The sequence below is a fragment of the Dromiciops gliroides genome, chromosome 1 (assembly GCF_019393635.1).
Source record: "Dromiciops gliroides isolate mDroGli1 chromosome 1, mDroGli1.pri, whole genome shotgun sequence".
Lineage (NCBI taxonomy): Eukaryota > Metazoa > Chordata > Mammalia > Microbiotheria > Microbiotheriidae > Dromiciops > Dromiciops gliroides.
Genome location: NC_057861.1, coordinates 516355292 through 516427380, shown reverse-complemented (window position 1 = coordinate 516427380; position 72089 = coordinate 516355292). Strand labels below are relative to the sequence as shown.

Sequence of the window (72089 nt, the reverse complement as noted above, 5' to 3'; positions counted from 1 at the left end):
TTTGCTAGTGAATTCTATCAAACATTTAAAGATCAATGAATTCCAATATTAAATAAAATATTTGGAATGATAGGCAAAGAAGGTATCCCACCAAACTCCTTTTATGAAACAAATATGATACTGATATCTAAACAGGAAGGGTAAAAACAGAGAAAGAAAATTATAGACCAATTTCATTAATGAATATGAATGTAAAAATCATAAATAAAATATTGGCTAAAAGACTACAACAATATATTACAAAGATTATACATTCTGACCAAGTGAGATTTTTTTTACCAGGAATGCAGGAATGGTTTAATATAGGGAAATATTAATATAATTCATTACATCAATGATATCATATCAGTAATTAGTTTTTTAAATTAATGATTATAACAATAGATGCAAAAAAGCTTTTGATAAAGTACAACACTCATTTCTATTAAAAAACACTTCAAAGTATTGGTATAAATGGATTTTTCTTTAAACTGATAAAAGCATTTATCTAAAACCACTAGCTAGCATAATTTGTAATGGGGATAAGCAATAAGCCTTCCCAATAAGATCAGGTGTGAAAAAAGGATGCCCATTTTCAATATTATTCAACATTATTTGGTAAATCCTAGCAATAGCAATAAAAGAAAAGGAAAAAAAAGGAATCATATTAGGGAATGAAGTAATAAAACTATCCCTTTGTATATATGATATGATAATATACTTTGAAAATCCCCAACTCAACTAAAAAGTTAGTTGAAACAATTAATAATTTTAACAGTAGCAGGATATAAAGTGCATCTATATAAATCATCAGCATTCCTATATGTCACCAACAAAACTCTGAAAGAAGAGATAGTAAGATATACCTCATTTAAAATTATTATAGAAAGTATAAAATATCTGGGGGTAAAACTGCCAAAACAACCCAATTGACTATATAAACAAAATATTAAAACATTTTATACAAATAAAATCAGGTGCAGCTAGATGGTGTAGTGGTTAAAGCACTGGCCCTGGATTCAGGAGTATCTGAGTTCAAATCCAGCCTCAGACACTTGACACTTACTAGCTGTGTGATCCTGGGCAAGTCACTTAACCCCCATTGCCCCACCAAAAAAGCCAAAACAAACCAAAAAAACCCAAATAAAATCAGATTGAAATAAATGGAAAAATATTAATTAATATTAATTAATGGAGAAATATTCAACACCATCTCAATTAAATTACCAAAATTTATTTTATTGCATTAGAAAAAATGATAAAGTTTATTTGAAAGAACAAAAAGTCAAGGATGTCAAAGAAACTAATAAAGAATGTAAAGGAAGGAGGGTTAGCAGTACCAGATCTTAAACTATATTATAAGGTAGTAATTATCAAAAGTATGTGGTACTGGCTAAGAAACAGAAAGGTAGATCAATGGAACAGATTAGACATACAATTTGCAGCAGCAAATAAACACAATAACCTTGCATTGGACAATTGCAAAGAGAAGATTTTGGGATAAAAATTAGTTATTTTCTAAAAATTATCAGGAAAACTGGAGAGCAGTCTGGCAGAAATTGGGTATAGAACAATATCTTGAACCATTTAGCAAGATAAGGTCAAAATGGATACAAGGCCTATATATAAAGAAAGATATTACAAGAATATTAGAAAACTATGGAACATATTATATATCATACTTATTTACAGGTGAACAATTTCATAAATAAATAAGAGAGAGAGGGCAAAGTTAGGTGCAAAATGGATAATTTTTAATTACATTAAATTAAAGAGTTTTGTACAAATGAAACAAATGTATCCAAGATCAGAAGGAAAACAGAAAATTGGGGAGAAATTTTATAGAAAATTTATCAGATAAAGGTCTCATATCTAAAAATATAGAGAGAATTTTGTCAAATTTCTAAGAATGAGTCATTCCCCAATTGATAAACTGTCAAAGGATATTGGCAGTTTTCCAATGAAGAAATAAAAATAGTTTATAGTCATATTAAAAATGTTCCAAATCATTATTGATGCAAATTAAAACAATCTTGAGCTATAATTCTGCACCTACCAGATTGGCTAAAATGATTGAAGGGTAAAGTGACAAATGTTGAAGGGAATGTGAAAAATTGAGACACTAAATCAATGTTGTTGATCCAAGCATTTTGGAGAGCAATCTGGAATTATGGCCAAAGAGTTATTAAACTGTGTATACTCTTTGACTCAGCAATACCACTACTAGTACTATTTCCAAAGATGATTAGGGAAAAATGAAAAGAACATATATGTTTATAGCAGTTCTCTTTGTGGTGACAAAGAACTGGAAATTATAGGGATGCCCCCAAATTGGGAAATTAGTGAATAAGTTGTGGTATATGATTGTGATGGAATAGTACCATGTTATAAGAAATCTTGAGCTAAGCTGATTTTAGGGAAAAAATAGAAAGAATTGCATAAAACAAGAGTGAAATAAGCAGAACCAAGAGAACATTGTATAAAGAAACAGCAATATTGTTTTAAGAACAACTTGAAGTGAGTCATTTTTACTATGATAAACACGCAAATTAACTACATCCAGAGAAAGAATGGATAAATAAAAGTATGTATAGAATACCTTTATACACACACACACATATATATATTTGAATGGAATAATTGTAGCCATCTTTAAGGTTGGGGGGAAGAAAAAAAACCACATTTACATAACAACTTTATTATATATTTAAAATGAATAGCAAGTTGTACATAATATGTTTTCAATTTCATATTCAATCTTTTAAAAAAAATTATACTGTTATGGAAATGCTTACTTTTTCCCAGAGATGAAAAATAAGACATTTTTAAAGTAACTTTTTTCACTGTAGGATATTTAAAAAAATTTTTTGTGGTTCAATGAGGGTTAAGTGACTTGCCCAGGGTCACACTGCTAGTAAGTGTCAAGTGTCTGAGACTGGAAATTGCTGAGTATATTATTTTTATTACATATGTGTATATATATATAATATATATATACACATATGTATATATACACACATATATAGCTCCTGATTCATGCAACAAATCCTATGAAATGATTGAATTATTTTAATTAGATCAATTCAAATTTACAACTATGTATAAATGTGGTCTGGTCCTTGATTACAAACCAATGGAAATATGCATTGAAAAATTTAAAATAAGTTTTATCTCTTTATTAACTTAATACGGCATCAAAGGATAAGAAAAATGTATTTCAGACTTATTTGTTACAAAGTAATAGTTATAGAAAAATTTGAAAATAAAGATCTCAGGGAATAAGAAAAAGGTGAAATGACAGCACAGTAGGAAGTCACTGACGCTAGAGAGATATTAAGAGTGGAAGGCTAAATCATAAACCATGCAAAGTGTTAAGATAGAGTGAGATGTTCAGTCTTTTTGCTGATTCAGCCTTTCTAGAAAATTGGTAGGAGCTTTGAAAAAGTAGAAAGCATTGTAAGATTCAAGTCACTTGAAAGACCCAAAGTAAGAATAATTTATTCTTGGTGTTATTTATTTTTGTTCCTTTCTCAGTGTTGACTTTTTTGTATTTTAAGCATTGTATTTCCTTCAGTATTATTATTGTAACTCCCAGGAAATTACATTTTTTTTCACAGTAGCAACAAGAGAATGAAGGTTGCTCATGGACTGATATAATATCCAAGAAGGCTTTTGGAAGTTTTGAAACAATGTTGAGCACATACCAACTCAGCAGTTCTCACTGAGAGCAGCAGGAGTTTATGATTCTGTCGTGCAGTATGTTCTGATGTCTGTTTAACTTGGATCTTTGCCCAATGAGCTTTATTTCCTGTACTTCAGAAAGGGAATGAATTCTAATGTGTCTCCATGAACATTCTCTCTCCTTGAACATGACTCCTTGGTGCTCCTATATCTAGGAGTTATTCAAATAAAACTAAGTTCAAACTAAAATGTGTAATTTTTTTGTTGTGGAGGCAATCTCTCTGCACATGCTACTTATGAAAATTAAGAATCAAAACTAAAACCACTTAGCCTGTTTTCAGGAGCACCTTTTAATTTTAGTTTCAATTGGCTTAACAAGGAAGACATCTGGCTTATCAAAAAGAAGAGTGTGATGTCAATTCAGTTCAATTCAATAAGTATTTATTGAGTGCCTACTGAATTCTTGTTAGCATAGGGTGGGTAAGCAGCTTTTGTGTGTAGCTTGATAAAAGAAGGATCAAAGGATGATAGTGAAGTCCTAATTGAGATTAGATAATGTGAAGTTATCATGGACCCAGTTGGAGTTGTATAACTTTCTCCAGCTGCATTAATAAAACTCAGAAGCAAAAGGGGTAGGAGCAAATAAAACAGATGATGAAGGATGAGTAAGAATGAAAGTTTGGCAGAATGTAAGCAGCAGGGGGCAGCTAGGTTGTGCAGTGGATAAAGCACCAGCCCTGGATTAAGGAGGACCTGAGTTCAAATCCTGCCTCAGACACTTGGCACTTACTAGCTGTGTGACCTTGGGCAAGTCACTTAACCCTCATTGCCCCACAAAAACAAAATAAGACAAAAACCCCCACAAATAAATAGATTGCATTTTTAAAAAAAAGAATGTAAGCAGCAGGACAGGGGTATAAGCAGGTCAAGGGTGGCAGATAATGTATGATTGCCTTGGTTAATTTTATGGTTATAAGACTCCATCAGGAGTTATGTGAAGCCTGAACAGGAGTAGAAGGAATGGAGGTAATGAAAGTCAATGTTGGGATAAGGAATGTGTTTAGAAAGGGTGAAGCATTTAATTAGTCAGTAAGCAAACCACGTAACAGGCATTATGATAAGCACTGGAACTATAAGAAAAGGAAAATATAGTCCCAATTCTCAAGGAGCTCACAGTCTAATGGAGAAAATATGCAAACAACTATGTACAAACAAAATATATACAACATAAACTGGAAATAATAAAGGGAAGGCATTGGAATTTAGGAAGATCAGAAAAGGTTTCTCTTAGAAGGTGAGAAATTAGCTGAAACTTGAAGGAAGCCAAGTAAGCCAGGAAGCAGAGGTAGGGAGGTTAAGGATTCCTGGCATGGGAGAGAACCAGTAAAAATGCATGAAGTGGGGCAGCTAGGTGGCACAGTGGATAGAGCACCAGCCCTGGAGTCAGGAGGACCTGAGTTCAAATCCAACCTTAGATACTTAACACTTACTAGCTGTGTGACCCTGGGCAAGTCACTTAACCCCAATTGCCTCACCAAAAAAAAATGCATGAAGTGGCAAGATGGAGTGTCTTGTTCAAGGAACAACAAGGAGGTCAATGACACTGGATCACAGAATAAGTGGGTAGACAGATATCAGTTGGAAGAAGCCTGGAAAGTTGGGAAGGGACAGGTTATGAAAGATGTTGAATATTAAACAGAGGATTTTATATTTGATTCTGGAAGTGATAGGAAGCCACTGGACTTTATTGAATAGGGGGTAGTTTGACATTGTCAGATGAATGCTTTTGGAAGATCAAGTTCATGAATGAGTGGAAGATGGCCTAGAGCAGGGAGAAACTTGAGACAGGAGACCAAACAGCAGGATATTTCAATAATCCGGTTGATAATAGTCTAAACGAAGGTGGTGGCAGTGTCAGAGGAGAGAAGAGGTCATACGTGAGAAAAGGTATAAAGGTAAAAATCAATTGGCCTTAGCAATTGATTGAATATGAGGGATAAGAGAAAGTGAAGCATTGCTCATTATACCTACATTGTGAACATGAATAACAGGGAAGATGGTGGTACTCATGAGAGTAATATGGAAGCAGGAAGAAGGGAGGGTTTCAGGGGAAAGATAATGAGTTCAATTTTGGACATGTTGAGTTCAAGATGTCTATAGGACATACAGATCAAGATGTGCAAAAGTCAGGTGAAGATGAGAGTCTAAAGGTCAGCAGAGTTTAGACCTAGAAAAGAAGATTTGAGCAGTAGACAATGGCAACTGATGAAATATCCAAGTATAATATTGTAGAGAGAGAAAAGAACCCAAGACACAACTCTATGAGACACCCATGACTAACAGCCATGACCTAGATGAAGATCCAGCAAAAGAGAATATGAGGGAATAGGTAAGGACATAGGAAGAGAACTAAGAAAGAGTATTCTCTTGGGGCAGCTAAGTGGCGCAGTGGATAGAGCACTGGCTCTGGAGTCAGGAGTATTTGAGTTTGAATCTGACCTCAGACACTTGACACTTACTTGCTGTGTGACCCTGGGCAAGTCACTTAACCCCAATTGCCTCACTTTAAAAAAAGTATTCTCGGATAAAGCACCGGCCCTGGATTCAGGAGTACCTGAGTTCAAATCCGGCCTCAGACACTTAACACTTACTAGCTGTGTGACCCTGGGCAAGTCACTTAACCCCAATTGCCTTACCAAAAAAAAAAAAAGTATTCTCTCATGAAAACCTAGAGAGAAAAGAGAATCAAGAAGAAAAGGTGGACCAATGGTTTGAAAAACTGTAGAGAAGTCAAGATAGATTATTAGTAACTTTGGAGAGGGCAATTTTTGTTGAATGATGAGATCAGAAGCCAAATGGTGGAAGGTTAAGAAGAGTAAATGAAAAGGAATTTTAAGCATCTGTCATAGACAGGTTTTTTGAGGAGTTAGCCACAAAATGGAGGAGAGATTTGATACTAGCAAGAATGGTTAGGTCAAGTGAGAGCTTTTGGAGGATGCCCTATTTTATAGGAAGTAGAAATGGAGAGATTCAAAATATATGGGACAGAGGAGACAATCTGCTGGAGAAGATAGGAAGTAATGGAATCATTTATGAGTTTGTCTTGATGACAAACCATCCCCCTGAAAGACAGGGGTGAAGGTGAAGGTGCTAACAGAAGGTATCTAGAAGCTGTGAGGTGAGGATAGGGAAAGAAGAGGTAGCTCTTGCTGAATGGCAAAGGAGAACCATGAGAGGTTTTATGAGAAATGAAAAGATTTGGAAAAGCAGCTGAGGTGAATGACTTAGTAAGTCAATAAGGAAGGTAGAAGGATTGCTTTACTTCAGTGAGGGCCTAGTTGAAATTATGTAAAAATTTGTGATGAATCCAGTCAGCACTGTTTCATCATTTTCTCTAGTTTTGTTCAGCATCATGTAAAAAAGAGCAAAGAAAATGGATAGTGGAAGAAATACAAGAATGAGGCATGGTGGGGAAAAATTAGTAACAGGATATCAGGACAAGAGATTTAAGAAAAGAAGACAGACCTTCCCCAATTGAGAAATGGTCAAAGGATATGAACAAGCAGTTTTCAGATAAAGAAATCAAAGCTGTCTATAGTCATATGAAAAAAAAATACCCTAAATCACTATTGATTAGAGAAATATAAATTGAAACAACTCTGAGGTACCACCTCACACCTATCAGATTGGATAATATGACAGAAAAGGAAAATGATAAATGTTGGAGAAGATGTGGGAATATTGTGACCTTAATGCATTGTTGGTACAGTTATGAACTAATCCAACCATTCTGGAAAGCAATTTAGACTATTTCCAAAAGGTGATAAAACTGTGTATACCCTTTGATCCAGAAATACCACTACTAGGTTTGTATCTCAAAGAGATCATAAAAAGGGGGAAAAGACCCACTTGTACAAAAATATTTAGAGCAAAGTCAAGGCAAAGAACTGGAAATGGAGGGGATATCCATTAGTTGGGGAATGGCTAATCAGGTTGTGGTATATGAATGTAATGGAATATTATTCTGTTATAAGAAATGATGAACAGGCAGATTTTGGAAAAAACTGGAAAGACTTAAATGAACTGATACTGAGTGAAGTGAGCAGAACCAGGAGAACATTATACATGGTAATGGAAACACTGTGCAATGATCAACTATAATTGACTTAGCTCTTTTCAGCAATACAACGATCCAAGAAAATTCCAAATGATTCATGGTTGAAAAATACTATCCAAATTCAGAGGAAAAACTCAGTCTGAATGCAGGCCAAAGCATAGTGTTTTCATTTTTTGTGTGTTTTTCCCTTTTGTTCTGTTTCTTCTTTTACAACATGACTAATGTGGAGATATGTTTCACATTATTGCACATGTATAATGTATATCAGATTGCTTGCCATCTTGGGAAGGGGGAAGGGAAGGGAGGGAGGGAGAAAAATTCAGAACTCAAAATCTTTTGAAAAATGAATGTTGAAAATTGTCTTTATGTGTAACTGGAAAAATAAAATACCATGAATTAAAACAAAGAAAAGAGGATAGAATAAAGATGAATTAATTCACTAAGGGTTCAATATGGAGAAGGGAACAGAGTATAGTAATTGCAAAGAAAAAGAAATAAGGGATTGAAATGATAAGGGCAAGACATGATTCATGATGACACATTTCAATTTAGTAATTGTCTGGGGACAGAACTTTTAAGTTACTAATGAAAGAAAGGTTAGAAACATATATATACCCAATTGAGAAATGGTCAAAGGATATGAACAGGCAGTTTTCTGATGAAGAAACCAAAGCTATCTATTCCCATATGAAAAAATGCTCTAAATCTCTAATGATTAGAGAGATGCAAATTAAAACAACTCTGAGGTACCACCTGACACCTACCAGATTGGCTAAAATGACAAAAAAGGAAGATAATAAATGTTGGAGAGGCTGTGGGAAAATTGGAACACTAATGCATTGTTGGTGGAGCTGTGAGCTGATCCAACCATTCTGGAGAGCAATTTGGAATTATGCCCAAAGGGCGATAAAGCTGTGCATACCCTTTGACCCAGCAATCCCACTTTTAGGTCTTTTGCCCAAAGAAATCATGGAAGGGGGAAAGGGACCCACATGTACAAAAATATTTATAGCTGCTCTTTACGTGGTAGCAAGGAATTGGAAGTTGAGGGGGTGCCCATCAATTGGGGAATGGCTGGACAAGTTGTGGTATATGAATACAATGGAATACTATTGTGCTGTAAGAAATGATGAGCAGGAAGAGTTCAGAGAAACCTGGAGGGTCTTACGTGAGCTGATGATGAGTGAGATGAGCAGAACCAGAAGAACATTGTACACAGTGTCATCAACATTGAGTGTTGACCTACTGTGATGGACTATATTCTTCTCACCAATGCAATGGTACAGAAGAGTTCCAGGGAACTCATGATAGAAGAGGATCTCCAAATCCAAGAAAAAAAAAAGAAAGAAAGAACTGTGGAGTATAGATGCTGATTGAACCATATTATTTCTTTTGTTTTGGGTGCTGTTGGTTTTTTTTTTCTTTCTATTTTGAGGTTTTGCATCACTGCTCTGATTCTTTCTCTTGTAACAGGATTAATGCAGAAATAGGATTAATGTTATTATGTGTATATATATATGTGTGTGTATATATATATATATGTATACAGTTATATAGATATAACCTATATCAGATTCCCTGCTGTCTAGGGGAGGGGGGAGGGAGGGGTGGGAGGGAGAAAAATCTGAAATTGTAAAGCATGTATAAACAAAAGTTGAGAACTATCTTTACATGTAATGGAAAAAATAAAATACCTCATACATAAAAAAAACCATATATAAATATTTCTATTTAAAATCAAGGAAAAGAACAGAAATTAATCTGTTATAAATAGATAATACAGAAGACTGATAATGACCTGAATATACTAAATTTCAAGGGGGTTTGAAAAGTCTAGGCAATCTTGAATTAAATTCAAAATCACAGGGCAAGAAAGAGGTCCCAAAAGGTCATTTCTATTTTAGTGATCTCTAATTCAAATTTCTTGTTTAAGTCATTTACATTTATCTGTGTCTCTTCACAAAGACCCATCTTTCCAATTACATGTTCAACTAAACAAATAGCAAAAGGGATTGATTAATACACCTCAGGGAAGTGTGTTGGTGGGTTGAAAGGGTTGGGGTATAAATAAAACCATGCAGCCAAGGGTTTGACATTCCTGAATCATAGAATCAAAACAAATTATCAAGGGTAGAAGGGAACTGAGAGGTAATGTAATCCAACATATCCCTGAACAGAAATTCTTTCTCCAACATTCCCAACAGTCATTCAATATTTGCTTGAAAAAGCAGAATTCACTTCCTCATAATGAAGACTATTCTACTTTTGAAGAAGTCTAGTTATTGAGGAAGTTTTTTTCTTATACCATATAAAAAATCAACCTTTTACATATTGTTTTTAGTTCTGTCCTCCAGGACTAAGCAAAACAAGGTCCCTTTTCCACCTGATAGCTCTTAAGTATTCTAGTTCACCTTGCATATTTCTATTAGTGTGGAGCAAATGACCATATTTTACACTATTATAACTTTGAATACCATGAATTCAAGTAATGAGACCACTTCAGGGGATTTCTTATTTCCACTAATCAGGAGATAGCTGTGCTTGATCACAGCTATCAAGACCCTCATTCCCTAAGTATTTTTAAGAATCCAATTCAAATAAACACTTCTTAAGCATTGTAAATTTAATATAATGTTTGAAATTTAAGCAATTGAAATAAATATTTCTTAAGGGGAGGGAGAGACAGAGACAGAGAGAAAGAGATAGAGACAGAAAGACAGACAGAGAGAGAGAGAGAGAGAGAGAGAGACAGAGACAGAGAGACAGAGAGAGAAAGAGAGAGAGAGAGGAGAGAAATCAGAAGTGTTAACAACTAGAACAATGGGGAGCGATTTTGTAAGGCAGTGGCACCTGTGTTGAGATAAGAAAGATAGGACTTCAGAGAGGCAGATTTGAGGAAGTGGTCTATTCAGAGGGGGTAGATTAAATGTCACATCTGGAAAATAGTCCAGTTTGAACCGTGGAGTAAGGCTGGGGAGGGGGGGGGAGTGGTTAATGAAAAATAATGCTAACAAGTTAGGCTGTAGTCATAAGGCAAAGAACCTTGAAAGTGAGCTTCAGAGTTTATATGCTATCCAGGATATAGGAAAAACAAAAAAAAAAAACAAAAAATCTCTCTGCTTCAGGGAAAGAAGGACAATGAGCCAGCAAGGACAAAGAGAAGAGTTCAAATTCAGAAAAGAGTGGTGGCATAGAAGACAAAGGAGAAGAGAGTGTTCAGGAGGAGGTGGGTGGTCCACAGTATCAAAACCAGATACATGGGGGGCAGCTAGGTGGTGCAGTGGATAAAGCACTGGCCCTGGATTCAGGAGGACCCGAGTTCACATATGGCCTCAGACACTTGACACTAGCTGTGTGACCCTAAGCAAGTCACTTAACCCTCATTGCCCCACAAAAACAAAAACAACCCCCCCCAACCCAGATACAAACAGTATCAAATGCTATTACCTTCTGAGAAGTCAAGGAGGTTGAAGCCTGAGAAAAGAACATTAGAATTATCTATAAGAGTTACTGAAGGAGTCATTAGTCACAGGAATACTATGGAAATTTTCTTTGGGTACCTACACATGTGTTCTGATTTGGATATCATTTCTTGTAAAAAAAACCAACAACCACACACACAATTAAGTATTGGGTAGGAAACTCAAACATTAGCAGGGGACCTATGCAATTTTTATTTCATGAGTATACGTGGATGAAATGTGAGAGAAAGAATATAGGTCATAAATAAAAAGTAGCCTGAAGTGAAGCACATAATTAGCTGCAGCTGCCTGTTGGAATGGACTGACATGTATGCTAATCACACCATGATGAAGAATTCCCCTCAACATGTCATCACCAGCAAAAATTCCCAGATGCATCAATAGGGAAGAACATAAGATGTGAGTTTGCAGAATTCATTAATCTTTAAATTAAAGATATCTTTGGGTGTTTTTAAGTCATAGGAAATCTTTTTCCTTTTTCAGGCTGGTAAGATGTAGCAAAACTTAAAGGCACTTCAGGCCACCCACTCGTTAATTTTAGGTAATTAAATAGACATCATTGCTCTGGGGAAAAAAAACCCAGCCAGAAATCTCCAGATAACAAGACAATGTCTTAATTCCAGGAAAAAAAACTAACCATTTTTGAGAACATAAACATTGTTCAAGGCAAAGGGAACTCTGGGTCAGGTTTTCTGAAGTTTTACAGTTTTATATTGGTTCCTCTGCTTATTAAAAATAATTATGCCCCTCCTTACTTTTTTGTTTTGTTTTGGGTGGGGAATTGAGGGTTAAGTGACTTGCCCAAGGTCACACAGCTAGTAAGTGTCAAGTGTCTGAGGTCGGATTTGAACTCAGGTCCTCCTGAATCCAGGGCCAGTGCTTTATCCACTGGGCCACCCAGCTGACCCCCTCCTTACTTTTATATCTAATTATGTGGCACCAAAACAAAATAATTTCTAGTAATAGAACAAGTAATTTGATAGCATGATTTTATTAGAAAAGTGCTTCATAGAATCTCAAGAGTTGGGATGGGTCTCACTTAGTCCAATCCACATATGAACAAGAATCCCTTCTACAAATTCAAGAGAATTGATTCCCCATCCTTTGAAGATCTCTAGGGAAGAAGAACTTTCAGATAGCTCTAGTTAGGAAATTTGTCCTTGCTTTGAATGTAAATTTGCTTCTATTTTTTGGAGCAGAACAAATTTATTCTTTCACATGACAGCTCTTCTGGTACTTGAAGGACAAATCACTGAACTTCTGCCTATTTCAGTTTCCTCATCTATAAAACAGGGATAATAGCACCTACCTTCTATAATTGTTGTGAGGATCAAATGAGAGTATTTGTAAAAGTACTTTGCAATCCTTCGAGTGATATATAAACACTAGCTATTACTAAAAAGTAATTTGAAGAGTTTGGAAGCATTAATGACAGAGGAGATTAGAAAAGATCTCAGGCTGAAGGTGGTAACTGAACTGTACTTTGAAGGAAATTAGGGATTCTATACATCATCACAAACATGGGGGACCACCTGTGTCAAAACATGGAACTGGTGGATGGAATATAATTCTCAGGTAATAAATAGCTAGTTGGCTAATTTAACTTGAGAGTGCAAGAAAAGGAGAAATATGAAGTAAAACTGGAAAGATAGGTGGAAGACATAATATAGTAAATGTGAGGCTGTCTTATCTTTGCCAGGATAAACATTCCCAGTTCCTTCAAATGATCCTCATCTACCATGAAACAGAAGTGTCCTTCCTATCATGTTACCATTTTGTGAATATTAATAAAACCTGCTTCCCAGTAGTGAACTTAATACTTTAGATGTAGTAGTATAAATACAACAGAAGACAGAAAACTCTCTAGCCCTAGATGCCACACCTCTCTTAAGGCAACCTATGGTTGGATTGGGTTTCTTCTTCTTCTTCTTCTTCTTCTTCTTCTTCTTCTTCTTCTTCTTCCTTCTTCTTCCTTCTTCTTCCTTCTTTTTTGTGGCTGTTATATCTCATCCCTAATTTTAAAAAAAAATTTTTATTGTATTTTATTTCTTTTGTAAAATATTTCCTGGGGCAGCTAGGTGGCGCAGTGGATAGAGCACCAGCCCTGGAGTCAGGAGTACCTGGGTTCAAATCCAGCCTCAGACACTTAACACTTACTAGCTGTGTGACCCTGGGCAAGTCACTTAACCCCAATTGCCTCACTAAAATATATATATATATATACACACATATATATACATATATATATACATATATATACATACATATATATATATTTCCTAATTACACTTTAAATACCATTTCCCCCAATTACATATTAAAACAATTCTTCACATTATTTTTAAAGTTTTGAGTTCCAAATTCTATCCTTCTCTGTGTCCCCTATCCCTGGGATGGTAAGCAATCTGATACAGGTTATACATGTGCAATCATGTAAAACAGCTCTATATTAGTCATTTTGTACAAGAAGACTTGAACAAAAAAATCAAAGGAAGGAAGGAAGGAAGGAAGGAAGGAAGGAAGAAAGGAAGGAAGGAAGGAAGGAAGGAAGGAAGGAAGGAAGGAAGGAAGGAAGGAAAAAAGGAAGAAAAGAAGGAAGAGAGGGAAGGAAAAAAGGAAGAAAAGAAGGAAGAGAGGGAAGGAGGGAGGATGAAAGAAAGAGACAGAAACAAAGAAACAAAAACAAGAAGAATATGCTTCATTCTGTATTCAGACATATAAATTCTTTCTCTGGAGGCAGATAGCATGTTTCACTATGAGTCCTGTGGGATTGTCTTGGATCATTGTATTGCTAAGAATAGCTAAGTCATTCACAATTCTTCATCATGCAATATTACTGTTACCATGTACAAAATTCTCCTGGTTCTGCTCACTTCACTTTGCATCTGTTCATGTAAGTCTTTCCAGGTCTTTCTGAAACCATCCTGCTTTTCATTTCTTATAGTACAATAAAATTCTATCACAATATGCTGCAACTTGTTCAGCTATTCCCCAGGTGATGGGAATCCCCTTGATTTCCAATTCTTAGCCATCACAAAAAGAGCTGCTACAAATATTTTTGTACAAGTACACCATTTATACCTTTTTAAAATATCTCTTTGAGATATAGACCAAACAATGATATTGCTGAATCAATGGACATGCACAGTTTTATAGCCCTTTGAGCATAGTTCCAATTTTTTCTTCAGAATGGCTATATCAGTTCATGACTCCACCAACAATGCATTAGTGTCCCAGTTTTCCCACATCCCCTTCGACATTTATCATTTTCCATTTTTGTCATATTAACCAGCCTGATTGAAGTGGGGTGATATCTCATTGTTTTTTTGGTCGGGGCAATGAGGGTTAAGTGACTTTTCCAGGGTCACACAGCTAGTAAGTGTCTAGTGTCTGAGGCCGTATTTGAACTCAGGTCCTCCTGAATCCAGGGCTGGTGCTTTATCCACTGCTCCACCTAGCTGCCCCCTGATACCTCATATTTTTAAAAAAATATTTCACTTCTCTAATCAACAGCAATTTAAAGAATTTCTTCAAATAACTATAGTTTTGATTTCTTTGTTTGAAAAATACCTGTTCAAATCCTTTGACCATTTACCAATTTGGGAATGATTTGTATTATTATAAATTTGACTCTGTTTTCTATATATTTGAGAAGTGAGCCTTTTATCAGAGATACTTGCTACAAAATTTCTCCCCTTTTTTCCTTCCTTCTAATTTTGGTTATATTGGTTTCGTAAAACCCTTTTTGTTTTATTTAATCAAAATTGTCTATTTTATATTTCGTGATGTTCTCTATATTTTGTTTGGTTCTAAATTCTTTTCTTAGACTGTCAGGCAAACTATCTGACATTTAAATAGATCTGACAGGTAAACTATTCCATGCTTTCCAAATTTGCTTATGGTATTGACTGTTATGTGTAAATCATATATTCAGTTGAACCTTATTTTGGTATACAGTGTGAGATGTAATATACCTAGTTTTTGCTGTATCTTATATTATTTACAAGAGATGTGAACAATTGATTTTCAGGAAGATTAGTGGTTGCCCTGGGTCACATAGTTCATTATTAGCAAAGGTATTCTTCATACTCAAATCTACTGACTACAAATTCAGTTTTCTTTCCTCTACAAAACGTTACCTATTTCTGTTCCCATGACTACCATCCTAACTTGAACCCTTATTTTCTCTTGCCTTGACTATTATGTTACCTTCCATACTTATGTCATTGCCTCCAATATTTCTCCCTTCCAAGCAGCCTACATGCTTCTATCAAATTGGACTTTCTCAAAAACTTCCATTGCTTACAAAATATTCTAAATTAGTCTAGCATTCAAGGCCCTTCCTAACCTAGTACAAATTTGTCTTTGCAATTTCATTTCCCACTATAACCCATCACTCCAACTCAGAAGAAGCACTTATTTTCTGGACATGTTTGATATGTTTCTGCCTCTGTGCACTGGTTCATGTTGCTACTTATGTCTGAAGTGCCTTTCTTTCCATACTCCCCAACAGATATTTCTCTGTTAATTGAAATCAGATCCATCTTTCAAGGTCCCTCTACCATCTCTTCCTTAATTCCTTCATGAGTACTTTTTACAGTTTTTATGAATTTTCATTCTTCATTTTTATTGTATCTAATTGCATAAAAAGTCTTGTTTTGCTCCTCTAGTTCACTAAAGATAGTGTGCTGTGAAGAAGAAAACCCTGGACTTGGAATCTAAATGTAGATTATACTTCTGAGCATCCCCAGCTATATAATCCTTAGGCAAGCCAAGTGACCTCTGTAAATTCAGAATTTACAATGAGAATGAAGAGAATCAAACACATAGGTTCATAGTAGTTAAAGCTGAAACTGACCTTAGAGATAATTTAGTCCAATTCTCTTAGGAAACAAAAAAGGAAACTGGGCCCCAAAGAGATTAAATGACTTACCCAAGGTCATGAAGAGTAGAAAGCAAGAAAAAGTCCTCTTATGTCTGGGAAGGAAGTTTTCCTTCCTTTCCTTTTTTATTATTGTTATACTTATTTTGCCTTGGACTCAGGACATATTTGTCCTTGTAATTTTTTTATGCCTTTTTCCACTTTGTTGTAGTCAAATTGAGATGTAACAAATGGACAGACTACATGCTTTGTTGGTATCTATTACAAAATATCTAGAGGAAGGTTCCAAGGATATTGAGTGGTCCTCCTTTGAAGGAATTTGGGGAAACATGCAAAGGTGTCACATAAGATGTAAAGAACATAAGTGGAATTGAATCTTCCCTCTTGTGGGAGTATGCTCACCCAAAACATCATAGATTCATTGAGGTGTGCAACTTCTAATCAGATCCTTGCCTATCTTTTCTGAAATATGGTCCCCCAAATGAGGCTAACAGAATTACCAGATGAATGCCTTTGGTGCTGATTATAAGTTTCAGTTCCTCTCAATTTGGAATACAGGACTGAGAATAGGCCTGCAGGTGTTTGCCTTGTTCTATGTAATTTGTTCTTCTTATTTTCTGGTTCAGACAATTATTCTCCCCTAGACCCAGGAGTTCAGGGCCTCCAAACTATCTTGGAACCAGTATTGCATGCTGGGAGGTAGTCAGTCAGCCCAGTAGGGAAGTCCTGAGAAGCCAGGGCACTTGGGACTCAGGCCTAAGGTTGCTTTTCGATTTGGAACTTGGACTATGATCTATAGAACTGAACTAAAGTATGAACCTAATTCCCTTCCTCCTCCCAAAGACTAAAATGGTAAAAGGGGGAGGGAGATTATGCTTCCCACATGTTGGGAGAGTAAGTTTGTATATTTATGATTATATCTTTTGAAGAAAATATTTCTTTGTAAAAGCTATTCCAAATATTAGCAACTAAATGAAACTGTGGTACAGAGGCCTAAACTTCAGGGAACACCATTGGTGGATTCTGGAGCCAATGGCAAAAAACCCCTAGATCCTCCTAATCCATTTTAAGATTATGTGAAATATAATCTACCTGCCTTAAAGTAGTGGGGGCCATGACATGCTATACTAGCAAAAACTTTGCAACTTCAAAAATACATCTTTCTACTGGGATGCAGTTTTCCTCCCTACCAATAATTTCCTTCAATAATTATAGCCAGATTATCAACGAAATAGTTAACAACACTTACCATGAATTCCCAGGTTTAATTATTTATTTTATTTTTTTTTTTTTGCGGGGCAATGGGGGTTGTGACTTGCCCAGGGTCACACAGCTAGTAAGTATCAAGTGTCTGAGGCCGGATTTGAACTCAGGAACTCCTGAATCCAGGGCCGGTGCTTTATCCACTGTGCCACCTAGCTGCCCCAAATTCCCAGGTTTAAAGACAAAGTAAACAGACTTTTAAGAAGCCGAGATAAGCTTCTCTAACCCCAGAAGGAAGGCAGTTGGACCCAACCTTCTCTGAAGAGAGGGGAAAGTAGAGGAGGAGACCCAGATGATCACTGGCTTTGACAGTGCCTACTCCTTCTTTTTTGTGCATGATTTGTCCACCTCAGCACCAGGAATTTGGCCTTCGTGGCTTCTTCCCAACAATCCTCCCATCTTCCATCTTCTATTTTCCTTCTTCTTGCAGCTTTTCTTCTTATCCTGCAGTGGGTACAGCAGAGACTTTCCCTCCTTACAGTACTTTAGGATTGGAAGACCTAGCTTGTCTACCAAGATCTGGCCCCACCAGCCCCAAAGTCAGTAAAAACTCCCCAGCGGTCAAGAAGGTAAACATTTCTATCTGGCCAGTAGACCTTAATCTCAAGACTTTGGATCCATCTGGCAAAGCTAACACAGAGAACTATGTTCAGAGCGTTAGACATGATTTCCATGGAGATTACATTTTAGGGCAATGATTGTCTCAGCAAAAGCCAGCTTCTAGCTCAATAAGAGGAAACAGCTGTCATTTGAATATTGGAGTCTCTTCATTCCAATACTTACAGATTCTCTTATGACCATAAAGAATGGAAGGTTTGGGTACTGTGGTTGCTCCACCCCTATTTCCTTCTCTTTAGGCCAGTGTGAAACAACATAAATATATGCTCTTTTTTGTTTCAAGTTTGAAGTTCACTTTCACAATTACACTGCAAAACCACAAGTGGTGTGTTGGCTTTTCAAATTAAACTTGTTTTCTGAAGTAAACTGCATGCCTCAGCAATTCCTTGGCAGAAGAAGGGAGGAGAGAATTCCCTTCAGATCATGATGCCTGATCCTGACATTTTATAAAGGATATGTGGAAAGCTCAGTGCTGGCTTCTTAGAAGATAGTTGTTTTATTTTCCTGTTTCTGCTGTTGACAGTGGAATGTCTGTAGTTTTCTTTAAAGAAAGAAAAACTACTTAAATACAGGGCAGACTTTTGTTTTTCTTATATGCTCATTTCCTCCTTCAATGCAATTTCTAAAGTGGTATATCATGGGAATGCCATAGACAGAGTATATTTTGATCTCAGTACTTGACAGTCTCATACCACAGGGAACAAGAGAGAAAAATCTGGAGTAATTTGGTAAATTCTTAAGTTAAGGATATTCTCCGGCAAAAATTACCTCACCTCACTTAAAGTAAGTGATAAGAGGCTATGCCCTTATATAATTATCAGGTGAATACATATCTTGAGTTCAGTAGGTATGAATAAGGTCCTAGGTACCTCCCTAGATGTGACAGAAAGTCAATTCATTTTGACTGATGAATGTTTTCATGCCCCCCTGGAACCTAAAAAAGACCAGGGAAGAAATTCAGAATCCAAGAGATTTGATTGTCTGGAAGTAGAAAGGAGAGAGAGAGCTAGCTGTCCTTGAATGTTTGTGTCTAGTCTATCAATAGAAAATAACTTTTATTATGACCTTGAGGATGGAAGAATCTCTGAAGAAAAGGAGGGAAAGTGGTATAGATGACTTAGTTCTCCTTCCCAATGACCCTTTCACTGGTTGGAGCAAGAACTGGAGAATTTCAAAGGGCCTGCAGGATTTTGGATTTGCCATGAAATCCTGTTAGGGCAGGTAGTCCCCTGGCAGTACCCCTGGAACAGCCTGGTAGCAGTGTCTTCACAAGGAGCCTAAGCAAAATTGAGCCTAAAATGATTTCTACAAAGAGCTCAGCAAAAGAAGTGAAATCATTTCTTGAGCACCTCACAAAGGGAGAAAAGGATCTCCATCAATGAATTATATGAATTGCCACTTTGTCACATTTGCTCTCCAAGCTTAAGCCCTCTTTCACCTGAACTTGTTATATACTGGTGGGAGAATATGTTAGACTTTTTTAGGGGTAGTGTTTCTCCATTGTTTCTACTATTATATCTCTACTATACTATACTATCACATCTACTATTATCTCTATAATCTACTGTTATACTATAATATCTCAATTGTTTCTACTATTATGACTAATTAATGTCACTGATAATCATGAGTGTTAGGGTTGGGGAGACACATCAGTGGAATATCAGGAACATTTAAAAGACAACTCCTAACCACTAAGGGCTGACTCTAGTAAACACATGACTTCCTAAATAACTATACTCAAAGAGTTTTGAACATCATCAATTTAGAGTGAAGTTTTTAGTGAACTGTAGCAGGATGTCAGATTTTGTTTGTGTTTTTCAATCATTTCAGATGAGGACCTGAGGCAAAGAGGGTTATGTGACTTGCCCAGGGTCACAAAACTAGTGCCTGAGTCTATATTTGAACTCAGGAAGATTTTCTTCCTTACTCCAGTCTTGGCACATCGTGCCACCTAGCTGCCCAGTTTAACTGCATGGAAAAACAACCACCATGCATATGTCTCTCAATTTTGGTATTCCATGCTGGTTATATTAAAAACCTTGCACAGGATATTTATTATTCTTAATAGTACAACTAAGAAGGTATAACAAATCTATAGAGTAATTACTATCTACTGACAGATGAACTAAATTGTGAATAATAATTGTCCCTTAAGCTTTCAAAACTAAAGCAAATCTGACTTGTTACTGAATCTTAATGTTGCTACATGAGTCCAACTTCCTATTCCAGATTCACAGCAGGATACCAACATCTGTGACATTAAAATTGAAAATTAGTTGAAAGCTTCCCTACTCCCTGGAGAGGAATTATCATTTCAGACAGTTTTCTGCCTCAAATAATTCCTTTTATTTAAAGATAACAGATTTTATTGGTACCTTTTATTTTTATTTACATATTTATCCCCGTATCTCTCCTTTTGCCACTTTATGTCAAGTAATTTTTTTAAGAAAGAGGAACAAGAAAAAAATAATCAAAAACAGTTAATATATTTTAAAATAGGGCACCTGGGTGGCACAGTGGATAGAATGTCAGGACTGGAATCAGGAACATGTCTTCCTGAATTCAAATTTGGCCTCAGACACTAGCTTTATGACCCTGGGTGAGTTACTTAACTCTATTTGCCTCAGTTTCCTCATCTGTAAGATGAGCTGGAGAAGGAAATGGCAAACCATTCTAGTGTCTCTGACAAGAAAATCCCAAATGGGGTCACAGAGAGTTGTACTGTACTGAAATTACTCAACAACAATAACATTTCAAAAATTGGCATTGTATGCCCAGGGATCTTCCCCGTCAATTTTGCAGAGAAGCAGTGGAAAGCTATTATTTAACACCTCATCTCTGAGGTCAAGTTTAGTCTTTATAATTTATAACTTTTTATTGTACCAGATTGTTATATCTTACATTTACATAATTTAAGTAATTGTGTATATAGTTTTACTGGCTTTGCTTACTTCACTTTGCATCCATCAGTTTATGAAAGTTTTTCCATACTTTGCAGCATTTATCATGTTTGTTATTTCTTGTAACACTAATATTCCGTTAGATTCATGTTACAACAATTTGTCCAGCTATCCCCCTATCAATGGGCACCCACTTTTGTTTCCTACTGCAAAAAGTGCTGTTATGAACATTTTTGTGTATGGAATTTTAATTTTTGTCAATAACCTCCTTGGGGTAGATCCCTAACAGTGGAATCTGTGGGTTAAAGGGAATGGATATTTTAGCCATTTTGTTTGAATACTTCCAAAATACATTCCAGAATGACTACATGAATTCAACAATCCACGAAGAAAACCTTTTTTTCCACAGCCTCTTCAACATTGACTATTCCCATCTTTTACTATGTTTGCTAATTTGCTGGGTATAAAGAAAGAACTCAGAATTGTTTTGATGTACATGTCCATTATTACTAGTGTTTGGGAGCATTATTTCATATGATTATTAATAGTTTGTATTTATTTTAAGAACTGTTTGCTCATATCCTTTGACCACTTATTTATTGAGAAATGACTATTTCAATTAGTTTTCTATATATCCAGGATTAAAAAAAACTCATCAGGTATTTTTCACAGCACGATTTTTTCACCAATTGAGTCTTTTTATTTTTATTTTTTTAATTTTTTGCGGGGCAATGAGGGTTAAGTGACTTGCCCAGGGTCACACAGCTAGGAAGTGTTAAGTGTCTGAGGCTGGATTTGAACTCAGGTCCTCCTGAATCCAGGGCCTGTGTTTTATCCACTGTGCCACTTATCTGCCCTGCCCCAATTGAGTCTTTCCCACTTTCTACATGCATTATTTTTTTGTGCAGAAGCTTTTCAATTTCACACAATCAAAATTATCCATTTTATTTTTTGTGATTGTGTCTCTATCTTGCTTGTGCCCCCAATCTGTCAGGAGGTGAATAGTATATTTCATCATCAATCTTTTGGAATCATGGGTGGACATTGTATTGATTTTAGTTCTTTCAGCTTTCAGTTGTTTTTCTTCGTGGTTATTATTATTTTTTTTTAATTAATAAAGTATTTTATTTTTTTCCCGTTACATGTAAAGATAGTTCTCAACCTTTGTTTATACAAGCTTTACAATTTCAGATTTTTCTCCCTCCCTCCCCTCCCTCCTCCCTCCCCTAGACAGCAGGTAATCTGATATAGGTTATATATACATACATACATATATATATATATATATATATATATACACACACACACACACATAATAACATTAATCCTATTTCTGCATTAGTCATGTTATAAGAGAAAAAAGTCAGAGCAATGATGGAACACTTCAAAATAGAAAAAAAACAACAGCATCAAAAACAAAAGAAATAGTATGGTTCATTTAGCATCTATACTCTGAAGTTCTTTTTTTTTTTCCTGGATTTGGAGATCCTCTTCCATCATGAGTTCCCTGGAACTCTTCTGTGCCATTGCATTGGTGAGAAGAATATAGTCCATCACAGTAGATCAACACTCAATGTTGATGTTACTGTGTACAATGTTCTTCTAGTTCCGCTCATCTCACTCATCATGAGCCCACGCAAGACCCTCCAGGTTTCTCTGAACTCCTCCTGCTCATCGTTTCTTATAGCACAATAGTATTCCATTGTATTCATATACCACAACTTGTCCAGTCATTCCCCAATTGATGGGCACCCCCTCAACTTCATAGTTATTATTATTGAATACATTTTTCTCCTGGTTCTGCTTGTTTCATTCTTTGTCAGTTTAGAAACATCTTTAAAATTGTCCATTTTTTAATATGAATGTTATAGTATAAATTGTTCATCTTCAACATAGTTCTGTCATATTATTTCATGTAATTTAAGTTTTCTCTAAAATCATCTCATTCTTCATCTCTTACAATGGCTTTCTATCATATTCCTCTAACCACAACTTATTCAGCTATTCCTCAACCGAGAACTATTTGCCACAAAAAAGCTGCTATAAATATTTTGGTATATATATATATATATATATATATATATATATATATATATATATATATATATATGAGTTCCTTTTTTTCATCATTTTTGTATATATTCCTAGAACTAGTATAGTTAGTTAGTCTTTTTTCTTTTAATAGTTTCTAGAGATGGAGTTATTTATTTAATTACTTTTTTTCCCTTGGCAGTTGTTTTCATTTTTTGTTGTTTAGTCATTTTTCAGTTGTGTCTGACTCTTTGTCATGCCATTTGGGTCTTTCTTGAAAAAGACACTAGAGTGGTTTGCTATTTCCTTCTCCAACTCATTTTATAGATAAGAAAACTGAGACAAACAGGGTTAGGTGACTTTCCTAGGGTCACACAGCTACTAAGTGTCTGAGCCTATATTTGAACTCATGAAGATGAGTCTTCCTGATTCCAAGACCAGCATTCTATCCACTGTGCTAGCTAGTTGCCCATATTTTTATTTACTTTTCCTATATTTCTGTTGTTTGGTGTGTTTTAAAATAATCTTGAAGTCAAAGTCAAATAATTTTCTCAAGTCTGTTTTTTCTTTTTACTCAGAAATACTTTAAATGCCTCTCATTGAAATCAATCTCTTTTGTTTTCAGATTTTTTTTCAGATTTTCAAGGTAGATAATTTTGGTCTATATTTTAGGCTCCTTTGCTTTTCAGAATATATTTTCATGGTCCCTTTTGTATTTTCTGGTGGGAGCAGAATAGTTTGTATTATTCAAATTACCATTCCAATATAGTGTAAGACTTTTCCCTGGTCATTTGTAGAATTTGCTGTTTGTCACTCAAATTATTAAACTGAATTGCTATGTATCTTGGAATTTGAAACATAGGTTGTTCTTTTCTTGAGAAAATCTGTTAATTCTTTTGATGAGTACTTTGTTATTTGTATTCAGAAATTATGAACTATTTTCTTGGAGGATTTTTTTTTTGTTTGTATGATGGTATTCAAGTGTTTTGATTAGTCAGATTTTTTCTAGGAGAATCTTTAAGTTGACTCTTTTATATTCTGTCTTTGTGATCAATAACTTTTGCTTATATAGAGAACATGTGGTTTTAAAAACATTATTCCTTTTTGCTTCTACTTTTCTATATTGTCCTTCAATTCAGTATATTTGTTTTTTCAATCAGTTTTCTCTTTCCCTTCTTTGGAGAAATTGGCTGCCATGGATTCAAGTGTTTCTATTCTGTGAAGGTAATAAATTCTGTCATTTGTTTTCTTTTAAATTATCTCAAGATTCTGATTTCTGTGGTAATTTTAGTCTTTCTTCCTTATATTCCTCTGTCACATCCTGTTTCTGACTCCTTTTCCTTTAATAATGGGTTCCCTCCCAGGACTATATCATAAAACTATCTCAGTCTCCTGGAACATGAGGAATTTATTTTTTCCCTGGCCTTGGTCCCTACTTCATGCATCTTCTGGGAGAAGCATTTCAGTTAGCTTGATTCTTGTTTGCCTTTCTTCAGAACCAGAGTAATCACTTATACTGGCCTGTGGTCTTTTTCATTTACTCTTTAGTTGTCTAGATGGGTTGAATTAGGATCTGACAACTTTTGCAAAGTTGAAGAATTCTGGGATAGGTGTTTCAGGCAGATTTTCTGCTTCATTCTGGCTCCCTAAACTATGGGTTTCTCCAGGCAAAAATAAACATGGTCCATGTGCCTTTTCCCATCCTAACTTAGCTGGGAAGAGTTGATGCCCATCTCTTGTTGCAATAAGTCATTGGAGAAAAGGCAGTGTTTTGGTACTAAAAATGTCTGAATCAAGGGAGAAACACTTCAGTGAGTCAAAAAGCACATACCTTTAGGTGAAATTCCTTGATACATTACAGAAACTGGTGAGAGAAGGGTGCTGAATGAGGGTGTTATTAGCATTTTCCATTGTAGGTGACATAGTGGATAAAGCACTGGCCCTGGAGTCAGGAGAACCTGAGTTCAAATCTGGCCTCAGACACTTGACATTTAGCAAGTCACTTAATCCAATTACTTCAAAACATCTGGGGCCATCTCCAGTCTTCCTGATATACATCTTGTCACTGGACCCAGATGGCTCTGGAGGAGAGAGTGAGGCTGGTGACTTTGCACAGGCCTGCCTCACTTAAAAATCCAATTCACTGTAAGTTATGACACCACCTCCCAATGCTATGGTCCTCTTCAAGAACAAAGGACAAACAACAACAAGCAGAACATAAAGTTATAATTTTACTTCCCTTTTTTCTTTCTTGTCTTGTGGATTCAACTGTAATTGTTCTAACTCTGGCTCTTAATTCCACTTTTGAGGAGGGAAGTTGAGAGTTAGTGGAGACTAGAAAAAATATCTAGTATTGTATCTTCTTGGCAACATAAATTAGATAGAAGCTCTGCTGTGAATATCTTTTTTACTCTGCTCTTTCAATGAACATATTCCAAAGCCTAGTCCTGGGGCTTCTTTCTCCTTTCATTTTAAACTATCTTTAATTGATGATTCCATCAGCCCCTCTGGGTTCAATTACCATCTCTTTGGAGATGATTCCCAAATCTGTATAACCAATCCTAGTTTGTCTCCTGAACTATAGTCTCACATTATTAACTATCTCTTGGACAACTCAAACTGGATGTCCCATAGACATCTCAAACTCATTTTGTCCAAAAAAACCCTATAATTATCAAGGTCACTGCCATCATCCTACCAGACTTACAACTTCAGTGTCCTTCTTGACTCCTCCCTCTCATTCACCAACCATATGTAGTTTCCTCTAAATCTTATTGTTTTGAGCTTCATAGTAACTCTAATATATTCTCCTTTCTCTGCACTAATAGAGCCACAATCCCAGTTCAGGCCAACAGCAACTTAAGTTTGGGACTATTTCAATAGCCTTTTAAATAGTCTCCTATCCTCAATTCTTTTTCCCCCTCATCCACCTTCCACTTATGGTGCCAAGTTGATTTTTCTAATGTGTAGATCTGACCATGTCAGATCTCTCTTTTCCCCACTCAATGAGATCCATTGGTTCCCTATTATTTCCAGGATTAAATATAAAGTCCTTTGTTTAACACTCTTCATAGGGGGCAGCTAGGTGGCAGCTAGGTGACACAGTGGATAAAGCACCGGCCCTGGATTGAGAAGGACCTGAGTTCAAAGCCAGCCTCAGACACTTGATACTTACTAGCTGTGTGATCCTGGGCAAGTCACTTAACCCCCATTGCCCCACCAAAACAACAACAAAAAAAATAAAACTCTTCAAAACTTGACCCTTTCTTTATTTGTATTCTTCTTACATTGTGCTCTTCTTCATGTACCCTATGGTCTCCCATGCTCTTTTACTTGAAGTTCCTCAAACATGAAACTCCATCCTCTTTGCATTGTTTATCGACTATGCATTGCTCTGCTTCTTCAGAGCAGAAGCCTCTCCATTTCCCTAACTTCCTTTAGGACTCTGCTCAAGTCCTAGGGTCTGAAAGAGGCCTTTGTAGATCCCACAAACTGCTAGTAGCCTTCTGGCTACTGTATATGTACTCTATATGTACTAGTTATTTACATGTTGTCTCTCCATTATGATGTGTTTCTCGAGGTCAGAGATGGTATTTTTGCATTCATTTGTATTTCTAGCACTTAGCACAATGCCTGTTACACAGTAAGTGATTAATGAATGCTTATTGACTCTCATTCAGTTTTTAAAAACTCCAGTAGGTTGGATATTTTACACAATTGGATCAACGCTATTTCAAGTTATGTTAGTTTTCTATGTATAGCTATAATATTTCATTTTCTATCTTGTTAATTTTATAATCAAACTTTTCTACTTTTAAATGTTTTTATTCTGTTGGTTATTATAATTGTCCTTTTCCCATTGTTATTGTCTTTTTTTTTCAATTTGATGTTCTGCCAATATACATGTTCTATATATAGGACAAATTAATTCTTTCATTGTTTTTCTTCATCTAATTACCTTCAGATGTTTGGATAAGTACAACCAGACCTGTAGATTTTATTTCAATTTGACAGACAATTGAACTCAAACAGATTATTTATTCAGACTTGATCCTATGGAGAATTTTAACTTTTTTTTGACCAATAAAAGTATTAATTTCCCTTTTTTGTCAGTCAATAGCATTTATTAAGCATCTGCTATATTCCCTGCACTGTGTTTAGTACTAGGCATACAAAAAAAGGTTAAAGATGTGTTTTTTTTTTTTAATTCTTAAAGAGCTCACGGTCAAATGATACAGAAAAAGTACAAACAACATCATGATATAGACCAACCAATGGTACAGACAACATGCACAAAAACGATACATGCAGTATAAATTGGAATGAGACTTTACCAACTCCATTAGGATGGCAAGAGAAGGAACTGGGAACTGTTTCCCACTTCAGCAGGTTTTTCTTTTTTTTGGCTGGGCAATGAGGGTTAAGTGACTTGCCCAAGGTCACACAACTAGTAAGTGTCAAGTGTCTGAGGCTGGATTTGAACTCAGGTACTCCTGAATCCAAGGTTGGTGCTTTATACACTGTACCACCTAGCTGCCCACAGGCTTTTCATGATTACAAAAAGTATCAATTTTCAAAAATGATTTCTTCCCTCAGTAGCAATAGCTACTAGGAAGGAGGATTAAATCATCTAGACTATAGTTTACTCTCGAAGAGAGCAAAAGGAGTAGAGGAGTCAACCTAATTAATTTCCCTATGGAGGCTTTCCATTGTTGAGCAGTTAATAGTTTGAAGTGCACAATCCTTTCAAACCAAAAATATGACAAATCAGTTACTGACACCAAAACCACCTCGGAGATAGTTTTACAGATGAGGAAGTCAAAATCCAGAAATATAAAATGACTTGCCTAACATCACTTAGTGACCTGACCTGTCATTTAAGTGGCAAAATCAGAATTAATAGTGTTTTCCCCACTATCCACCCTCATAAATATTCACTTCATCTGATATAGCAAATGCTGTATTTATGTTGCTGTTCAATATAAGCTATCAAGAATATCACTTTTAATTTCATCATTTCATTAAAAACATGGTTTTTAAAAAAAAATTCATCAATATAAGCACCAGGAAAAAGCTTTCTTTCCCTCTGCATGTTTTCTCAGATCTGAGGAAATTCTGACTTAGAAGAGAAGCCTACCTAAATTCACTCTTTCCCAACCAATACTAATTAATTTATCTATAACATTGTAAGGTTCACAAAGTGCAATTCTCTAAAAACTTTGTCAGTTATATAAAATACTATTACTATTTTCCTTTTAAAGAAGAGAAAAATGGAGATTCAAAGAAGTTAGGTGACAAATCATACACAATTATGTGATGTGACCACATTTTAACTGAGGTTTCCTGACTGTGTTCTTTTCACTACAGCATGTTGCCTCACAAATAGAGAAATTTATTTGGTAGTGGAGTTTCAGATAAGGGAAAAAAGAAAAAATACTTTTTCTTATTTTTACCAATAAACATTTCTTTTAAAAATGCATTCATTTAACATCTAACTCTAAGACCCTCTTAAATGATTTTTAAGTGGCTCAATTGTGTTCATACTATTGATTTTCAAATGATCTTGTTTTTTTCCCCTTTTGATTGTCTGACGTAAAATGGCATGTAAAAATCTTCCAAAATCCTTTGAAATAACAAAAATTAGTAATAATGAAATTCAGAAAGAAATAATGGAGCAATTCCATTCAAAGTTATTATAAAGGACATTAAATATCTAGGAGTCAATTTACCAAGGATACAGTTGAGATTTATATAGATACAATTGCAAATCATTCTTTAATGTAATAAAGACTGACTGGGTTATGCAAGTAGTAATACTATCTAAATTAACCTATAGCTTTAGTATTATAATAATCAAACTATCAAACAACTACTTCATAGAATTAGACAAAATGATAAAAAGTATCATTTTGAGCAGCAAAAGATCTAGAATCTCAAAGGAAATACAATAACCTGTCAGAGGTGACTCTTCAAAATGCACTCATGCTCATAGCACAGGTCCCAGAGGGTATCTCTTTCTCACACAAGAGTTCTAGGAGTAACCCTGGGGATGGTAACTACCTAGCTTTGGTGTGCTTCCTATTATCAGTCAAGCAGTACAATTCCATTTTTTAAAAGGAATTTATTGAGAAGATAAAGCAAGAAAACGGGAGCTACAAAAACACCCTCTCCCCCTGCCCCAGTCAGGAATTCATTCTACCATTACATATGTAAGATTCCTGGGGAGAGGGGGTTCATACTTAGAGAAGAGATGTAGAGATGCACAAGTGTAGAGAATATATGTGAACAAGGGATACATCTTGGGGTTTTTTGGGGGGGTTGCTTTGTTGTTTTGTTGTTTTTGTTTTTTTGCAAGGGATACATCTTGACTCATGACCCAGGAAAGTCTTTTCTCCCCTCATAAAGTATCCATGAAATTCTTACAGGTAGATCTTTCCTGGGTTCTAAGGATCAGTGGCTTTATGTAACCCATAACCAGTCATGTGGAGTCATGATCCCTGAAGCTACCCACCTCCACAAGTGATTACTTTTGCATTTTTTATTTACTGGTGCTTAACCTATTATTGGCCATTACTTCTCTGATCACCTCCAATGGGGCTCTGCTTTGTGCTTTACTTACCAGGGGAACATCAGATGGCTCTGATAGGAAATCAGGATTAATGTCATATTATCACCTGGGCGCTCATTCACCTAAGATCAGGAGAACAAACACAAAAATAGCAGAAGCACCAAATAGTCATAGACATACAATGGCCAATGGGCTATAGAACAGGTGCCCTTCCCTTTCCCCTCTCCCACCTAGAAGCTCAAAGCAATCCTTACCTCTCAGCACCAGGAAGAAAAAGAGTATAAAATGGGCCAGGTTGTCCCTTTGTTTGTGCACTCAGTTATGACTCATCATCTCATTAGTCATCATTTCAAAATCAATTAGAAGACTTTTTCACCAACACAAAGACCAACACCTCAGCCACTCATGGCCCAAAGTAGGTTCACCAAAATTTCTACATGTATGTATCAGAAGCAGGCAAAAATATCTTCATATACTCCAGGGACTGAAATATGTGTCTACTTTAACACTGGTCAGATTTACACCCAGCCCTCCCCACTACCCCCATTATAGAAATAAAAGGAATAGGAATAAAGAGCATTTCCAAACCTCAAATTATACTAAGAAACAATAATTGTTGAAATTATTTGGTACTGGTTAAAAGATAGAAAAGTAAATTAGTGGAACAAAATAGATAAGGAAGAATAAGAAACAATAGAACTGAAGAATCCACTTTTTAATAAACATGAGACCATAGACCATGTGTGGTAAAATTCCCTATTTAACAAAAACTATTAAGAAAACTGGAAAAAAATTTGACAGAGATTAGATTTTGGCCAGTGTTTTATGCTACATACCATAAAAACAAAACAAAATAAAAATAAATACATGACCCAGATGTGAAATATCACTCCATGAAAAGATTAGAAAAATCACATTAGATACCTTTAACAAGTATAACTAAGAGAGGAATTTTAACTAGATAAGGAATAGAAAGGATCATAAAAGATAAACTAGACAATTTTGATGATATAAAACAAAAAAGCTTTTGCAAAAGCAACATCAATGCATCTGGGAAAAGATTAAAAAATGTTAACTGGGGTAAAAAATCTGTGCATCTCACAACTTTGGTAAGTGGTTGATACCTAATATACATAGGAAATTCATGCAAATATATGACAAGGAACAATTCTCCAATGGATTAAGTGGTGAAAATATATGAACTATTAAAAAAAGAATCACAAACTATTAACCATATGAAAGATCACTACAAATTATTAATAATAAGAGAAATGTAAATTAATGCAACTCTGAGGCTTCACTTCACAACCAGAAAATTGGTAAAGATAATATAAGATGGAGAATTAGTTGGGGGTGGGGCTGTGGAAAAATAGGTCATTAAAATGCTATTGGTGGAACTATTGATGAATACTTTGAAGTTATAATGATCACACTTAGTCCTACAGGATAGTTAAGACAATGTGCCTCTTCCTTCTTTGCAAAAGCTTAGGACATCCAAAGCTCCTCATGGGAAGACTTCAGGGTCATGTGACCAAGAAGATGGAAAGCTGGACATTTTCTCCAATCTTTATGACCTATCAAACCTCTCCAAAATAGGAATTACATATGAGAGATGAAGTAATTTAAGATCTGTCCATTGTCTAGGACACCAAAAATCCTAATGAAGAAACAATTCAATAAATTAATAACAGAGAAAGAAAATCCCTAACTCACAATGTACTCATTCAGAATCCCTTCCCCCATTATACTCTAGCAGCAGGGTTGTACAAGTCACAAGCTTTCGAACAGATCTCAATTCTACCACATCCTTCATTCCTGTTGCAGACAGCTAAAAGGCAGAAGTTTGTTCAGGCTGGGACATGTTGCTATGTTACTATGCTGTTTGCTCTTCATTCTTGAAGAGGAACATGACATCAGGGTGATGTCATGATTTGTACTATGTTGGATTTAAGTGAGGGAAGGCTGTTCCAGGTCACCAACCTCACTTTCCCCTCCAGAGCCATCTGGGTCCAGTGGCAAGATGTACATCAGGATGACTGGAGATAGCCCCACATGTTTAAGGCAATAGGAGTTAAGTGACTTGCCCAGGGTCACACAGCTAGTATGTGTCTGAGGTGAAATTTGAACTCAGGTCCTCCCAACTTCAAAGCCAGTACATCCACTGCACCACCTAACTGCTCCTCAGTTTGGGACAGTGGTGTGCCAGTATCCTGAGCTACAACAGAGCTTAGCCAGGGACCTGAAGAACAATGGGAAGTGAGGAAAGTGGTATGTGTGTGGTTATGTGGCACACCACTAAGCCTGAGGAAAGGGGCTCAAGATTCAGCTGAGGACAGTTCAGACCCCTCCAGAAGTCATTTAGCAAAACAGACTATGGGCAGAAAAGTTAGCCATAGCAGGAGAAAGATATTCAACATGGGTAATCTTTCTCCTACTATAAGTGAAATAATGTTTCCTTTTGTTAGATGTTAAGCATGTATCACTTTGTTCCAATATTGAACTTAAACTACTAAAGGACTGGTCTAGTCAGGCAGGCCTATGCTGGAACTGGGTGGGGACTATAAATAATATAATATTCCCACTTACCCACTAAATGAAGGATCCTCTGGGAAGTTTATAAAAAAACAACTGACTGGGCATCTGAGTCACCTTGTTAGAGTAAGATTAACAGTAATGGCAAAAAATCCCTTTCCCAGTAGCATGTAATTTCACTATCAGCTACTCTCCAATTTCCCGTCTTCCATCCTGACTCTCTGGTGTATAAATCAGGTCCAGATTCCTTATTTCCTTTTCCCAAGCCTAGTACTACTAAACCCACATAAGAACCCACCTGCCCCACAGATTGTCTTGGAGCACAAACATAATTAAGGCAAACAGTTATTCAGGAAAGTCTTGGATTGGCTGCTTTCTGAAGACAATTAAGCTACTAAACATCTATGAGTTGTACTTTTTCCCCCCTTTTTTCTGGAAGAGAAGATATTGAGGGATTGGATCTGAAGAAGAGATTTTTCTATTGTAGCAGAGGGGTTAGAGAGAATACATGGGGGAGATGAAGGAGACTAACACTAGCAGCTGTAGTAGTTGAAGCACAATTTTACAGACCTACTCTAAGCCTTATTATGACCCTTCCTCTGATTCACTACTTGCTTTATTAAGAAATTTCATCGGGGACTATGCCCACTTGGAGAAGCCAGCAGATTAAGGGTGAATATTTTAAATATGACTACTGGTTCTTTGTATATTAATTATGGTTTGAGATGAGGATAAGATAATTTTCATTACCTCTTGAATTTATGATTTTGCTATGAAGAACATTGATAAGGAAGAAAGCATTGAATAAACTGTATGCAACATATTCAAAGATTCTGCCATCTTGGCACTCAACAGATATTCTTAGGGGCTCAGAGCATTTTGTGAATTTAATTAAGAATTAATATTTTTAAGCTTTTTAACTTTGAGATGCAACGTAAAATTGGGACTTTCTATCTAAGCAGACAGTTGACATGGTCCTTAGGTTCTCTCTACTTACCTTCCCCTCAGGAGAGAGAGAGCAAGTGGAATAAAGCATAGGATTTCAAGACAAGTTCCTGCACTGTGCTGCCTCCAGTACACATAGAAAGGCAGAATCAGGCATAACCAGTTTTACCCAGTGCTTAACTGCCCTTCACAACAATGTTTTATGGGAAAATCTGTAAAATACTTTGGAAACCTATGCAAACATCTATTTTCAACACTAATTTTTCATTTTCTGGTTTTGTTTTCAAAACTCAGTTCTTCTAAGTCAGAGGTGTTAAGCATTATGCTGTAAGGTAATGGCTCCTGTTACAAAAAAATCAATTCTGCCAATTGAAATTTTGCAAGTCACTGGGTAAAAAATAGAGTTAGTATTTAAACAAAGGCAAAATGTGCAGGGAGCAAGGGTGGAAGGCAACAAAGAAGACTGATTTTGTAAATGATAGTGAGACTATATTTGAAAGGACACAGATGAATCCACCTATCCTTGGATTCAAGTCTTAGTGACATAGCTTTGATCTAATACCTTCAGTTCCAGGACTTTATTCATTATGCCCTTGGAATCAAGAAGGAAATCCGGAAGCTTGAGCAACCCTTCTTCTGTTTCCCTTCCCAACTCTCCCCTTCTCTACAAACACCAGCTACTTTTAGGTCAAAATGACCACCTTATCATTTCACCAGAAGAGGCTGGGACACACATGCTTCCAGTGATCAAGAGTTGTTTGTTTTATAAGTGCTAGGTTATCCCCAATACTTAGCACACTGATAGTAAATACTTAATAAATACTTTCTGTTTTTAAAAAAGTGCTAGATTATAAAGTAATAAGTGCTAGGTTATAAGGCAATGTGACAACTAAATGACAACTATTTATCTCTCCCTGGGGCTTCAGTGGGAAGTTCTCTATGCTCCTACCACAGTACAAGCTGGGGGTTCATCTGTACTATTTTTAGGTCTATTGTTTGTAACTTGGAGAATGACTAATATAGACTATTAATGAGACAGAATATTTATTTAGAAAAGAAATGGGTTAATCCTTAGACTGGGATGGAGGAGAGGAAATGCATGATCTCAGCAGCTATTTTTAGCCAAGGAAGTGAAATGTGGGATTCCTGACCTGGGGGCTTATTAGGCCACAGATTTTGTGATTCATCAGGAAGTTTCCATATAATCAACACCATAGGAAGTTGCTAAAATAATTACTGCCACTTCTAGATTTTTCAATTGCTATTTACCAGGTCAATACAAAGCAATCTTTTATGTTTCAGCTAAGTTCCAGCATGACTCAAGTGGGGTTTGAAACCTGTGAATTAATCTTTCCTCTCTTTACCTCATGGTTCACTGGAGTGGTTTTTCTGAAATAGAGGGAATAACTAATGTCAAAATATAGGAATAATACATGCAAAAATGAAACCTTGTAAAAGATAACCAGTTAATCATTACACCAAGGCATAAACTATTCTATTTCAATGAGTTCATTATCCTACTGCTAGTAACTTAGCCCACTTTTCAGCAATTTCCCAATTTTTGCCAGAGACATAAGTGGCCTCCTTGGAGCTCAAAGAATTTTCACCTTTGGACTAGTTTCCACATTTATCTTTGTTTCTTGACAAAGCAGTATCACAGAGTTTATACATGCTTTGTGGTTAGGTTCTTAGACCACAAAGCAAATTTGAACAATATAACTTGGGAATTTAGGACAAACTCTGTGATTATAGAGTGATTTGATCCACCCAAGATATTTAGTTTACCAATGCAATGAGTGGCTTTAAAGGGGCATGGGTGACTTATTTGTACAGTTCCCACTCTCCTCCTATGTGGAATAGAAAAAGATCCAAAGTGTCTCTGCTGTAGTAGGCCAAAGTTCTGGGGGAAGATTGTCAGTCACAAAGAGTATGAGAGTTGGTTTGGGGGCAAATGATCATTCTGACAGCCTGAAAAAAACAATTGTGCTGCCAAGAGATACTGGGGATTGAAGACCTAGCTGGAGGATTAAGGAAGGACAGACCAAGAAATAATCTGGTCATGCAAGACAGTGGCAGTAACAGCAGTCATAGTCTAAGACCCAAGAGGGAAGCAAGTGAGCACCCAGAAAATTTTGCCCTTTCCAGAGTTATCCAGTATAGTCACAGAATGTTAGACTTTGGGTAGAAGTAATGATGGAACTTTACAGAAAGATGATTCTCTGGAAAGGGATCAATTATTTGCTGTTTCTATGTTCTTCCTCTCTCCAATAAACTTGTTCTTTGTTTAATGTCTTCTTGGCTTCAGTGCCTATAGGAAAGCAGAATCTTTAGACAAAGATAGGCAAAATTCCAGTGTTTTCAGGCATTTACTATGGGTTGGGCCTAAGATATACCATTATAAAGAGAGAAAAATTCCGAAGATTAAAAACAAGTGTGTGTATATTCAGGGTTAATGTATTGAGACATGGATTACATAGGAGGGGGCCTTCTGTAATAATTAATTGGTTGGGGGTGTGTGTGAAACTATCTGTCCTGGCTACATATCAGTACAGTACTCCTGGAAACATTAAAGTCACCAGGAGCCAAGGAAATAATGTATACATTTTGTGTTGTGGGGTTAACAGCCATTACAGCTATTGCATAGATAGGCATTAATCCTCACCAGGTGTTGCTGATTTGTGACAAGGGCACCACAGAAAAGACTTTCCAGGGTTTCTGATAAGATGACCATTGGACATTGTACCTCTGTCTTGTACCTCTTTGTAACATCAAAACAACAAAAGTGTATTAAATAGCATAAAATAATAAATATAGGAGATGAAAGTATGCCTTAGGAAATCTATGAAAAAGAACTAGCACTGAAACAAAAAATTCTTAAAATGCTTCAATTTTATGAATATATATTATAGTATAATAACAATATCAAAAAAGACAAAGCACTCAGAATAGGAGACAGATAATTCAACAATTAGAGCCTTAGAAAAGATCATGGAATAATGACAATAAACTTCAGAGTAGTTTAGAAGCACAATAAATGAATTATAAGGAGATTGGAAAATAGGACAGAAATTAACTCAAGAATTTGAAAAAATAGAATAAGTATTGATAGTTAATTAGATGTGATCATTTGAAGAACGCTTCTATCTTGTCTGGGTTAGTGCTTACTCCTTGCTGAGATACTATATGACCAACATACTTGACCAAAATTATGCATAGGTTCACACTAGCATCCTTAGCCAATCCAATACTTTTTACAGTCTCCCATATTCACTGCATATCATTCCAAAGACCATGGAGTCATACAGGAAAATCAACATTTTTTGCAGGTTAGAACTCCAGCTACTCTATCACCAGATTGAACATGGTAGCATCCCTTAGGTCCCTCAGACATTTGATCAAATTGATCAAATCTAGCTGGATAGAGATAGCTGTCTTCTCTTTGTCTTCCTTTGTCAGTGGAATAGGAGAGTATTCTAAATAAGTCTAAATTGAGAACTCCTCTTGAGAACCACCTCTTGAGCTGCTTAGCAGACAATCTAGAATATTTTGAACTCATAGCATTGTACACTCATTCACTTCGATTACTAGATTATAGAGCTAAAGGGAATCTTTTGGGTCATTTAAGTGTTATATGCTTGTTACAAAAGTATTCTATAAGGTTTTAAACTATATATCATGTGTTCTGAATACATATATCAATCATTTATTTTTTTTTTGGTTAGAAGCAGTTAGCAAATTTATTTGGTGAAAGCAGAGAGCAAGTAGGCCAAAGAGGACACGTGGTGGGGGTTGGAAGGCAGGATGTTGGTAACCCTGACAATGTAGTTAGTTAGTTGATTCAGGGGTGAGAGGATCATTTTTACACTGAGAAAGTTAGGGGATTCTTTGTGGAAAGGGGGCTTTTATTCTCAGCCATTCAGCACCATCCAGACTAGCTCTTCAAAACTGTTGCTGTCCTCATGCCTTGCCACCAACACTTCCACTTCTTCCTCTGTCATCTTCTCACCCAGAGTGATGAAGACGTGCCGTATTTCAGCCCCCATGACTGTGCCATTCCCTTCCTTATCAAACACCCAAAGCCCCTCTACATAGTATTCCTATGTGCCCTGGTCTTTATTCTTTGCTATGGTCTGCAGCATTGGCAGAAAGTGTTCAAAGTCCAGCACCTTCACATTCATTTTATCACTCTTGGGATTCCCTAAGACCTTGAGGACCTCAGCATTGGTGGGGTTCTGGTCCAGGGCCTTTATCACGTCCCCACACTGGCTGTGTAAGATCTTTCCATCCCTCGTTCAGTCAAACAGCTGGAAGCCCTCCTTGAACTCAGCAGTCTGATCCTCCCTGAAGTCACACATCTTGGTCATGCAGCTTGGTTGTAGTGCTGCTGCTGCTGCTGCTGCTGCTGCTGCCCCCACCTCTGCTGCTGCTGCTGCTGTTATATGTAATGGCTCCACCCCATTTTCCTTATTTTTGACAAGGAAGTTTTAAGGTTTTCATATCTCCCCTATAGTGATATGCCCTGTATTTTGTTCATTTGTATGGAGTTTTATTAGTATAATTTCTAAACCATTTTACTGTACCCAGAATGTATGTTTAAAATGGTATTATGTGGGGGATAATTGTTTTAAAGGTGTTCTTCCCACTAACTTTTGGTTCCATGATGATAGCAATTCCCCTAATGTATTCAGCCACAAAATTCTTTTTGATATCTTTATGCTCAAAGTATCTTGCTCCAAAGAAACATCCTGGTCCATTTCCATCTAGCCATTTCTTCATAGCATAGCAAACCTGTTTTTGTGGTGGGTTTTGTTTACTCATTTCTTCAGTCTCTCCACTGGTTTTTATCTTTTCTTGTGAGAATTTCTTTCTTTCTCTTTTTCTCCCCTTTATTGTCCCATTACTTTATTTTATACATTTCTTATTATTCTGAGGCAATGAAGGGGAGCTGGTTTTAGAAATGACCACTCAGCCATCTTGTCCGAGAAGCCTGAATTATTTATTAGACCCTTTTCCTCTATGCCAAAAGAGAGTTTTCTTATGCATTTATTTATTTCATGTTCCAATAGGTGGGGTACTTGCTTAGGTTTTGCTATTTTCCTTTCCTATGAATTTTTCCCCAGTGTAAACTATACTTCATGGGCTGTTATTTGATAAATTATCTCTCCTTCTGCAGAGTTCTCCCTATATGGAAGAAAGAAGTGTAGTTAAAATAAGAGCTTTCTTATTTCTGTCATTTATAAAAACTATGCCCCTGGCATTCTAGTCTTCTGTTCTCTCAATACCTTCCTAGAGTGCCTTTATCTAGGACTTTGCTCATGTTTTTCTCTATCCCTGGAATAACCTCCCAATGTAGAGTCCTAGCTATGAAAATAATACACATGTTTTTAGCTCATTAGGTTTGCCAAGCACTTGACTTATGACAGCTGAGACTCAAATAGGCAAGTAAAGTAACTTTCAAAGTTCAGTAAGGGTCAGAGTAGGAAATGGAATAAAAATCTTACTGAAATCCCACCCAGGAATTTGTTCTAATCCTCATAAACTTTCAAGTAAGAATTATGTATAACAGATAAATTAATCATTTAATGAAGTAATAACATGATGAATTAGTAGAGAAAGAGAATAAGAACTTCTGGTGGCAACTGAAATTCCGAAAGTTAGGAGAATGTGGATCTAGAGAGAAAATTTCCTGACAAATAGGAAGAAAAATGATTGCAGGGATGGAAATAGTTAGAAATGAGTCACACAATTAGTGACAAAGGAAAATTTCTATCATGGTGCAATATTTCTATTCTTTATGTTTCCTTCAGGAATTGATACTTCTAATAGTGAGACTTTCCTGAAAAAAGGGGAGGCAGCCAAGATCTACAGGGTAATAATATTAAAACTGTTTAGAAAAGAGAACCCAAAATAGCTTTAATTCCATGAGGAATACAGAAACTAAAACAATACTAATGAAATATAAAAGTCATAAATAAAAGAATAAAACTCTAGAATAGAAAGAGAAGAGAGTTAATGAATAGAACAAGGGAAAGCAATCATTTACAAAAAAGCCACATGAAATTTTATCAAAAACCCAATAAGCAAAGAAATTGAAAGAAAGAGAAGAAAAATGGATTTTACTTGGCCACTTAACTTAAAAGGAAAAAAGAGAGGGGAAGAATTATAGAACTAACTAAAAGGAAGAAAGAAAAAAGGAACCAATATGGCAAGTAAAACTCCAAAACAAGAAAAGGAATAACAATAGAAAGGAAGAATGGGACTTTAAGGTGAAATGAAATGAGCCTATGAGAATAGGATACTTTAAAGTAGATTAAACAAAAATAACTGGAGATAATAATATACTAAATGTATTAAAGAGAGCCTAATTCAGAAAAAATAGCATTAGATGAATGGAAGAAAATATAAACCTAACTCATAACTTTATATGTGGATGGATGAAATAATAAAAAGAAAAATTGCTGGAGAAACTAGTACTCAAAGACTTATGGTGTCCCCTAAACAATTTTGCTAAAGAATATATAGCACTTCTTAGAACGTTTATATAAGTGGACCATGTATAAGGGCACAGAGATACTGAAAATAAAATGTAAAAAAGGAAGACATATTAAATGCATACTTTATAGACTATAAGTCATCCCTTATCCTTTTTAATTTTACCCCAATATATACCAATTATGTGACATGTTCTTTCTTATTTATATTTTATACTTTTCTATATATTCTTTTTTTTTCAGGGCAATGGGGGTTAAGTGACTTGCCCAGGGTCACACAGTTAGTAAGTGTCAAGTGTCTGAGGCTGGATTTGAACTCAGGTACTCCTGAACCCAGGACCTGTGCTTTATCCACTGCGCCACCTAGCTGCCCTCTATATCTTCTTCTTGTATAAAACCAATGCCCAGCATTCAGGATTCATGGCCCTTTACCATATGGCTCCAACCAACCTTTCTACCTTTTTTTCACATAACCCACATAACCCACTTGATTCCTGTATGTTTCCCAAACTCAAATTCTACCTCCCATATAAGTGAACTTGCACAAGCCATCCCTCACACTTGGAGTCAACTCTTCCCTTATCTGCCCCTCACACAATCCATAATCCAATCAGACATATATACTTGCTGTTCTTTATACACAACATTCCATTTCCCACCTCCCAGCCTTTATACAGGCTTTCCCCACAATACCTCTCCTCACTTCTATGTCTTTGAATTCATAGTTTTCTTCAAGGCTCAGCTCAAGAAAAAACTATTTTATGAGTCCTTTCTTAATTCCCCAGTTGCTAGTGTCTCTCCTCCATATGCTGTATATACTTGCCCATAAACAGGTTGTATCTCCATCATAGAATATGAGCTCCATGAGGTGGAGGGTCTGTCTCACTTTTATATTGGTACCCAAGGACCTAACACAGTATCTAGTGGGTCTTTAAAATGTGTGTTCATTGATTGAGTATACCTTTCAGAATTCCCACCCCTTTCAATCTTTGTCTTCCTTAAAGGCTCAGAACCTACCTTTATTGTTATTAATTCTCTTGTCCTTCTCAGAATTCCTTGAATTTCATTATCCATGTAAATTTATAAGTCTATCTCATGTCCCCTTATTAGTATGTAAGATCCTTGAGAGCAAGAGCTTTATTTTTGCTTTTGTATACTCAGTGCCTAGCACATTGCTTTGTACTGTGAGATTTAAAATTGGATATTAGATCATAAATCTCCCCTACTTAACCTTTCCCTTAATTTATCTCCCAAACTAGTAAATGGAAGCAGCTTTTGGTTTTCTAGATAGACCTTTTTATTTATAGTTATGATAGTCACAAGGTGATGTTGGTTAGAAGGATAGGAAAGTAGAAACACAATACAAATCGTCTTAAGTCTAAGCTTAGTCTATATTCCTTATAACAACTCACCAAACCGACAAGGCCACCTTTGGAGAGAGAATCTGTTCCGCGCCGTCAGGAGTCCTGCCAAGCAGGCAAAAGGGCTCCTCCCCTTCTCTCCACCCCGGAAGTCCCAAAAAACCCCCGCAGGCAGTCTGACATGCGCAGCAGGCGCACTGTACCTGGCAGGCAGTCTGACATGCGCAGCAGGCGGACTGTACCCGGCAGGCAGTCTGACATGCGCAGCAGGCAGACTGTTCATCTCCTCCCCAAAAGGGTGGTCCTTGAAAAACTGGCGTCTTTCAGTTATCCTAACCGACTGTTAAAAACTTTCATATTTTACCACATTTCCCCCCTTTGCTTCCTCAAGAAACGGAATGTTTCCTTGATGGAACAGTAAAAAGAACATAATAACTTTTGCTGACTATGGCCTCTGCTTCTGCTGTTGTCCGACTTGCCGGCCTGCGTGGTCGGGAGCTTGAACCTGGAGGAGCTGAATGAGATGCGATACGGCATCGAGATCTTGCCGCGGCCTGTCATCGGGGGGCAGAGCCAGTCTTCTGAGGTCGTGATTGTCTCCTCCAAGTACAAACAGCGATACGAATGCCGTTTACCAGCTGGAGCCATTCACTTCCAGAGGGAGCATGAAGAGGAGGCCCCTCCTTATAAAGGGCCTGGAGTCCCTGAGTTGCTGAACCCAATGAGAGATGCACCCTGTCTAGTGAAAACCAAGGACTGGTGGACATATGAATTTTGTTATGGACGCCACATACAACAATACCACATGGAAGATTCAGAGATCAAAGGTTCTGTTCTCTATCTTGGATATTACCAATCTTCCTTCAACTGGGATGATGAGACTGCCAAGGCCTCCAAGCAACACCGCCTAAAACGCTACCACAGTCAGATCTATGGAAATGGCTCCAAGTGTGACCTGAATGGTCGACCCAGAGAGACTGAGGTCCGGTTTCTGTGTGATGAAGGTTCAGATGCTTCAGGTGACTACATTGATCGGGTAGATGAGCCTCAGTCATGTTCTTATGTGCTGACTATTCGGACCCCTCGACTCTGCTCCCATCCTCTTCTTCGGCCTCCTCCCAGTGCTGCCCCCCAAGCCATCCGATGCCATCCAATCACAAGAGGAATACATGCAAGAGCAGACACTGAACTGTCACATGAGGGGAGACATGCATGAAGTCAAGGTATGGCCGAGGGAACGGCTTTTGACTAATGTTGAGGTTGGATTCTCTTGGTTTAATATTTTATTTTATTTTTCCCCACAATATTGTACAGATGGCTGGAAGTATTCATCCCACCCATCTCACTTCTATACCTGGCTTCTATGCTCCCTCCTATATGCCTGATGCCATGGACATCTCAATCCCATGCATCTGATTAAGTCTGACTCAGTTTCTTCCAATATGTTCGGTGGCATGGACATATATTCCATCCACCTATTTTAAGCCTGGCATACTGCATGGACAGTATATATTGCTCAAGTGTGGGAATGCTCATATCCCATCATTTCTCTGTTCTTTTATGGTAACCCCCATAATTATCTCAGATGTCATGATAAATAACAGTGTTGAATTTGGCCTTGACATCTGTTACCAATTATATTAGATTTGTAATTTCTCATAATGGCATGAGGATAATTAGGCAGATGATGCAAAAAGTGATGAAACAAAGATAAAAAATTATTTTTAAAAATTAATATCGCAGCAATTGTCTTCTCAATTACTCTCCATAAGGGGGGACTATAATAATAATGTAATTTTAAAGAATGGTTCAATTTTTGTTTTATTGTATGTTTCACGTGTTAACAACTAAGATTCTGTATTCCCTTAGACATGTTTTTGAGAACTTTCATTGTTTGATTTGATTATTGACAAAGCTATTTTAAAGTTGTGTTAAGCTCAATTTTGTAGGAAATTTTCCTGGCTGATTACCAGCATCCACACATCAACCCCTGAAAAGACTTCCATTCCACGACTACACCTAGAGGACATCTGAGAAAAGACTTTCAGAGACTTTAAATGAACAGTTTTGATTTGTTCTTTTTGTTGGTTTTTTTCTCTTTCTGTTATAATATACACCATCTGTAACATGTATTCTCTGCAGAGGCCCTCCCTTTGCAAGACTAATGTCAAAGCGTCGGTTCATGAGGACAAAAAAAAAAAATTGCCCCTCTGGACAAAACTTTCCTCTCTTCCTTTTCTATATTGTTGTTCACATATTATTAGTTAGCAATAGTTATCATATTGTTTTTACTGTTCCGTCAAGGAAACATTTTGTTTCTTGAGGAACAACAGGGGGGACTGTAACGATTGGAATAACGCCACCTGCTGGATACTTACTGTAGAGGAGTTCTGCCCATGAAGGGAAGGTCTTTGAGGGCAAGACCAGGAGTCAGGAAGTGACGCGGGCTAGTGGGAGGAGGAAGGAAGAGACTGGCGCTCAGTCTGGCGCTCTTTCCTCTGGACTCTGGCGGAGAAGGGAGCTAGAAATGCGCTCTCCCTTTAATAGATAGGAATCTAGACCTTTCTCTCTCTCTTTACCAAATTCTTATTCTCCTTAATAAATGCTTAAAAGTCTAACTCTTGCTAAAGCTTATAATTTATTGGCGACCACTCATTAAATATTTTAGACAGACTAGCTAGAATTTTAGCCCTTAACAGTACCTAGCAGGGATTGAATTCAAATGAATTCACGGGACTGAAGGCCTTTTGCTGTCTTAGACAATTTTACTCTAGTGGAAAATTATTCACTTTTGTCTTTGTATCCCCAGTGACTCCACTAAATCCTACTCTGATAACAAATCATAGTGTGGAGGTAACCTGGATTCTGGAAGGTCATGCCAGCCGTGCAAAAGCTCTAGAAGGTTCCATGATTTAAAATGCTTCAAGTATAGCCTCAGTAACTGTTTTCCAAGAATTAATTAGGCCAACTATAGATTATATTTTAACATAAAGAAAAAAATTTGTTACTTACATGGGAGTTGCCCTGAGTCAACTCTCTGTGGACAAACTATCCATTTTTTAGTTCAGAATTGGTTTAAAAACAACATCCCTACCACCACCACCACCATCGGACCAACAATAACATATGACATACCATTGAAACAATTGAATCCTAACATATTTTACCTAAACAATTAACAATAAAATGGTGAAATGGACAATAGAAATCATGTGGGCAATTACTATAATAATTTTATCAAAAAGTTTAACCAATGTAAATTAATTGTCATAAGGAAATCAAAAGAGCCCAGAAAGGTCCTTACTAAGCAGATATCTGACTTACTTGCCAAATGAAAGAGATGACTGCCAGAGGCAGCAGAGGGTTGGAATATAAGATTATAAAATCTTCTAAAAAGTGGGATGAATATAAAGCATATTGTCCCATAAAACAGAGAGGAGTGGAGGGTCAAATCCATTTAAAGAGAGTTTTGCTGGCTAAACATAATATTATCTTGGTGATATTTATGAATGAAAATAGAAGGAGGATTTGTTATTGTTGAATTGTTTCATACATGTCTGACTCTTCATAACTCCATTTGGGTTTTCGTGGCAAAGATACTGGAGTGGTTTGCCATTTCCTTCTCCAGCTCATTTTACAGATGAGGAAAGTGAGGCAAAGAAGGTTAAACAATATGCCTAAGGTCACACAGCTAGTAAGTATCTGAGCACAGATTTGAACTCGGAAAGATGAGTCTTCCTGAGTTAAGGCCTGGCCCTCTATTCCATGAACCACCTAGCTGCCTCAGGAAGGGGGACTACAAACAGAAAAAATGGAGAGGATTTACAAAAATTATTTTAACAAATTGTTTTTTCTATCAAGAACAGTGGAATCACAACACTTTGACCTTAACATCACATTCCCAGATGCTGTTCTGAGGATTAAATGGCACTACTAAGAACAAAGATGAGAAAAATTAGTCCAAACAAACCAAGCATTCATAAAGAAAATTTGTGCTGGAGGTAATACAATTATAACAGAATATGAAAGTTTTTTGAAGGTGAGAAAGATAGAAAAGACATGAACATATTTCAGACTGATTATTAATGAAAAAGGCAACCCAGAAAAAATCATTAACTACTGACTTGGAGTATAGTGGTAGGAGCCAAGATGGCAGAGTAGAGGGAATACTACAGCTGAGCACTCCCAACAATCCCCTCCAACCAACTTTAAAATAATGCCTAAAATTGAATTCTGGAGGGGAGGGCCAACGAAAGGTTGAGGTGAGACAATTTTCTAGGCCAGGATAACTTGGGAGGTTGGAAAGAGAGATCTATGACACTGGGGTGAGGGTTGGCCCAAGGCCCATGGGGCAGCAACATCAGTGATAGGCCTTGGAGGTGGCAAAAACAGCAACAGCTTCAGATACTCTCAAGCCAGAGATGATAAGGGGACCAAGCAATTGGTAAATGAAATGCCTTTGTTAGCCCTGGGAGCAGGACTGAACACTGTTTGGCAACTTCATTGCCAATACCAACTTCCAGGTTAAAATTCCAGGGAGGAGAAGAGTGTTTACAATCCCAAGGGAACAGAGGCTCTGAAAAGCAGCACCTCTTGTGGCTGTAAAGGATCAGGGACCTGAGCAGTATCACTTTTGGTAGCAAAAGATCAGTTACTGGGTAAAGACCAGGGCTTAGACCAGGAGAGCAGCAACCACACTTCTCCCCAGATCATGCCACCTTGGAAGCACTGCAAACTTCCAAACTCCCAGAACTAGTTCTGAAAATAGCAGCATGAAGAAACCTAAAGCTTGGGACAATATCCCTCCTTACCTTTCCAATCCCAGGAAAAGAGACCAACTTTAAATCCAAAGTCAAGAAATACAATGGAAAAATGAACAAATAATTTAAAAAGAACCTGATCATTAAAAGCCACTACCATAACAGGGAAAATCAAGATACAAACTCAAAAGATAATGATGTCAAAAAAGCTAAAAGCAAAGTCTCAAAAAACCCTGTGAATTTGTCGCATGAGCAAAAATTCCTAAAAGACCTAAGAATTATTTCTAAAATGAAATGAGTGGTAGAGGAAAAATTGGGAAAAGAAATGTGAGTAATTCAAGAAAGTTTATAGAAAGAATTATCTTTGTAAAAGAGTCACAACACTATTGAAGAAAATAACACCTTAAAAACAAAATTGGCCAAATGGTAAAAGATATAAAAAACTTCACCAACCAAAATTACTTCTTAAAAAGCAGATTTGGCCATATAAAAAGGAGAGGGATTCAAAAGCCCATTGAAGAAAAAATTCCTTAAAAAAATCAGAGAAGGGGGTGGCTAGGTGGTGCGGTAGATGAAGCACCAGCCCTGGATTCAGGAGGACTTGAGTTCAAATTTGACCTCAGACACTTGACACTTACTAGCTGTGTGACCCCGGGCAAGTCACTTAACCCTCATTGTCCTGCAAAAAAAAATCAGAGAAGAAAACTGATATTGTTTGAATATAGACTGAAACATGCTAATTTTCACTTTTTTCATACTTTTTGAGTCTTGTACAAAATTACTAATATAAAAATATTTTATATGATTGCACATGTATAATCTATATCTCCTTGCTTATTGTATCAGGGAGGTGGAAGGGAAGGAAGGATAGAATTTGGAACTCAAAAGTTAAAAGAAATGTTCAAAATTGTTTTCACATGAAATTGGGGAAAAATAAAATATAAAAAATTATAATTGAGCAAGTGGAAGCTACATTGAAAAAAATTATCAATTACCACCAGAAAGAGATGTCAAAATGAAGACTTCTAGGAATATTATAGCCAAATTCCAGAGCATCCAGTTCAAAGAGAAAATACTTCAAGAAGTGAGAAGAATTCATTCAAATATCATAAAGCCAGAATCAGAACCACACAAGATTTAGCAGCTTACACATTAAAGGAGCAGAGGGTTTGGAAAATTATATACCTCTCCCTATCCCTCTCTGCCTCTCTGTCTCTCTCTCTCCATCTATCTATCTATCTATCTATCTATCTATCTATCTATCTATCTATCTATCTATCTATCTATCTATCTACACACACACACACATACACACGCACACACTCACTTCGGTATAGAAATCTATCTTACTCAACAGGGAAGTAGGAGGGATAGGGGATAAGAGGAAGGGGTAGGTCAAAAAAGGGAGGGTAGATTACAGGAGGCAGTTTTAAAAAGCAAAACAAAACTTTTTGGTAAAATTTTATTTTATTTTCCAATTATATGTAAAGATTGTTTTTTAACATTCATTTTTGTAAGATTTTGAGTTCCAAATTCTTCTCCCTCCCTCTTTATCCTCCCCTTCCCAAAACAGCAAGCAATTCTATATCTATATATCAAGATCTAGATCTAGATATGTACACATAGATATACACATATATCTGTATATTTGTGTATAACACAATACATATATACATATATGTATATATATGTATATACACACAATCATGTTATACAAATTTCCATATTAGTCATGATGTAAAAGAAGAATCTGAATAATAAGGAAAAAATATCAGAAAGAAAAAATAACAACAGCAAAATGAAAATAGTGTTCTTTGTTCTGCATTTAGACTCCTTAGTTCTTTTTTCTGGATGTGGAGAACATTTTCCATCCTAAGTCTTTTGGAATTGCCTCGGATCATTGTATTTCTGAGAAGAGTCAAGTGTTTCACACTTGAACATCACACATCATTGCTGTTACTGTGTACAATGTTCTTCTAGTTCTGATCACTTCGCTCAGCATCAGTTCATGTAAGTCTTTCCAGTTTTTTTCTGAAATCCCCCTGCTCATCATTTCTTATAGTACAATAGCATTCCATCACACTCATAAACCACAACTTGTTCAGCCATTCCCTAATTGATGGGTATCTCCTCAATTTCCAATTCTTTGCTACCACAAAAAGAGCTGCTATAAATATTTCAAAACAGACTTTTGAGGAGAGACAGGATAAAAAGAGAGAAAAGGTAAAGAGAAGAAAATTGAATGAAAAGAAATGCACAGTAATCATAACTGTGATTATGAATGGGATGAATTCACCCACAAAACAGAAGGAGATATCAGAATGAATTAGAAAAAAGAATCCAACAATATGTTGTTGACAAGAAACACACTTGAAACAGAGAGACACATGGTTAAAATAAGGGGCTGAAACAGAATCTATTATGCTTCAGCTGAAGTAAAAAAGGCAGGGATAGCCATAGTGATAGACAAAGAAAAGCATAAATAGACCTAATTAAAAGAAACAAGCAGGGATATGACATCTTGCTAAAAGGTAGCATTGACAATGGAATAATATTAATACCAAACACATATACACCAAAGAGCACAAAATCCAGATTCTTAAAGTAAAAGTTAAATGAGTTACAGGAGGAAATAGTAAAACCATACTAGTGGGGATACCTCAACTTCCCCTCTCAGAGCTAAATAAATCGGACTATTATATAAATAAGAATCAATTTAATGAGTAGAATATAATTTCAGAAAAGTTAGATATGATAGACCTCTGAAGAAAAATAAATGGGAATAGAAGCTATATAAATTTTTTCTTAGCTGTACATGGCATATTCACAAAAATTTCTATATATTTGGGAAAAGAGATGAACAACAGTAATATTAAGTGCACCCTTTTCAGATCATAATGCAATAAAATTCATTCATTAAGGGGATGTGGAAGTATAGATTAAAAATTAATTGTAGGGGGCAGCTAGGTGGCACAGTGGATAAAGCACTGGCCTTGGATTCAGGAGGACCTGAGTTCAAATCCAGCCTCAGACACTTGACACTAGCTGTGTGACCCTGGGCAAGTTACTTAACCCTCTTTGCCCCACCAAAAAAAAATTAATTGTAAACTAAATATTATAATCCTAAAGAATGACAGATCAAAAAACAAATCACAGAAACAATCAATGATTGCATTAAAGATAATGGCAACAATGAGGCAACATAGCAAAATTTATGGGATCCAGAAAAAGTAGTACTTAGGGGAAAATGTATGTCACTAAATATATATATATATATATATGAGATAAAGAACAGATAAATAAATTGGTAATGTAATTTAAAAAAAAAGAAAAAATTGCCCCCCCCAATTAAACACTAACATGGTAATCCTGAAAATCAAAGGAGAGATGAATAAAATTAAAAGTTTAAAAATACCCATTAAATTAATAAATAAAACTAGGGGCAGGTTTTATGAAAAAAGCCAATAAAACAGATAAACTATTGGTTAATTTGATTTTTTTAGGGGGTGGGGTGAGGCAATTGGGGTTAAGTGATTTGCCCAGGGTCACACATCTAGTAACTGTCAAGTGTCTGAGGTCAGATTTGAACTCGGGTCCTCCTGAATCCAGGGCCAGTGCTCCATCCACTGTGCTACCTAGCTGCCCCCTAGTTTGATTTTTTAAGAAGAAAAAAGAAAAATAAATTATCAGTATAAAAAAATTAATGCACCACCTATGAAGAGGAAACCAAAGCAATTATTAGGAGTTACTTTGCCCAATTACATGCTAGCAAAATTGACAATCTAAGTGAAATCAATACTTATAAAAATTTAAATTGCTCTGATTAACAGAAGAGCAAATAGACTACTTAAATAACCTCCCTTAGAAAAAGAAATTGAACAAGTTATTAATTAGCTCCCTAAGAATATAAATCCTCAGGACCAGATGGATTTACTAATGGAATCTACCAAATATTGAAGGAACAATTAATCCTAATACTATAGAAACTATTTGGGAAAAAAAGGTAAAGAAAAAGTTCTAACAGATTCCTATTTTGATACAAATATGGTTCTGATATCTAAGGTGGGGAGAGTAAAAACAGAGAAAGAAAAGTATAGGCCAATTTTCCTAATAAATGCTAATGAAAAATTTTTAATAAAATACTAGCAAAGAGATTATGCAATACATCACAAAGATCATACAAAATAACCATGTTTGATTTGTACCATAAATGCAGGACTGTTTATAGAAAAACTATAAGCATAATTGACCATATCAATAACAAAATTTACAAAAGTCATATGATTGTCTCAATAGATGCAGGAAAAGCATTTGACACAGTACAGCATCCACTCCTATTAAAAACACTAGGAAGCATATGAATAAATAAATCTTAAAATAATAAGTAGTTTCTGGGGGCAGCTAGGTGGCACAGTGGATAAAGCACCAGCCCTGGATTGAGGAGTACTTGAGTTCAAATCCAGCCTCAGACACTTGACACTTACTAACTGTGTGACCCTGGGCAAGTCACTTAACCCTGCAAAAATAAATGAATGAATGAATGAATGCATAAATAAATAGTTTCTATCTAAATCTAAGAGCATTATCTGCAATAAGGATAAGCTAAAAGCCTTCTCATTAAGATCAAGAGTAAAGCAAGCAATTCCATTATCACCATTATTATTTAATATTGTATTAGAGGGGCAGCTAGATGGTACAGTGGATAGAGCACCAGCCCTGGAGTCAGGAGTACCTGAGTTCATGTCCGGCCTCAGACACTTAACGCTTACTAGCTGTGTGACCCTGGGCAAGTCACTTAACCCCAATTGCCTCACTAAAATAAAAAAAAATGTTGTATTAGAAATGGGTGGCTATAGCAATAAGACAAGAAAAAGCAATTGTAGGAATCAAAATAGGAGGAGAAGAAACACCACTATCACTATTTGAAGAAAATATGGTGATATACTTAGAGAATCTACTAAAAATTAGTTTAAACAGTTAACAGTTTTAGCAAAGTTGCAGGATAAACACACACAAGTCATCACTATTTCTATATATTACCAACTAAAATCCAGAAGGAAGAACTAGAAAGAGAAATCCTATGTTAAATAATTGTGGACAATATAAAATACATGGGAGTCCACCTGCCAAGACAAACTCAGGAACTATATGAACACAATTACAAAATAATTTTCACACAAATAAAGACAAATATAAGCAACTGGAGAAATATTATTGTTCATGGGTAGGCTAAGCAAAAATATTAATAAAATTCACCTGGAAAAATATCAAGGGAATGAATAGGAAAAAAGTGAGAAGAAAGGCAGCCTAGGAGTACCAGATTACAAACTATTTTACAAAGCAATAATCATTATAAAAATTTGGTACTGGCTAAGAAATAGAGTAGTGGGTCAGTGGAATGGATTAAGCACACAATAAATACATAGTAGTAAATGACTATGGTAATCTGTTGCTTGATAAGCCAGATATCCCAGCTTTGGTTGCAAGAACTCAGAAACTGACAAAAAATACTGGGAAAATCGGAAAGTAGTTTGGCCAGAAACTAGGCATAAGCCAATATCTCACACTGTATGCCAAAATAAGGTCAAAATAGGTAAATGATTTGAACATAAAAGGTAATATCATTGGTAAATTTAAGGAGCATGGAAAAATTTATCATTCAAATTTATGGATAAGGGAAGAGTTTATGACCAATGAAAGATGAATAAGATCACTGGAAACAAAAATTGATCATTTTGATTACATGAAATAAAAGTTTTTGCACAAATAAAGTGAAGGCAGCAAAAATTAGAAGGAAAACAGGAAAATGGGGAAATATTATAGCAAGTTTCTCTGATAAAGACCTCATTTCTAAATATGTAAGGAACTAAGACAAATGTACAAAAATGAGAGCCATTTCTGATTGATAAATGTTCAAATGGGTATTTTATGAATAGGCAGTTCCCAGAAGAAGAAATCAAAGTTACTAATAGTCCCATGAAAAAATGCTCCATGTCACTATTGATTAGATAAATGTAAATTAAAACAACTATGAGATACCACCTTACACATATAAGCTTAACTAATATAACAGAAAAGAAAAATGATAAATTCTGGTGGGGGTGTAGAAAAATAGTGCACTGTTGGTGGAGTTGTGAACTCGTCCAAACATTATGGCAAACAATTTGGAACTATTCCCAAAGGGTTATCAAATATTTTTGCCTCAGCAATACTAGTACTAGGTCTGATCCCAAGGATATTAAAGGACTGGAGAAAGGACACATATGTACAAAAATATTTATAACAGCTGCTTTTGTGATAGCAAAGAATTGGAAATTGACAGACTGCTCATCAACTGAAGCATGTCTGAATAAGTTGTGGTATATAGTTGTGATGGAATAATGTTGTGCTATGAAAAAAATGCTAAGCATGATAATTTCAGAAAACTCGGGGAAGGCTCATATGAACTGATACAAAGTGAAGTGAGCAGAGCCAGTAGTACATTGTACACAGTAATTGCGATATGGTAAGGATAATCAGTTGTGAAAGACTTGGTTACTCTTATCAATAAATGATCTAAGGACCTATGATTGCAAAAGACCCATGATTAAAAACAAAGCTCCAGAGAGAGAACTGATGAAATCTGAGTACAGATTGAAGCATACTTCTTTCACCTTCTTTATTTTTCTTGTTTTTTAAAAAAACATGCCTAGTATAGAAATATATTTTGTATGACTTCATATGAATAATTGCTGTTATATTTCTTGCCTTCTAAAGAGTTGGGGAGGGACATGAGGGAAGAAGACAATTTGGAACTCAAAAATTTAAAAAATGAATGTTAAAAATAAACAAGTAAATATGCCATTTTAACCAACTTTGTAAGAGTAAACCACATATAAATTGAAGTCATTGTCAATTAGTAGAGAACAAGAAGGATTTTGTAAATCATATTCAGCCAGCAGAAAAAAAACAAACTTAAATCAGAAGAATACAGTATAGCCTTATAAGCTCTTTTGTGATACAACAAAATCATTTTAGATTCTTGCAAAATATAACTAACTATTCGATGACCCTCTGATAATAAGTATCAGGACAGATATAAAACAGGGAGATTAGATAGATAGATAACAGGTAAAGAAATAGAAATATAAATATCTCTAGATAGGAGATAGATATGTGAGATAGATAGATAGATAGATAGATAGATAGATAGATAGATAGATAGATAGATAGATAGATAGATAGATAGATGATAAATAGCTAGATGATAGAGTAATATACACATGTACATATAGATTGATATACATTCCAGAGATATTTCCCACTGTTATACAGGAGAGCCATTTAAGAATTCAGCTTGAAAAGAGGTTCTCTGTAGCTGATGAGGTCCTCAAGAGACTCCTTTTAAAAAAATGACACTATGCTTATTTTGTAAGCCCTAGAACATTGCAGAACCACTTGAATAAGATCTGTAATCACTCAAAGATGTTTGGCTTGTTCATCTGCAAAGGAAAAACCAGGTGAATGAAGAAAGTCTACATTCAGATTTTATATATAGATTCTAGCATGATTTCAGATGGAGACAGTATAAACTTTGTCCAACAGTACATGTATCTGGGACACATAGTACACATGAACTGTGAGTTGAGCCCATAGTTGAACTAGAAAACAATGAGTTGAATGACAATCAAGAAATTTCAAAGTTCTTATATTGACCCTAAGCTCTTAATGAAAGCAAAGACCCATCTTTTCAATACTTTTCAATAACTACATCCAAAGAACCAAATATGTGTGTGTCTATCTATATATCATCTATTTATCTATCTATCATCTATCTATCTCTATCTATCTATGTATCTCTATCTATCTAATAAAAAAATAGGGGTATTACATGAAAGAAACAGGAAAGGGCTTATGGAGTAGGGGGAGAGATAGGGGAGGAGCAGGACGTGAAAAAACCTTAAGCTCATCAGAATTGGCTCAAAGACCTTAATCTCATCAGAGCTGACTTGGGAATAATGTACACACTCATTTGGGTGAAGTAATCTATCTAACCCTGCAGGAAGGTAGATAGGGAAGAGGATCAGGAGGGAGGGGTAAAATAAGAGAGGGCAGATAGCAGGAGGGGGCAGTCAGAAGCAAATCCCCTTGAGGAGGGATAGGGTGAAAGAAGATATATAATAGATTAAATATCATGGGAAAGGGAATAGGATGGGGGGGAGTTAATAATAGTAACTGTGAAAAAGAGAAAAGGGGAAAAAATTGTACAAAAAATATTTATAGCAACTCTTTGTGGTAGCTAAGAATTGGAAATTGAAGGAATGCCCATCAAATGGGGAATGACTAAACAAGCTGTAGTATATTATTATAATGGAATATTATTGTGCTATAAGAAATGACAATCAGGATGATTTCAGAAAAGACCTGGAAAGACTTATATGAACTCATGTATAGTGCAGTGAGCAGAACCAGGAGAACAATGTGCACAGTGACAGCATTATTGTTCTATGAGCAATTATGAATGACAACTACTCTCAGCAATGCAATGGTCCGACAATCTCAAAGGACTAATGATGAAGCATAATATCCACCTCCAGGGAAAGAACTGATATTGATTGAATATAGACTGAAGCATGCTATTTTGCATTTTCTTTTGTTTACTTGAGTCTTTTTTATATAAAATGACTTATACATAATTGCACATGTATAACCTATATTTGATTGCTTACCACCTCAGGGAGGGGGGAAGATAGGGAGGGAGGGAATGAGAGAGGGATAGAATTTGGAACTCAAAACTTTAAATAAATAAATAGAAAATTAAAAAAAAAACAGAGGTTATCAATACTATTATTTAATATAGGATTAGAAATGCTAGATGGAGCAGCTATGTGGAATAGTGGATAGAGCACTGGCCCTGGAGTCAGGAAGACCTGAGTTCAAACCCAGCCTCAGACATTTGACACTTACTAGCCCTATGACCCTGGGCAAGTCACTTAACCCCAATTGCCTCAAAACATTCAGGACCATCTCCAGTCATCCTGATGTATATCTTGCCACTAGACCCAGTTGACGCTGGAGGAGTGAGGCTGGTGACTTTGCACAGCCTTTCCTCACTTAAATCCAATTCACTTCAAGTCATGACATCACCTCCCCATGTCATAGTCTTCTTAAAAAATGAAGGACAAACAACAACAACAACAAGAAATCCTAGACAAGAAAACAATTTGAGAGAATAAGCACAGGCAAGGAGGAACAAAACTCTTGGTTTTTAAAGATTATATGATGTCTATCTAGAGAAGCCAAAAGAGTAAAATAAAAATTAATTGAAACAGTATCTTAAAATTGCAGTGCATAAAATTGATCCATATAAATCATCAGCATTTCTATATATTGCCAATAAAACACAGCAGAAAGTTATAGGAAATTGAATTCTTTTAAAAATAACAATCTAATGTATAAAATACTTGGGCAGCTACCCACTAAGATGCACATGGGAATGAAATTACAAAACACTCTTCATAGTCATAAATTCTTGGAGAAATATTAATTGTGTATAGGTAGACTATATCAAAATAAAAATGTCAGTACTAACAAAAACATATTACTTTATAGTTGGAAAAAATAATAACAAAATTCACGTAGAGGAACAAAAAGCCAAGAGGAATGACAAAAAGAATGTGAGAAGAAAGGGGACCTGACAGGACTAGATGTTTGTGATACAAAGCTATATAGTCAGCTCTGCCATAAAGGGACATATGCATTCCTAAAAAAGCATAGCACTTTGCAAATAAATCCACAGAGCTCATGGCAAAAATGGTATCAGAGCACAGTGCTCAAAAACTTCATTAGTGACACATTTTTAAAAGATAGTAACCTAATAAAATAGCAGCACAGTTTTATGCATGTTAAATTATTAAGAAATACGTAAATACCACAATAAATAGTAGCTTCAGTAGTTCTGTCTTTCACAAACTGCATAAATAATTTGGGCAGGTGCCACAATACTTGGAGGCCATGGGGGAAGAGGTATAGGTTGCAGAGTGGAGGGCTGTGGGTCTGTCCTTCTCAGCTCACAGTTCCTATTGCACCAGGAAATATACAATGGCACTTTACTTTGACAAAATCCTAAAATTTGCTTCTGAAAATGGGTGGTAGAAAGGTTTTAGCATGTGGGTTGTTGTGAAATGATGTAGTTTTCTTCATTATCACTGTTTCTCATGGAAGAAGAAATCACATAGAAGAAAACTTGTAATTGGCATTATGCTCAAAAAATGTTCCCTAATATGTTAATCACATTGAAACAAAGTCATAGTTTTGAAATATGAATTATAGCAGAATGAACTGTACTCATCAAAACTATTTGGTATTCTTTAGAAAACAGGTTTATCAGAGTTAAGAGATCAATTATACAACATAAAAAAGCAAACAGATATAGTAGCATGATGTTTGATACACAGAAAGACTGCCACTACATGGCTAAGGACTCACTAGACAGCAAAACTTGGAAAACTAGAAAGCAATCTGGCAGATGTTAAATATAGACCAAAATTTCACACTATTATATAAAGATAAGCTCCAAATGGATATATAACTTAAATATAAAAAGTAACATTACAACAAGCAAATGAGAACCTGATTATGCCAAACAAGGGATAGAGGATCACAGAAGATAAAATGGACAATATTGATTTTATACAATTTAAAAGTATTTGCATAAACAAAACCAATGCAATTAAAATTAGAAAGGATACAGTTAAAAGGGAAAAAATTCTTTGCAGCATATTTTTCTGAATAAGATCTCATGGTGAAGAGGGACTGATTCAAATTTATAAAAATTAAGAGCCATTCCTAAATAAATGGTCAAAGAATATTAGCTGGTGATTTTGAAAGGCAGAAATCTAAGCCACATTTAGCTATTTGAAGAGATGCTCAATATCACTAATAAGTAGATTAAATATAAATTAAAATAATGCTGATATTTAATCTCACAAATACCAAGTGAAAAAAAAGTAAAATAACAATTGTTATTAAGGGCTGCAGTCAAATTGACATACTAGTGCACTATTGGCAGAGCTGTAAATTGACCTAGGTACTCTCAAAAGCACTTTGGTGTTTTGTTTGTTTTGATTTTTGGTTTTAGTATTTTATTTTGTTTTTCTAATTACATATAAAGATAGTTTTTAACATTCATTTTTGCAAGATTTTGAGTGTCAAATTTTTCTCCCTCCCTTCCTTCCCTCCACCCTCCCCAAGGCAGCAAGCATTCAGATATTGGTTATACAGTATAATAGTGTTAAACATGTATCCACATGAGTCATGTTGTGAAAGAGGAATCAACAAAAATGAAAAGCCATGAAAAAGGAAAAAAAAACTAAAAAAGCAAAAATACTTTGGTTCCATCTTCATTCAGACTCCATAGTTATTTTCCTGGATATGGAAAATAGTTTCCATCATGTGTCTTTTAGAATTGTCTTGGATCATTCTGCAAAGCACTTTGTAACAATGCACACACTCACTAAATTGTGCATATCCTTTGATCCTGAGTTACCACTACTAGGCCTATACACCAAAGAGATCAAAGAAAGAGAAAAGAGACCTATATACGTGAAAATGTTTATGCAGTTCTTTTTGTTATAGCAAAGAACTAGAAAATAAGTGAGTACACATCAATTGGGCAATGGCCCAACACATTATAGTAATGGAAATTATGAAAAGGATGATTTCAGAGAAACCTGTTAAGATTTATATGACCTAACACAGAATGAATTAAGTGGTACCAGAAAGATAATTTATAAAATAACAATATTGTGAAGAAAAAGCTCTGAAGGCCTTATGAACTCTGATCAATGGATGAATGGTTATGATTCCAGATGTCCAATGATGAAGCAATGATGAACTTCCTACCATGGAGGTTGTGTATTCCAGATGCAGAAAAAGTTGAACACTTTCAGAAAAAACCAATGCAAAAATTTGTTTTGGTTGAGTGCACAAATTTGCTACAATGTTTTTTTTTTTCCCTTCAATTTGATGGGGTTGGCTTAAGAATTGAGTAATTAAAAAAGAAAAAAGAGTCACTGAAGAATTTGTAAAATGCATTGCAAAGAATAGAAAGGAAGACAAGAAAGAAGCACAAAGAGGACAGTTTTAAAAGTTACATGTTTAATGTGTATATACAGATATATATATATATTTGAAGATAAACATTTTTATTTAAAGTTTTGACTTTCAAATTCTATTCCTCCTACCGTTCCTCTCTTTCCCCTCACCCTCCCTGAGGCAGTAAGCAATCAGATATAGGTTTTACCATGTCTTGGATCATTGTATTTCTGATAATAGTTAAGTCATTCACAGTTCTTCATTAAACAATATTGCTATTACTGTGTGATGATGTTCCCCTGGTTCTGCTCACTTCACTGTATATCAGTTAGAATTTATTATATATTTAACAAGAAAAGCTTGCTGTAAATAGAGACCTGATACATTTGTCTTTTTCTTTTCTACTGTGTAAATGGAAATAGTAATATCAATTGGTTTTTGTCAAAGTCAGAACAAAAATTAAGGAGAAAAATGAATAGGTTACATGGCAAGAACAAGGATCAACAAGTAAACAGTGCCGACTTTCAACCTCACAAAGTGAAAGTGAGAGAAAGCTTCCAACTTATTGCATGGACCCTTTGTAGTCAATGTTTGGGATAGCATAGATAATAGTCACATGGGCAGCAATGAAAGGTTTAAATCTGTATCTTTGGAGGGAACTCTCAAGTCAATAAGATCACAGATACATTTCAGTATTGATATTTCCAGAGCTCAGCACAGTGCCTAGCAACTAGAAAACACTTTATGTGCTGGTAAATTGAATTGAAGATGAAAAGTTAAAAAAAAAACAGCACAGAATTGTATCTATTCACCCATTGTGGAAAATTCTCACTTTATATGGCACAGTGAAAGAATATAGGTCTGTAAAAAGATGTATGGGGGGCAGCTAGGTGGCACAGTGGATAAAGCATTGGCCTTGGATTCAGGAGGACCTGAGTTCAAATCCAGCCTCAGACACTTGACACTTAACTAGCTGTGTGACCCTGGGCAAGTCACTTAACCCTCATTGCCCTGCCCCCCAAAAAAAGATATATGGTTACTTTAATCACTTAAATTTTTTGTAAAGAAATTTGATATAAATATTCAGACTCAGGTTAGAGTTCTGTATATAGAGAACATAATCAGCATGTTTTGATTTTAAGAAAAGGAATTTTCCTACTAGAAAGACTATAGCCCAGAGCAGAGACATAAATAAGCCAAGGAAACTTCTTACCTCTTAACATCTGGAATTACTTAAGCCAAACCACAATAAACCAAATCATTATTTTCCCAAGTAATTATTGACAACATTAATTACTAAAATTAATAAAAGTAGCTGTGAAACATGAAGTATGGAGACTAGAAATTGGTGTACAATAAAGAATAATTATCAGAAAGGGTTTTTTCGTGAGGGCAGTGTCATGGAGAAAGATGAGTGAGTTTTGAGTGGGAAAATCATTCAATGATTCTGTCCATAAGTCCTCTTCCTTGATATATTTTTCTAATATCATTTTTGAAAACTGATTACTGTGAATTTAGAACTTATATTTCTAAGACTTCTTAAGCTTATTTGAACATATTAATTTACTTATTTCCCCTCCTATTACATACTGAGCTCTTTGAGAGCAGGGGCTGTCTTTTACCTTTCTTTGTATCCCCAGTGCTTATTGGTATACAAATGCCTGAAACATAGTAGGTGCTTTAAAAATGTTTATTGACTGACTGACTGTCATAAGATTCTTTCATTGCCATGAGAAATCACAGAAGGAAATGAAATAGCACACTGCAAAAAGTATAGAGTTTCAAACTGCAGCACAAAAGAGGAGGAATCATGAGAGATTTTTTTTAGAAGGATACAATGATAATAATGATTTAAGGGGAGCTTAAAGGACCAGGAAAAGCAAAGATGGAAGAATTGAAGTGATGTACCATGGATTAAATCCTGTGACCTCCATTTGTGGGACAGTTACAGAGTATAAAGTTGTATATTTTTAATGAAGAGAGGTACTCAACAAAAATGAATAGGTGGTGCACCCCTACAAAATCCATGCGCAAACAATGTGTGATTATTATGTTCTACCAGCAGGAGAGGGGTTACAAGTTAATGGGAGAATTGGTTGATAATGGAATTTATTCTGGGGAACTGAAAAGTGTCTGGGGGGGGGGTTAACTCCAGCAGCTTTTGTGCATTGGGAGGCTATCTTTTCTGACATAAGTGCTATGTTTCCATGGCTAATATTCAAATCTTTGAAGAAAGGATATATGAGTTCTTAAGTGCAATTTATACTTGCAGAAGAGGGACATAGATCCAGAGATGGTATAGCTTGGCCTTTGGTAAGAAATCATGTTATGGTGAGGGGAAGAAGTAAAACTGGCACCATGGGGCAGCTAGGTGGCACAGTGAATAAAACACTGGCCCTGGATTCAGGAGGACCTGAGGTCAAAGCTGGCCTCAGACAATTGACACTTACTAGCTATGTGATCCTGGGCAAGTCACTCAACCCCAATTGTCTCACTAAAACAAAACAAAACAAAAAACTGGCACCATGATTTCAGACACTGGTCATTTGTAGCACATTGTGCCACTTTTGTTTAAAAATGAGTAGGGGAGGGGACAGCCAGAAGTAAAACACTGTTGAGGAGAAATAGTTTAAAAGAAGATAGAAAATAGAGTAAATATCATGGGAAGGGAATAGGATGGAGGGAAATAGTTATGATGATTGAATATAATGGCAAAACATATGGTACCTACTTTGCTGGGCTAATATGAAGAAAATTCTTTCTCAAATTTAAGGTACTTTATTTAGGTTATGATGAACAGGATACTGTCAGAAAAACCTGGAAAGACCTACATGAACTGAAGCAGAGTGAAATGTACTGTATACAAAATAACAGCAATAGTGTAAGATGATCTGCTGGGAAGCATGTGGTTATTTTCAGCAAGGCAATGGTCCAATATAACCCTGAAGGACTTATGAAAATGGCAACCCATCTACAGAGAAAGAAGTGATAGTATCTGAAAATAGATGGAAATGCATTTTTTTCTTTCTTTTTTTTCTCTTTGGTGTGGCAATTGGAGTTGGGTGGCTTGCCTGGGGTCACGCAGCTGGTGGGTGTTGGGTGTCTGGGGACAGATTTGGGCTCAGGTGCTCCTGGTTCCAGGGCTGGTGCTCTGTCCACTGTGCCACCTAGCTGCCCCTGGAAACACATTTTTTTTTTAAAAAAAATTTTCTCTTTGACAATTCCTCAGTCTGAAGTTTTGGGAGTTTTTTGACTGTTTTCTCTCACAACCTAGCTAATGTGGGAATGTTTTCCATGGCTACTCATGTATAACTTATTTTGAAATGCTTGAGTTCTAGTGGGTGGGGGGTGGGAATGGAGGAGGAAGAGAAGTTGGAACACAATTTTTTAAAAAAATTGATGTTAAAATTTGTTTTTACATATATTTTGGAAAATAAAATTCTATTCAATAAAAAAAATCAACGTGAGGAAAAAATAAAATAAAATAAATTTCTCTCATGAACTGATATTTCCAGAATTGAGAAAGAGTAGAAAAGAGGATCAAACAAGATAGTAAGAAATAGGTCAGAAGACAGAAGCCAAAGCTAGTACTTTGGAATCTTTGATCACACAAGGGACACAAAAAGAATAAAGATGGAACAAACAAAAGTTTAGCCTATGAATGAGAACCAAAATTTTACAGTCATAGACTATGCAAGATGAAGAGGACAAAATTGTCCAACCAATCCATTCATTTTCTTTTTTTGCTTTGAATAGAATTTTATTTTCCAAAATATATGTAAAAACACATTTTAACATCAATTTTTTCAAACTTTGTGTTCCAACTTCTCTTCCTCCCTCCATTCCCCACACACCCACAAGAACTCAAGCAATTCAAAATAAGTTATACATGAGTAGTCATGGAAAAATTCCCATATTAGTTAGTTGTGAGAGAAAACAGTCAAAAAAACCCCCAAAACTTCAGTTTAAGGAATTGTCAAAGAAGAAAAGAAACAAAAAAATTTTAAATGTGTTTCCATCTGTTTTCAGATACTATCAGTTCTTTCTCTACAGATGGGCTGCAATCTTCATAAATCCTTCAGGAGTATATTGGATCATTGCCTTGCTGAAAATAACCACATGCTTCCCAGCAGATCATCCCCCACTATTGCTGTTATTTTGTGTGCAGTACATTTCACTCTGCTTCAGTTCATGTAGGTCTTTCCAGGTTTTTCTGATAGTAACCTGTTCATAATAACCTATATATAGTACCTTAAGCTTGACAGAGAATTATCTTCATAATAGCCCAGCAAAGTAGGTACCATATGTTTTGCCATTTTAATCAATCATCATAACTATTTCCCTCCATCCCACTCCCTTCCCATGACATTTACTCTATCTTCTTTTTACCTATTCCTTCTCAAAAGTGTTTTACTTCTGACTATCCTCTCCCCTGCTCTGCACTCCTTTTTTTTCACCCTTCCTTCATTATCCTCCTCCCCTCCTACTTTCCTGCAGGGTTAAATAGATTACTTCTCCCAATTGGGTATGAATGCTATTCCCTCCATGAGCCCAGTCTGATGAGATCACAGTCCCTGAGCTAATTCTGTGTTCTAAATTTTTCTTCCTCCCTCCCTCCTCAACCCTCCCTATGAGATCAAGGAATTCAATATGTCATGCTTGTGCAGTAATGCAGAACATCTTCATCTTCCTTGAAAGTATTTTGCTTTTTACTGCTCTCTCCCCCAATCTGCCCTTCATATTCAGTTCAGACCTGTGTCTTCTGTGAATTAATTCCTTACTGAGATAGTTCTTATGAGTTTGAAGTATTATCTTCCCATGTACAAATGTAAACAGTTTGATCTTTTAATATCCCTCATGAAGTCTTTTTCCTGTTTACCTTTTTATGCTTCTCCAGGATCTTGTATTTGAAAGTCAAATTTTCTATTCAGTTCAGGCCTTGTCATCACAAATGCCTGAAAGACCTCTTTCTCATTGAAATCCCATTTTTTTCCTCTAAAAAATTATACTCAGTTTTGCTGGGTACGTGATTTTTGGCTGCAGTCCCAGTTCCTTTGCCCTCTGGAATATCATATTCCATGCCCTTCATTCCTTTAATGTAGAAGCTGCTAGATCTTGCTTTATGCTTATTCCATTTATCCATTTTCAAATGGAAGAGTTAGTGTTGGGAAAGGAACTAGATCACAATTTTCCTGATTTTATAATTTTTATATCTTTGAGTTATTTATAAGTATTAGTATTTCTAGGTTTAGTATCTTTAGGAATGAAGTTTCAAAGTGCATTCCAGAATAGGTGGACAAATTTGTGGCTCCACCAATAATATATTAATGTGCTTGTTAATCTGATGGATGTAAGGTAGAAACTCAGAGTAATTTTTATTTTCATTTCTTTAATAACTACTAGTGATTTGGAGCATTTTCCCTAGTTTCTTTTAAAACTAGGTGATTTTTTAAATAAGGGAGACTTGGACATGACAATTAATAAGAAAGAAACCATTAGTCCAGTCATTTCAGTCATGTCCAATGCTTTGTGACCCCATTTGGGGTTTTCTTGCAAAGATACTGGAGTGGTTTGCATTTCCTTCCCAGCTCATTTTACAGATGAGGAAACTGAAGCAAATAGGATTAAGTGACTTGCCTGGTGTCACATAGCTAGTAAGTATCTCAAAGGATTCAAATTCAGGTCTTACTGACTCCAGGCCTGGCACACTATCTACTGTACTACCTAGCTATCCTAAGAAACCAATAATCAAGAAGAAATTGAAAATTAGAGAGGATGGATGGTTAAGGGGGAGAAAGTAAAGCCCAAAGAATGGAAACTAATTGTTAAAGGTCACATAGTTAGAAGGGAAAGGCTGAAATAGAAATCCTCTGATTCTAAATCCAGCAATCCACTACTCCCCATAAACCAAGAAGCCTCCTCATTTATCATCTCTATATAGTCAAACTCCTTAAATACACCTAAAAATATTTTTTTCCATCTAAATTTATGAAACAGCTATGGTATGACTCTCATTGCTTTAACTGAGGAAAGGAAAAGGAATAAGCATTTATCTATGTAAACTATGAGATGCTAATACCTGTGCTAAGAACTTTATAAATATTATTTCATTTGATCCTCACAAAAACCAAGTAGAATAAGTACTGTTATTATCCCCTTTTTACAGTTGAGGAAAACGAGGCAAATGGAGGTTAAATGACTTGACCAGGTCTATACAGCTAATAAGTATTTGAAGCTGGATTTGAACTCTGGCCTTCCTAACTTCCAGTCTGGCATTTTATCCACTGATGAAGGAAGGGTGTAGGACTGGCACCATGATTTATGAAACAGAGAAATTTCTAGCACAATATGCCTCTTTCATTAAAAACAACAACAACAACAACAACAAAGAGTCAGTCCTATGCATGGAAACCCCAATTTCACAACGAAGAGAACCAGGTTGGCCAATTAATCCATTCATTTTCAAGTGAAGGAAGTAGAGTGCTCTGGTACTGGAGTAGATCCCAGTTCTCCATTTTCTGAATTGATTTTGTATGAGCAAACATTTTTAAATTTCTCTGGTTTTGTAGTTGCATGCTCAATTCATTGATATGTTCTCTATCTCATTTGTTGATAACAACAAAAAAGAGATATACATTTTCTGCCAGTTGTTTCTGCCCCATCTTGATTTTTATATTTTTAACTTGATATTTAAGTACCCCCACCCACTACCACTATATCCTTAACTCCCTCTAACCTTGTAAAAGTTTGAGAATCCAAGAAGGTAAACTTCACAAAGACAGGAATGTTCCCAAGTATTTTTACTTCCCTTTCAACTTCCCTCTTTTTTCTCCACCCCCTCATGTTGAAGGGATTTTTTTTTCCATGGGAGAAAGGGAGAACATATTTTCCAGCTCAAGTTTGGACCCTCAGCTGCTCCCTCTCAGCTTACTGAGCCACCTCCTTTTCCATCCCTAAACCTGATTTGACCTTGAGTCATATCCATGTAAGTCAAGGATACAACGAAACCACTCTTTGGTAGGAGCTTACCTGCCCTCTCCACTTATTATCCTGTTCCAGTCTCTGCCTCAGAATAGATCTACCCTCCCACCCCAATCAGACCCTGTTTCTGCCTTCTTCCACAGGGAAACAGCCCCTTGTGAGAAGCCTTTTAAATTTTCCACCCTAAGGTGATTGTCCCCCTCCCAAGTGAAACCTCCCTGTCCTCAACAAAGCACCACAGTCTTACACTAGTTAAGAGTCTGGACCTTAGTGATTATCTAGTCTAATTCCTTTATCTTATAGTTGAGGAAACTGGGACATCCTGAGCAATGTGATTTTTTTTTTCCTCAGGTGATACAGCTATTTGGAAGCAAAGTTAGAACAAGAACTCCTCTCCTATGTGCTAATGTTCTTTTAATTAAGCTATTGCACATTTCACATGATAGAATGGAAGGAGTTAGAATATTATTTTTACCAGACCTTTGAATAGGAAGTGACCATCCATATGGCCAAAGTTATCTCTCTAATTTTTCTCTTTTGGCTCATTCCCAAACTCTTGTCCTCAGATTCCCTTATTGTGAATGAAATCATGCTCATCTTTTTCTGAATTTAGTTTCTTCTGGCTCAGGATAATCTGAATTGAAAGAATAATAATGTAGGGTGTCTGGGGCTTGCAGTTTGTGGTGTTTCAAGAACTGTCCTTTCAAAACAGAAAGAGAACAACACCCTGGGTACATTTTAAACCACAGAAGATGGATGGGAATGGGGCAAGGAAGGTAGTTAAGAGGGAAGGCAAAAGCTAGAAAGAGGGTGTGGCATTTTTTAATAAGGCCTTTACTGTCAGCATGTTGGGATAGATAGAAGCCAAAAGTCATATGCCAAGAAAGTAAGCCTAGTCCCAGACATTCTAATGGGCATGTCTATAAACATGCCTATATTTCCTTCAACCTCAAACAACCCCTATTTGATCTGTCCATCCCCAATAACTATCCCATTATATCTTTCCTCCCTTCAGTTACTAAATTCCTTGAGACAGTCATAGATGTCTCTACTTCTTTTCTTCTCATTCTCTTCTTAACTCTCTGAGGTCTGGCTTTGGATCTAATCATTCAACTGGAACTGTTCTCTCCAAAGATGCCAATGACCTCTTAATGACCTAATCTAATGGCCATTTCTTAATCCTCATGCTTGTTGACCTCCCTGAAGTTTTTGAGACTGTCAATCACCCTCATTTCCTTTATATTCCTTTTACCCTAGGGTTTTGTGACATTACTCTCTCCTAGTTCTCCTTCTACTTGTCTGACTTCTCCTCAGTCTAGTTTTCTGGATCTTCATCTAGGTCATATGTATTAACCATGGGTTTCCCCTGCAAGGCTCTGTCCTGGGCCCTATTCTTTTCATCCTCTATACAATTTCACTTAGTGACCTCATCAGCTTCTAAGTATTCAATTATTAATTATCTCTATGCAGATGATTATCAGATTTGTCTAGTTTTAATTTTTCTCCTGGCCTCTATTCTAAAATCTCCAACTGCTTATGTCAAACTTGCTATCTTAAAGATATCTTCAACTCAACATGTTTAAACCTCTCATTTTGTAGATGAGGGAACTGAGCTAGAGTGAGGTTAAATGACTTGTACAAGGTCACACAGTATGTGTCTGAAGTAGGGTTTCAAAACATATTCCTGATGGCAAGTCCAGTGTTCTGTCTACTATTCCATCCTGTCAATTACTAAATTGTAAATTATAGGGGATTTATCTCCAGAAAGGGGTATTTTTGGAGGCAACTAGGTGGCGCAGTGGATAGACCACTGGCCCTGGATTCAGGAGGACCCGAGTTCAAATATGACCTCAGACACTTGACACTTACTAGCTATGTGACCCTAGTCAAGTCACTTAACCCCAATTGCCTCACAAAAACGGGGTATTTTGGTTTAGAAAGTCTGCAGGATTATGAATAGAACTATAGACAAGTAGATTGACACTATTTCCAGTACTGATTGATTATAGATTTAACATCTGCCCTCCTCTTCCCATGTTTCCCACCTCACAGAGAACAGAGAAAAGGAAAGAGGGGTAGGAGAGACAAATATATCACAGTTTTCTATTAGAGATCATTGGACAGAAAAGTTCACACCAAGCAGTCTGCTTCACACATGACTTCAGTATATTACATTAGGCTGCCAGAAAAAAACAAAAAACAAAAAACAAGACAAACAAACAAAAAACCCTTTGGCCACAATATTGTTCTGTCTGTACTTTAAACCCCAGCTAATTCGTTTGCTTCCTATCTCCTCCTCTCACTTGAATCACCCACTGTAACTAGAATACTAATAGTATGCTTAGTGTCCTTCATTCACCTCAGTTAGCCTTTTCTCCAAACATTTATCTTCTAGGTAAAGGGGAAATGGTATTGTTGCTTTGAGGATCACTTGATTCCTACATCTCCCAGAAGCCCAGATTCTAAGGACTTTCTACCATCCCCCCCATTCCAACACATTCAAACCACCTTGTCTCTGATATTCTATAACATTCTACCTTTTAAAACCAGCTGTGGACATTTGATGTCTGGAATTATATATTGCAACATCAACATAAACATCAGAATTTAGTAGAACAAGAGTGATTAACCCACCATCCCAGGAAATCATCATTAGAATGATTATACATGAATTGTAGATGTAAAAGATTTGGATAGCATAGCATACTTGATCAGATACTTCAGTGATTACAAATCTAAATTATATGCAGGTCATAACTTATGTATATGTCACAGCAGTACATGCATATCTAGAGGATACAAGAAAATATGAATAGATGTGTTACTCAAATTTCAAAGCCTATTGGCACAGGAATCTCTGCTTATTGGAGGAAATTAATGGAGGGTAGAGTTGGTCAGAGACAGCCATCAATCTTCACCAGTGATGAAAGAATTCCATATCAATGGCGTTTGGAATTGAGGTTAAAAGAGCAAAGCAAAAGTAAAGAAATAATAACATTGGTAGCCCTACAAAATAAATTCTGCAGAAATCCTAACATGCACAAACAGCAAAGTTATACATAATTAACAGAATAACATAGGTAAAATTCATTAGGACATGCAAAAGTACAAGGTGCTCCATGAGTCTTAATGCTATTTTAAGCTAGTATAAGTTACTTTTACTTTGGGGGCACCTTTTATGAGCAAGAAAATAAAAAACTGTCGTTCAGTCATTTTAGTAGTATATGACTCTTCCTAACCCCATTTGGGTTTTTTTTTTTTTTTTGGTAAAGACACTGGAGTGATTTGCTATTTCCTTCTCCAGCTCATTTTAGAGATGAGGAAACTGAAACCAAAAAAAGGTTAAGTGACTTTTACAGGGTCACAAGCTGGTGTCTAAGGCTAGATTTGAACTCAGGTCTCCTCACTCCAAGTCCAGCACTCTATCCACTGCACCACCTACCTGCCCCAAATAAAAGACAAGTAAACTCAAAACATGTAGTATTTTACACATGAACCGAGGACCATATGCAATTATAAGTAAGGTACATATTGCATGGGTAAGCATCAGCATTGTCATCTGACTGTACATGTGCTGATTTCTTCAGTTTTCCCTGGATATGGTAAGTTCCCTGAAGTGGTTATCAGTCAAATGGCCTAGCTCTCCTCTAAGCTGCTGACCTCTCTGCACCTATACCTAAGCTAGTTTATGGTATGGAAAGATCATAACTTGTAGAGCTGAAGCTGGAAAGCAGTGTTGCTGTGCTTGGTGAGATATGTAGATACCTTAAGAATGTCTATAGCTGAAGCACTTAGAAGAAAAGTTGTTGCCTTTATAATCCATCCTTTCCTACTGTGTGCACTACTCATTCAAATACATTATACAGAGTCTTCTTTGCTTAAAACATATGTCTCTAAACTATTGTCTGTGTCAGGCTGCACAATTGGCAGCTGCTCTCTCTGACTTGGAGTTTACTGTGATCCTGAGCTGTGTGTAAATATCCATTAATCTCTATGTACTCAGTAGAGAATCCCTCCAGCTCAGCTATAGAGAGTGAGTGCTTAAAGAGGATTGTCTTTGAAGGGTACCTTTCAGTCTTTGGGGCTTTTTTGTAAACACCCAAGTTGCCCAGGATTTCCACAAGTAGGTATAAATTAGCTTTCCAATAACCTGTTAACTTGTATGCCTCAACAATGCCAAGATTTCCTAGGAAAACTGTCCCTTACACTGTCCCTTTGTTGAAATTCATGGGAATCCACTCAACCTCTTCTGAGTCGTAAGTTCAACTTTTCTCTTTTCCATGAGATATACTAGTCATGAGTATCTGCAGTTTCTCCATCTTCATAGACTCTCAATATTAACATGTTTAAGACAGGAATTATTCTTGAATCCTTCTAGTGTTAAAGCAAGTGTTATCATTTTAGTAGCATTGTACCCATTTACAAGAAAAAGCTCATGGTAGTTCCATTGAGATCATTATTCTGGTCAGCATGCCCAGTATGATACAGTTTGTGGGTCCCTTTGAGGGTATTAAAATGTAATTCTAAACTTCTGATGTCATAGGTCTAGAGAAAGAAGGTATATTAGAGCTATCCAATTCCCCCCTCCCCACCCCCCATTTTTACACAGGAAGAAACTGTTTCCTAGAGAGGTTAGGTAATTTGTCCAAGTTTACATAGATAGTAACTAAAAGTAGCAAACTGGGGGGTTTGAATTAGGTTCTCTATTTCCAAATTCAGCACAATTTCTTTCGTGCCATGTCATCATTTGTACTTTTGGCTTGCATATGACCATCTTCTCTAGAGGATCAAAAGATAATTTTGCTTTTCTGAGTTTCTCTTGAGTGGTATTTGTATGTCAGACTGACATAGGCTCCATTCCCTTGTCTTATTACCTTTTCAAAGGAGCACTTTTGCCCACTGGTCTCTCTTTTGTCATCTCCTTTTAAGGAGAATACCCAGGCCATCCAAGTCTCATTCTTCTCCAGGATGCATTCTGGAATCCCTTTATCACACTCCAGCTTCTCATTAAAAAAATAATAACAAAATCCATTTGTAGGAACAAAAGGTCCAGAATACCAAGGAAAATAATGAAAAAAATGTGAAGGAAACAGGACTAGCAATATCAGATTTTAAACTATACTGTAAAGCATTAATCACCAATACTATTTGGTCTAAGTTTAAAATTTTAGAAAGTTGCTCAGAAGAACAAATTAGGTATACAAGATCCAGTAGTTATCAAATATGGTAGAATATTTTTAAATAAACAGAAGAACTCCAATTACTCAGGTACTGGCTCTGTATACTGGCTATTTGACAAAAGCAACTGGGAAAGCTAGAAAGCAGCATGGTAAAAAATAAGACTAGATCAACATTGTACACCATAAACTCCAAATAGATACAAGACCTAGATGTAAAAGATCATATCATGAATACAATAGAACAGCAGGAAAGGAAATACCTTCCACAGTTATGGAGAGAAAAAGTGTTCTTGATAGAGGATAGAGATGTTCACAACCAATAAAATGGATAGTTTTTATTACATAAAACTGTTCAGCTTCTACAAGAACAAAATAAATTCACTTAAAATTATAACAGAAACAGTTAATTGGAAAAAAATCTTTGCAGCAAGTTTCTGTGCTAAAGGTCCAGTAACAATATGTGAATAATATGAATTAATATGAAAATGAAGAAAATCTATCCCTCAATGAATAAATGGTCAAGATATGACTAAGGAGGTTTCAAAAGAAGAAAATTAAGCTCTCAATATGCATATTAAAATTTTCTCCAAATTACTAATAATGAAAAATGTGAATTAAAACAACTCAGGTTATATTTCACACTCACCAGAATAAGAAAGATGACAAAAAGGGATAATGAAAGTTCTTGAAGTAGTTGGGGAAAACTTGTACACTGATATGCTGTTGGTGGAGTTGTAATTTGGTCCAACCATTCCTAAAACCAACTTGAAATTATATCCAAAAAGACTGTATCTAATGACTTAGTGATACTATGTTTATATTGTAAAGGGATCAAAGAAGGAGGGAAATAATCCATATGTACAAAAATATTTGTAACAGCTCTTTTTGTTGTAGCAAATAACTTGACACAAAATGGGTACTCAACAATTTAGGAATAACTGGACAAATTATGGCATATGACTATAACTAAATATTATTCTGTTGTAAGAAATGACAAATGGGATCAATTTGGAGAAACTTGGGAAGTTTTGAAAAAACTAATGCAGAATTAATGAACATAGCAAGAGAATAATTTATATAATGATGACAACCTTTTAATGGAAAATAAGTGTGAAAGACACTATGAACTATTATCACCACAATCACCAGTGTTTGGCAGGAAATTGATAGCCTAGAGATGCTGAATGAGACATAGATTTTCAGGCTTGTCCAATGTGTGGATTTGTTTCATGTGATTATACTTATTTGTTAAAAGGAAGGGATTTTTCTAGGTGGAGAATGGGAGAACCAAATTACTGATGCTGGAAGGAAGCGGGGGGTGGGGGGGGAGTGCTTAGGTCATAGAGAAGTTAAGTTCTTTTCCTAGAGTGATTTGTATTTTTCAGAAGTGGTACTTGAACATGTTTTACCAATTCTTACGTAGTGTTCAATTCTCTATCATACTCTGCCCTTTAATCAAAAAAGTGGTATTTTAAAATCAATCATCCAACCATTCGATCAATCTCACCAAGCACTCCACCCTCCTCCATAACCACTTACCCTCTTCAGTTGCACTCAAAGCAACTGAAACCAATGAAGAGATAGGATTTGAGAAGCTTCCTACCACCTCCGGCTTCTTCCCATGCCATAAAGTTGGCCCTTTTTAAACACAAGGGAGATTAAGGCTGACATATTTTAGATGTAAAGGTGTATATTAGGATGAGGTGGTGGTAGAGGTTGACTAATGAACCCAGTTTCTATAGATCATGTGCAGTAAGTTCTGATGATGAACTCCCCCTATTCTCAAAAGCAGGCCTAAGTATTATTTCTAGCCTGCTTACCATGTGAAGAAGAGCTTTTCAGGTGTTCACTAAGGCAGAACTGAAAATGCTGGTCTGCTGTCATTGAGGGCATCAGCAGCCATGGCAGTGGGACCACAAGCTGAGAGGGACTGTACCTCTATTTTGTTCTTCTGAACTACTGAGTACAATCAATCATTATCTCGGAGCACTTTAATTTCACAAATCTAAGATGTCGAAATTGGATGATGTTCTGAATGTTGAACCATATCTTTCCTCTCCATTGGAGCTGTTCAAAAGCATAACAGCACAAGTAGAAATTGTCTAATCATTAAAAGCAGAAAAAACACCATAGGATGAAATTGATTCTCTAAAACAATTATTGTCCCTAAAAATAAGTTCTAAAGACGTGACAGGACAGGTTTGATGTCAATTCCTCTCCCACAAACCCAGATCTGATAG

General features: G+C 36.1%; 1 protein-coding gene and 1 pseudogene across 1 annotated transcript; both read left to right on the top strand.

Annotated features, from left to right (window-relative positions):
• Positions 1–41300: 41300 nt before the first annotated feature.
• LOC122751073 (protein OS-9-like) lies at positions 41301–42006 on the top strand (the record flags this gene model as incomplete). The annotated part of the gene is made up of 1 exon (XM_043998011.1): positions 41301–42006. A coding segment is annotated over exon 1 (630 nt), but the record flags the coding sequence as incomplete, so codon positions are not given.
• A 29853-nt stretch (positions 42007–71859) lies between these two features.
• The window catches only part of LOC122751063, a 1355-nt pseudogene continuing 1125 nt past the window's right edge, over positions 71860–72089 (top strand).